Below are 72,089 nucleotides of genomic sequence, written 5' to 3'. Positions count from 1 at the left end.
GAGAAGAAGACTGAAGAACCACCTGTGGGAAGGGCAGACATGGCTCAGAGCTGGTGACAGTGGCCCTGAGAGCACAGTGACCGGCGCCTGTACGTCCTCACGAAGTAAGGGGCCCGGCCTCCCAGGACAAGTACCTAAGCATCCCTAAGGCACGGGCTACCCTGAGTACCCTGAATGCTGCTCTGGGTGCGTGGCATAGCTCAGGCCTTGGTTCTCCTGCTCTCTGTCCTTTGAGCATTTTCCCCAGCGCTCTAGAGGACATCACTGGTGCATGGCCACTGAGGACCACACCTGCAGTCTTATATCGCCTCACGGCATGGAACCAGGATCCCATTGAATCCCCACAAGGGAGCTGCAAGGAGGGGGCCACCCCCAGCTCACAAAGCTAAACTGACTCAGAGATGGGTGTTATCTCCCAAGCTGCCTGGGCCCACCAAGAACTTTGGCTCAAGATTCCACGGTGTCCCCAGCCCCCTGCCCACGGCCAGCTTGCTTTTCCCTGCTCCCACTTATTCCTGCCAGGACAGCCTTGGTCCCCACCTCACCCCTCTTCAGCTCTGGAATTATGCGAAAGGAGCCTTTGGGGCTCAGCCTGGACTCAGGTGGGGACCACTGCGGTGGAACAGATTCCCTGTGAGAACAGCAGTGATCCTATCAGGGGCCCGGGAGGGACTTGAAAGCCAGGGCAGTGCCATGGAGGGCAGCCAGCCGGTGCGCGGCCTCCCCAGCTGCTCTCAGTCCCAGCAGGCCAGCCCACAAACCTGCACGCTCTGTGCCTGCCAACGGCACATGCTTGGGAGGCTCATGTACGCATCAGGGCCCTGCGCTCTGACCTCACAGAGGAAGCCCCTCCTGCCCATGGCTGCTTGCTCCTGGCACGCACCCTGGCCCACATCCTCTGTGCTCGGGGCCTGGTCGCCCCGGCGGGCAGAGAGCAGGGGGACCCAGGCCAGCTGGTCAAAACTCAACAACCCAGTCTGTGTTATGTGTACAGAGGCCGCTCCTGTACATTCCTAAGGAGGGTCGCCAGCTATATACTTTGCGAGGACACATTCACAGCATGTCCAAGGTCTGCACCATAAAACATGTTTTGGAAGACAAGGAGACAGGGAGACCCTGAGGGCATCCATGCTGAACAATGAAACACAGCCCACTGTTGCCCTTGGTGCCCACTCTAACCCACCAGGCCCCCAGCCCACAGACCTCTGCCCTTCAGGACCCTCCTTTGCCTACCCTTTCACCCCCTCCCAGCCATTCACCAGTAATTCCTGCTCCCGATGCAGGTGTTCATCCACTCGCAGTGATGGTCAAACCCAGCGATGCATTTCTTGCAGGCAAAGCAGTGTTGGGCTTTTGCGCTCCTGGAAGGAAAAATTTGGGAGAAGCAGCCTGTCAGCAACCTGTGCAGATAAAGGAGGGGCTCAGAGCCCCCTCAGTCTAGAGTGACAGGAAGACGCAGCAGCAGCCCCAGAGAGAACCAGTGCCCCTGGGGTGGGGGCGCCGTCCCTCAGCCACCCCTGCCACACTGAGCCAGGGTTTGAGGCCTGGAGTCTAAACTAGGATCCCGCCCTGAGCCACTGGGCCTCCCTCTCATGCCACCCACTATGTCCCCAAAGCCCCTAAGCACCCCAGGTAGTTCACCAGGCCTGTGATCTGGTGGGGACAGGCACTCCTCTGAGACACCCCAAGAAAACAAGTGCTCTTCTGCTCCTAGATCCGCTGGGGGCGGGGGAGGGGGTCTGTGTGCCTGAGGGTCACATCAGCAGTCAGCTGCATGAAAGCAGCCCCTGCTTCTAGGGAAACAGCACCACAGTGTCCCCCACAAGTGGCTGGAGAGTTAAATTTGGTAACCCACCCAGTGGGTACAGGCCCCACGTCCAGCACTCACACTTTCACTTGACACATGGCGCAGTACAGTCCTTCGATGTCATGACTGTGTTTTTTTCTATCAAACACGGGGAGCAATTCTTTAGAGATGTTTTTTTTCCTTGCTGCCTCTTCTGCGGGATCGGTGGAAACACAGATGACGTATGTCGTCACATAGCACAAGAAAATTGTGCCAGTAACCTTCGGGCGGGTGGGTCAAGGAATAACAGCCCTGGACTTGGTCACTACCTCAAAAGTGGTCCTGGCTCTGGTGTTAGTCCTGAAGATGTGGGCCCAGCCGGTGGCAGGTACCGAGGACAGCCTCTCTTGCCCCTCATTCTCCCTCCAGGAAGGACAAGGCAGAGCCTGCTAGTGGGGCTTTCCAATGGAGCCCTAGTTCCCCAAGAGGCATCAGTTTTATACCTGCTGGTGTGGCTCCCAGCGCTTCAGGAAGGGAAAGGCCTGGGTGCACAGATGGGTACCAAGCTGCAATCTGGAGGCTGTGTAGGTGCGTTATGGGTGCATGAACAGGTGGGTTGCTAGAAGGGACCTGCTCCTGGGCAGCAGGTGAGGCTGGGACTGAGCCGTGTGGCCCAAACCTTTGCTCCAGTGTCTATACTTAGCTCCCAAACCAGAACACTACCAGGGACTGAGGAGACAGTGTTCCACACACTCAGACCCTCAACTTAAAATTGGCACCTGGCCTGGGCCTGCCAGGTAAGCTCTGCAGAGTTACCTGTGGCCAATTTCCCAAACCCTTCCAAAACTGCAAGGCTACGGACTTGCTATCTCCTGGAACTAGTCCTTTTGGAACCAGCAGGTGAGGCTTCCAGGGGGAAAAGATTCTAGGAGTTTTGGGTATTGTCCCAACCACATGAAGTGGACTAAACTGAGCATAGCCCCCTTGGACATGAAGATGTCTGCCTGTTTGACCAAATGCCTTGGCCGGTACTCAGCACTCGATCACGTCCAAGTCAGTCCCTCCACTCGCTGGTCACCCACAGCAAGGACTGCTGAGAGAAATTTGGTCACGTTTTCCCCAAAATGACCTGGCTGGTCTCACTCAGTGACCTTCACTGAGGGGGGCTGAGGCCCTGAAATGGAAAGGCTACATCGTAGCTGCCACAGCCTCAAGTTCCCTGCTATTACTTTCAGGGGCAATCATAAACAGGAAAAGGAAGGGGGCTCCTGGTCACCCTTCGATTACACATCAGGAGCCGCCTGGCAAGTCCTTAGTGTTTGCAGGAGCTGTTCTGAGAACAGGCTGGAAGGTCCCCTTGCAATAATCCGTGTTGGCAAACAGACAGTGCAGAGGGTCCCAGGCCAGGCCAGGCCCTCCTCGCACTGTTAGCCTCTCCTCCTGGTGGCAGCAGCAGGAGGCAGAGAGCAGGGCCCATAGTCACCTGCTCTCTTCCCTCCAGGGTGTCGCTGGTGTGGGGTTCCTAGGGTGGGAAAGTGGACCGACAAGTGTGTTCCAAAGGCAGCCGGGGCCCCGGACAGCCAGGAAACGCATCCTGTATCGTCCTCATAGGACCAGTGGGGACGGGCAGCACAGACTGAGCCCTGAGCTCCCAGGGGTGGGGGATGGTCACGGCAGGTGTGGGCAGGGAGTGCAGGTGACCCGAAATCCTTGCTGGACCATAAAGCAGATAGGACAAAGACTCGGAGCCCAAACAGGGCTGAGGTATGAGTCAAAAGAGAATGAGGATAATGGCCTCTAATCTGGCACATAGGCAAACCCACAGTTCGGGGCTGAACTGAGTCCCCAACAGAGCTTGCAGCCATGATCCTCTGGGCCTCGATGCATCTAATTCAGAAACAGGTCTTTGTGGAAGTTCAAGCTAGGGCGAGGTCCTTAGCGTGGGTCGTTATCCAAGTGAATTGTGTCCTTTTGAGAAGAGAAGACTAGCACAGAGGGATGAATGAAAGAATATGTGGGGACACAGAGAAGGACGCCGTCCTCAAGCCAAGAGACACCTGAGGCCACTAGGGCTGGGAATGAGGAGCTGGTCCTCCCCTGGAGGCCTCAGAGGGTTGTGGCCCTGCCCACACCTTGATTTCAGACTCCGGTGGGGCCACTTCTGGGGAACTGACAGAATACACTTATTTGTTTAAGCGGCTCAGTCTGCGGTACTTGTTCCAGCAGCAGCCAGGGGAAACTCACACACGGTCCATTGTGCTGCTAAGGGGGAGGGTGGGGAGGCATGCTGGCACCCACAGGCCTAGCTGGGATGGAGCTGGTGCTGCAAGAGCATCACGCAAGACACACAAGAAAACCTCAGGCCGCCCTGAGACAAGAAGTACAAAGGCAGGAGTGTCCTGGGCACAATAACACAGCCTCTCCTGGAGGACCTCAGACCTGCAACCCCCGTCAGCCAGGGGAGGGCTGGCCTGGAAGCTCTGTCATGGGGGACAGGCTCCCATAGCAAGCACCTGGCAGGGGCTTAGGGAGAGCAAACTTGAACTGTACCTTAAAAGGCTACAGTGTTTTGTTTTGTTTTTTAAGTTCTTATTAAACCCACTCTTCTTAGTTGGGCAACACAGATTGATCCCTTGATCATCGAGAAAGCAGCGGTGGGCCAGTTCCCGCCTCCTTCCTGTGTCTGAAGCTCTCTACCCACCTCACAGGGGCACCCTTGCTTCCCCGTGAAGCAAAGCTAGGTGTGCTCTCTCTGCACCCACTGTGGGTGAGAGCTGACACTCCTATGTGAGCACGAGCACTTGCACTTTATCCAGGACACAGAAATACTGAGCCTCACAGAGAATAAAAGGGAAGGTGAATGTTAGGTAGCTGATGAAGGGGACATCTTGAGAATGGGCGGTGAATGGGGTGAGAAGTTGGGAGTGGGAGACTACCGCTGGGGTTGACTCAGCATAGAAGACAGAGCTCAGAGGGAGAGCATCTTCAGGATATACCTGGAGCCCCCTCTGCTGGAGGAGTCCTTGTGAAGCCCCTTCCCACTCAGGACAACAGGCATGTGCTGCCCCAGTAAAAGGATACTCCGCAGGTGATGTACTTCCACTGACTAGGCAGCAAGGGAATAAAAATGCAATACATCGCCAAGGCCAAGATCAGGAACATGGCCCAAGATAACACCTGGTATTTGTTGAGGGGCTTCGACCAGCCGTTCACTCTGGACAAGCGAGGTGGCATTGTCTGCTTTGCCCTGCTGGTCACAGGTTCTGGGAGGACCGGTCTCTGGCTCCTGCCACAGCAGTGCATCTGCAAGACCAAAAGGGGGAGCATGGCAGTCCGTGGACCTCCTTCGAAGGGGCACCCACATGCCTGAACCCTTGGTGTGGGCAAGAGCCAGTTCCTCATGGCCTGTGGCAGCCTGCACTGATGCCGAGGATGGCTAAAGCCTAGATCCACAGCGTGGCCCAGGGCATGGCCTGCTAGGAGGGGCTGAATAAACATGGCTGGGGCTTGCTTATAATGCACATGGACTCGTCAGAAGACCTATCGGTCTGGGGGTGGGGGGGATGGTGGGTCAGCACCGGGCCCTCACCCTTGAAAAATACGGATAATGTAAGAAAAGCAAACTGCAGGTGTGATGAGGGGATGCTCTTATTTGAATGAAATCCTCCCTGAGAATTCTCCCTGTTGGTAACTGTTAAAACAGAACCAGAGACCACGTTTCCAGAGAGTCCTGTGTTAATTATTCTGTGGGGACAGGCAAAGCCTGTGATCTCTGGCTACCCTGCTATCTTCCAGGGAGAGCAGCTGGGAGCAAACAGTGGCTCCTTCTGGCCAGTGAGGTGGCAAGGGTCACCTGTTGATGAGGAAACTGCAGAGCATTAGAGGGTGTGGGAGAGGGGGTGAGTGATATCCAGAGCTGCTACAGGTAGACTTTTAGGAAACTTGGCCTGGCCACATTATGTTGTCCAGAGCCCTTCATAGTCCATTCAGAATAAAGTGCACAGGAAAAGTAATTGATACTGAAAAAAATTCTAAGAGTCTTTTTTATGAGTTGTGAAATCCCTTAGGAATTTCCTAACAGCTCATACTGGCTGCTGTCCACTGCTTTGGTCACCCACTCTGGTTCTCCGGGTGTGACACCAGGTGGACTTCGGGCCACAGTGGCCCCGAACTTACGTATCTGTAGGGTCCAATGGGGCAATGAACAGGATGCAAGAGAAGAAACAAAGAAAAACGTGAAGAAAATGTGTCTGTACTTCAAGTAGATTTAAGACTTTCTACACAAAGTATGTTCCGGGAGCTGGACAAGAATGAGATTGCTTACAATAGATGGATAGCTATAAGTTGTAACTGATCTGCGTTTTTGTACAATTTAAAACAGAGTAGTTCTTCAAGTTCTCAGAGTCTTTAGATCCTAAAGTAGAAGCAGCGAAACTATCACTAAAGCATGAGAGCAAACTGAAAGATCTTGAAATATATGAGGCTGAAAGTGCCCAGAAAAGGTTCATGCCAACGAATCTGAAGACTGGCCACAGGAGTGAGCAAATGAATCTACAGGTCTGTCTGAATCAAATCTCTGAGAAAAGTCGGAACAATGCCTGTTGACAGAGCTCTGAGTCTGGCCAACTGTCAGCAGGCACCTTGGTCAGCAAGGTGACACAGGCCGGGGGCCAGGCATACACTTACCCATGGATGTTTACGACACGTATCTGCAAGCACAGACAGAAGTCCAAAGCTCTCCCAGGCGATGCGCGGGGCTCTCTCAGGCGCTTCACGGGGCTCCCCAAGATTTTGTGTGGGGCTCTCCCAGGCGATGCGCGGGGCTCTCTCAGGCGCTCCACCCGGCTCCCCAAGGTTTTGTGTGGGGCTCTCCCAGGCGATGCGCGGGGCTCTCTCAGGCGCTCCACCGGGCTCCCCAAGCTGTTGTGTGGGGCTCTCCCAGGCGATGCGCGGGGCTCTCTCAGGCGCTGCACCGGGCTCCCCAAGATTTTGTGTGGGGCTCTCCCAGGCATTGCGCGGGGCTCTCTCAGGCGCTCCACCGGGCTCCCCAAGCTGTTGTGTGGGGCTCTCCCAGGCTTTGCGCGAGGCTCTCCCAGGCGCTCCTCCGGGCTCCTTAAAGTCTGGAGTGGGGCTCTGGAAGGTACTGGGTATGGCTTCGCACAGTGCTGTCTGGGGCTCTTCCTGGCACTGCTCAGATCTCTCTGGGGTGTTGGGCGGGGCTCTCCCAGGTGCTGCTTCTAGCTCCGGATTGCATTGCCTGGGGCTCTGGCAGGCACTACTGGGTTCTCTCAAAGGTTGCATGGTGGTATCCCGTGCTCACACAGGGGGCCGGGTCGTCCCAAGCTGCTCCAGCTCTCCCAGGTTCTGTGCTGGGATTTCCCGGGTTCTGCAGAGGACCATGGGGTCTAAAAGGGTTCTTTCGGATAAAGGGGCTGGATTGCCCTCCCCTGCCCTAAGGAAGGTGCTGCACACACTCACCTCACTCCTCCCCTTTCAGCAGGGTCTGCACTCATCTCCATTAGTAAAGACCAAGTGCTGTTCTCACCCAGTTTTTAAACATCTGTGCAAAAGGGAACGTGTGCATTACCTAGTCCAAATTCTCACCTTTGGGGAGATCGGTTACAAAACAACAACCGGTACCAAATACCTGGCTGTCGAGAAATGTGGCACTTCCTGCTTCCTTCTGGGTTGGAATGGGCACAATTAAAGTGGGCTACCTGTGAGCACCCCCACTGTCTCCCTGTGTGGGCAACGTGCTTCGTCTGGGGACACCCCATCCCACAACCAAAGGGAGTCCCTCCAGGGGTAACAGAGACATCCACCTCCAGCCACCCACCCACCCATCCCATTGTGAGGACCATCTGCTCGGGGCCAGGCCTTCTGGGAAATATCACTTCCCATTGGAGATTCGGCTGTCCCCCAGCAGCTCCACACTTAAGAGAAGTGAAACAATAGTGCTATCCCATCTGCCAATGGCACACAGTTCTTCACGCTTCTTAAGGGGAGGTGTGCTGCTGAGGACCCCACGGCTGAGACAGACCAGGTTCCCTCACCCAGCCAGAAAGCAGATGCCAATAGGCTCATTCCCTGTCACTGAGTCCTCTTCCCAGCACCACCGTGCAGCCAAACTGGTCAGACGCCAGCAGTGAAAGCCAGCGAAAGCGCTCTCCTCCCCTGTTCCACCTGACACATGGCTTTAATGCTGCCGTCGGCTGTGAACACACACACACACACACACACACACACACATTACACCACACCCACATCACAAGCACAACACACAACCCATGCACAGCACACACTGACATCCCCCCACACCACATGTCACACACATGCACAAAACACAGCTGCACAGGCACTACACGCATACACACCACACACCACTCCTTGGCACCCTTACGACACCATGACCTGTGTGCAAACATTACTAAACTGTCGTCAGACACAGACCCTGATGTGTATGAATCATGATTTGGCTCCGTGTCCTGCTGGGTCTTTCCAGACCTCCAGCGCCAAACCTCCTAGTCCCCTGCTGAGAAGAGAAGAAGTGAAGCTCCTACCTCCACACTCTTCTTTTTTCAGCTATCAAAGATGTCCTGACTGAACAAAAAAGCATACACACTCTCGCTCAGCACAGGCCAAACTGAGGAGGATCCGTGCAACCAGGACCTCAGAACCTCCCTGGTTGACACGGCAACAACAAAGCCCCAGGTACCTCATAATGTCCAGTCTTCTGGACACGCCCATTGGCAGCTGAGTTGGGGGATGGTGATCTGAAGCAGACCCCGCGGAGACCCCGAGGATGATGTGCAAGGGTGGGCTGGTGGGCAACACCAGCCTTCACCATCTGCCCGTGGGTCCATTTTACGTGGTCCTCACTTTTACCTAGAATGCTTCTTATCATGATACAGCCCCTCGGTGACACAAAGGTCAGCTCATGGCCCTCCCTGACCTCCTTGCTTTAACAGCTCAGTGTGGCCAAGGGGTCAATCCCAACTCTCCTCATCACACTTGACCCAGTCAGTTCTTTGTGCTCCAGAAGCCAAGACTCACATCCTTGCCAGGGTGTGGGCGCCTCTGGGTCAGACCTGGGGACTGCGGCACAAGCACAGCTGCCTGAGCCTGATGGCCCTGCAGGCTGCCTTCTTTGTGGCCACACAAGTGCCACGGCAGAAGGACAAAGGTCAGGGAGTGAGGGACACATGAACGCCAGGTGCCGACTGGGGAGTCAGGTGCCAGGGAGGCCTTTCAATGGCAACCAAAAGGCCCCTGGGAACCAGCTTGTCCCTAGCCACGTTTTCTCCTGGCTGGTTGAACTGCCTTCACTTGAATAGCAAGATTCCAGTAATAGGTCCACAAACATTGCTGAGTGCCTCTTGTGCAACAGGTCTTGTTGTTCCGCTTTCCCCTAGTGCCCAGATTCCCCTGCAGGCCCAAGTTGCCACCTGGCCCAGTTCTGTGGATGTGGCCCATCTTCTGAGCCCTTTTCAAAAGAGCCAGGATGTGTGAATGCTTCTGGGAGCCTATGAAGGAGAAAAGGTTTTCCTTAGAAGAACTTCTTTAGCAGTTGAGTGCTAAAGCTACCGCACGTGCTCTGCATGACACAAGAACTTTTCTCTGCTTAGGAGACCGTCTCATGGCTCCTGTGGAGAGGGTCGGGGGCTTGACACACGGTCTCCACCTGGGAGCTCTGACAGGTAGTATGCTTGCAGAATTCTCTTTTCTGCCCACTGTTAACCCTCCTGCCCTACCGGTATACTAGGCAAAAACGGCCTCGGTTTTCTCAACTGGAAGGTGGTAATAACAGCAACCTCCTAAGTGATGCTATGAGAATTAAAGGAGGTCACGTTTCAAAGAGCTGAGCACAGTGTTGACACACGGGAAGGTCTCACTAGATGTCAGCTTTTATTATGCTGTGGGTGATGATCAGGATGAAAGGCATGGGCTGGCCCACAGAGATTTAAGAAGAAAAGTTGATCATCTCAGTGAAATAACTGATTGATCGAGTAAGGGGAAACACATCAGCTCAGGCGGTTATCTGAACGAGTATAGATCAGAAAGAAGCCTGCACTTTGACATTTTAGCTTGTCGGCCTGCGGTGGCTTGTTTTACAGACTGAACGGTTGATGGGAAGGTCGTCTGCCCCACACAGAGGAGCACAGTGTACCCCTCTACAAAGCCCACACTTAGCCACCAATAAGGACAGAAAGTGATGACAGTGCCTAGTCCACTGACCCACTCAGATGGAAGGAGGATTCTTGCACAAATCACTGTAATTCCTCAAGCTGGAAATTTGACCAAGGAGTCAGAAGATTCCGGAAGGGCCTCTGCTTCTCAGCCCATGGCAGCCAGGTTGGATTTCACACAGGGTACCAGTCTAAGCTTCTGCCGTGGCACAGGCTGACACGTTGCTCCTGTCCCAATTCAGGGAACCATTCATGACTCCTGATGCACCAGCCCCTCTCCCTGCAGCGTCTTGGTACGAGTTCCCTCCCCCCAGGGCTAGCCAACGAAAAACGTATAACCAACAGTTATTAAACGTGCACTAGGTGTCAGTTGCTGTGTTATACATCATGGCAGCGCCCCTGTGAGGCACATATATTTATTATCCTTCTTTTCTCTCTGTTTTACACAGAAGGAGGCCAGGCAGTGATGTTTGGGTAAATTGTCCAAGATCCCATTTTGTAAGTGAGAAAATGCAAACCCAAGCTCCATGGCTCCAAAAGCCACATTCCTCACTGCTGGATAATGGAGAATCAGCAGAACTCAGTCCACATACTTCTCTTAGGGTTAGGATCCGTATTATAGTTAACAGATTAAATAAGTGCCTGTGTGGTATGACTTGAAAGATAGAAATGGCTCTTTATGTGAAATAAATAAACAACAACTGATATGTGCATATTTCCTACAGTACCTATATTGCTCATTTCTTTAGATCAACATCTTAAGATGCTTTGCAATGCCATCTGCTCAGGAAGGGAATGAGATCTATCAAACATGCACTAGGTGTCAGGTAACTGTGCCAAGGGTTCTCTGGTGATTCTTGAGCACATCAGAGTTTGAGAATTTCTGCCTTAGGGGATGTCTCCATACTCTCTGCTTCGGCCACCTTGCCTTGTAAATGACCCAAACACAATCTGTTCTTGTTGTGGAACAAGTGCGAGAACCAAACGGTCGGAGACAACCAAATTAGAATTTAAAGAGCCTTTATTAGCTGGCCAGTGACTGCCCACCCGTCCACAAGCCGGACTTAGGTGGACAGCCCCGACCTTAGGCATTGGGAGGCTTACAAAGCATTTCAGGTGCATTCTTGTTCCTGCAGGTGCAGAATCTTGGACAGAAATACAGCTTGTATAGACAAAAATTTTCCACTATTCCCCACGTTATTGCTCAAAGGAATAGGTCACTGCTCAAAGGAATAACAGTTAGCCTAAGTTCCTTGTTCTGCTTGGTCGGAGCATGCAACCACGGGGGTCTGGTTCCCAGGACCCAAGTTCAGCTGATTACCCTACTGGCTGGACATCTAAGAAATACCCTTTAACAGTTCTCATTCCTGAATTAAATACTCACTCTTACGCTAGCTCTAACACAGCAATTTTACACCAGTATGCCATGTTGCACAGTGGTGTGCCACAAGGATTTTTAAAATATGCAATACCTGACTCTTTAGTCAGGGGTCTGACCTCTTCCCTTTTTGGTAGTCAAATTAAAAAAAAAAATGACAGGAGCCAACACAACAAGAGCCATTCAGTGTAAATGAATCAAAATTATACTTACATTTTGTCAGATGAGCAAAAATAGGTTTTGGTGTGCCACACGATTTTCCTAAGTATGTATACCATGAGATGAAAAAGGTTGAAAATCACTGCTCTAGCCAGCAGCCTCAAAATTTAAAAAAAAAGTTTTTCAATCCAAACCAGACTACCTCTGACTGCTTTATTCTAGTCAGCATTAGCACTGTCTCTCTATCACTTGGATTGGAAAACACAGTCACCGTGAATGCACCCTTCGACTTGAGAGAACCAATTAAGTCTTGTCGATTCTGCCTTTGGAATGCTCCCGCAACAGCCTTCCTCTGCTTTCCCCTACTGTGGTTTCATCTTTGTTCAAGAGCTCATCCCAACACCTTTGTTCCCCACCCTGCCCACCACCAGCACCACTGGGGCTGGGGCGGGCTCTTGTCTGGTCTCCCAGTCTCTCCTTTTCTTTGCCCCTCTCCACAGCACTACAGCTCCGATCACACCGTTGCTCTGAAGGTAGGAAGGCAGCCCTCCCCCCAAGTGCTCTGTCCCTGAGGCCGTCCACAGCGTGGCTCTAACTTCCCCCTATACCATCTTCTCTGACTCCCAGGGAAGCCCTGACTCTTCTTTTCCCCATCAAAGCTCATGCAGTTCTCTCCTTTTGGAATGTTCTTTCCATTCTTTTCACATACACATGTGAAACCTTCCCAAAGGCACACTTTCACCAGGGTTCTTGTTGATCACACTTCAGCAGCTCTGTGCCAGGACAGAAAGCAGGCAGGCTTGGGGACAGGGCATCTAAACCTGAACCTAAGCATCCACTTAGCAGCAGATGAGTAGTAACTAAGAAGCCAACTCTCCTTGTTAAAATGGAGTGGTAGGTAACAATACGGAAAATGGGTATTGGGCTGACTCGGGGGCCAGAGAGACGGGTGTTTGAATGTCAGCTCTGCCTTTTGCTGGGGACATGACCAGTCAGAGTCTCTGGACTCTGACTTGATTTTCTCATCTGCAAAAATGGAAATAATATTTCTTCGGGAGAATTTTAGTGAGCAGCAGAATTAGCAAATATAAAGTGCTCAGTACATGACCCTTGACAATGGTATTGATTATTGTGTATTTAGGAGCTCTTCCCATCCTATGAAACATTATACAAATCAGCCTTTTGCACCTCCCTTAATGAGTCATTTGTTTACTTATTTATTTGTGCCTTTCTCCCGACTTACTGGAAGATTGTCTTTTTTCTTGACTAGGATAATGTCTGTGATACAGACGTAAGCACAGTTTCCTCTCATAAAAAGGCAAAAACACTAGTAAAGAAAAAATGGACAATCGTACTTCATCAAAGTTAAACTCATTTGCTCTAGAATGTCACCATTACAAAACATAAAAACATAAGTCACAGGCTGGATTAACATATTAGCAAAGTGTTCTTGTATGCAGAGTACAGAAGAAACTTTCAAAATTTAACAATAAAGAGAAACAACCTGATTTCTGAAATGGGGATAAAATCTGAACAAACACTTCACCAGAAACTATAACTGGATAGGCAAATAGCACAGGAAAGGATGTTCAGATCGTTGGACATTAATTAGGTAAACACGAAGTCAAACCACAATAGTTACAACTGCACACGCACTGGAATGGCTCCTACCAAAACGATGACCAACACCGGCTGTTCCAAACATGGAAGAACTAGAAGTCCTCATTGGAACAAAGTTTGGCACTTCCTCAAAAAATGAAATAGATATTTATCAATACACCAGCAACCCCATTCCTGATTCATTGCAAAGAGTGAAAATAAAGGTACAGATGTCACCAGAGTTGGGAGAACGGGGGCTGTCCCCAAACTGAGGTCCCTTTCCAGGACACAGGACACTCGGAAGTACCAGTGCTCCAAATCAACTAAAAATTGGCTTGCGCTTAGGTAAGATATGCCCAGTGTCAACGACTTCCTTTCCAATTTGGTGAATGATCACTTACTCCCCCTCCCGCATACATGAAAGAAATGAGAAGCCCAGTTTACCAACACCGTGAAAAGTTTGTTAGCTTACCACGCCATGATCTACCTCCCCACCACTATCTGGGTAATCCTAAAAATCTCCTCCCTGCCAAACACAGGCCCTCTCTGGCCTTGGTCTGCTCCTGACCTACAGAGTCCCATGGCAGCACCCTCCCTGCCCCTTCTTGTTCAGACGTCTCTCACTGTTTACTGACCCCCCTGTCAGGGTGAGGCTCCTGGCGATATGTGGCCAAGGCTTAAAATGGGACTTGAGTCTACTTCCGGGTAGCTGATTCAGCAGCTGAGTTCTGGTAACAGACTCAGCAGTATAACCAGTGACATAACTACTTCTGGTGACTGATGTCATGTTAGGCTAGAAGCCACCTTTGTGTATGTAACAAGTGGATACTCATGGCACTCTAGAGTAGGTGCGACAGTGGGCCGCCAGCACTCTTGGCCACGCCACACCAATAAAGCATACAAAACCTCCCAAAGCCTCCACGGAAGGTTTGATTCACAGCCGGACCAGAGCCCACCTAGCTGCTATTGAGGGGCGTCGGACCCGACAGACACCTGGTGACATTCCTAATTCTCATGTCCTCTATTGAATTATGTCTGACATGAAAATGCAAATAAGTTCATCAACAAATAATTTTTTGACCCCCCGTTCTGTGCTAGGTTCTTGGCTAAATGCGGAGAAAACACAGGGAATGACATATGTATGCTCCCAACAGAAGAAAGTAGGAAGAGAGGAGGAACAAAAGAAAGGAAGGATGAATTCGATGGCAATATTTCTGTTCTTTACTTGCCTTCTTTGCTCCCTTCAGTCATTTTCAGGACTCATCATGGAGGATGGAAATAGCACAGACTTATGCTTCGTATTTGTATTTGATGTGTCCATGGGCATAAAGAGGATCACTGGCCTTAATGGCAGTTCATTTCAGTAAATGAAAATCCAGTTGAAACAATGATGGGACCAAGCTGCTAAATAAGCTAGCAGGGATTAATGCTGTTCCCCATTTGCAGAAACAAAGTGTCTGATCCAAGTAGGTATAGTTTTACCATTGCATACTTTATAGGATATTACTGAAAGATCTCGAGTATTTAGGCTGAAGTAAGACAGTTAAGATACACTTGGAAACTTTATTCAGACCTTTGGTCCTCTGTTTATAGATGACAAACTTGCAAGAATGAATGAAAGCTACAGACATAGTCTTACTGTTAAGAACTTTCGAGCAACCAAAGTTATAGAAAGAAGAAATAGGTTGGCCTGGTGATTGGAGTAAATCCAATGACCTCTATCATTGGAAGTGATGAAGAAGAGGATCGACAGACATACCTGTCAAAGATGATCTGGAAGCAATAATTCTATTGGCTGGCAGGTGAATTAGATGACCCTTGGTAATTTACTCAAGCTCAAGAGTCCCATACCATTGGATTCCGATAAGTATTAGACGGTTTCCCTGCACATGGGTAGACATTTCAATGATAAGTTATTAAAACTTTGAAAAACATGTCTAATCACAGCGTTACATAAAAAATAAACTCAGAATTTATTTTAAAAGTATGCACTTTGGTAGAGTATTTAACAGACACCAAATTTTCATTGTAATTCACATATTACATGGTAGAAACACCTAGAATAATATTCGTAAGTCGAATTATTTTAGCCACGGAAAAATAACACACGTGCTTTCTATGGCTGTTGAATACTATCTCTTTCACTGCATTCCATTCTGCCTCCATTATTCTTTTGTTTCTTTTTTGTTTTATTTGCTAAAACTATTATCATTATAAGTAAGTACAATGATAACTTTTGTTAAACTCTTGCTTTTCGGCACTGGGAATCTGAGTGCTTGTTCTGATGCACTCCAAGGAACTCTTTCATTCATCTTTACTTCCTGTCTTTCATTGTTGCTAATAAAAGCTTAAGGCTAAAATAGTCTTCCTTCAGAGATGCACATGAACATACTTAATGTGGTTTTTGTCCCTAAAAGTAAGTGGGTAATCAAAATGATGTGATATAAATTTTGTGCATGTACCTCTCCATATTATTTCCCCCCCACAATGACTTTTCAACTATTTAAAGTTTTGAATTTAAGAACTTATGAGACTACTTTATTTTTATCATAGATATTAATTTGTTAATAAAATGTCTTGTATGTAATATAAATGTCATTGGAATCCCATAAAAAGTATGGCTAGCTTTCTACTTAATGCTGTAAGTAAAATTAATTTAATTTTCAGGGGTGAGAGGGTTGATTCCTGGCATCTTTCATCCTCCCTGGCTAGCTACGTGTTTCTGTGATACCTGTGGCCTGTCAGTTTCTTTCCTGATGCAGGTGTGCCAGAGCAAACGACCACTAAAATCCCCCAGTGGATATCGTGGTAGTAGACCTGAATAGCCTCCAAAGGCTTTTCCTGGATTGAGCCAGGATGAGGCTCCAATGACCCAAGCAGGCTTCCTACTATTTAATCCCCTCCCTCTATACCTGCAGTCTTTTTTTCTTACTTTTGAATTACTGTCAAGGCTCTCTCAAAACCCTGCTGCTTAGATTCAGTGACTGAAGCTTCATTTGGAAGCCAGAGCAGGCCTGGGCCAGCCATGGTAAGGAGGGGGCACAAACGCTCATGGGCTTCGTGAGCACAGGGCCAGGTGCTGATCATCTGGGGCCTGTACTTGGTTGGGGGACACCCCCTGCATCACGGGCAAGGGCCACTCAAGGAGCTCTGGCTCCATCACTGGCTGAACACCATGCCTGGCACTGGTGGTGCAAAGCAGTCAGGATTGAGCCGCAGGCTTGAGGGAGCACCCGAGTGACAGAAAGGCAGGTCTGTCACCCAGCTTCCTTCCCACACCTACGGTCCTCAGTTACCTCTCTGTGTTGTGGTAACTGGCAGTCAGTCACTGACGCCTTGTTCTTTACATCATGTCCCCTCAGTGTGTGTGTTTGGGGGTGGGACAGTGCTGGTCACTGGGGACTTATGGCCTGTCTTTGTTTGGGATGACAGGACACACCTGCTAGGTCAGTGTCACCTGCCCCCCACCCCCCTCCTTGCCCTGGTTCACTCAGATGGACTTTAACATTGGAGGGGCAGGTGCCAGTCGCCTGCCTGGAGACAGCCCCTCCTCCTGGACAAACAGGCTGTTCTCTAACCCCACGGCTCCCGTCAACGTGGCCATGCCAGGAAGAAACATGCAGGCTGCCAGAGAGCTGGCTCCTCAGTCAGCCACCCTCCCTGGGCAGGTAGCGCCCAGCAAGCACTGGCTCCCCTCCCTTGCCCACAACGGCCAGCACGGGGAGGACCTCAGGCTTCCCGGGACCCAGCCCCCCCTGGCTTTCCCTCTCTGACTCGAGAGGCCTGGCTGACTTGCTGCCCCTGGATGGGAACGACGTCCATGCCTGCTGGCCCCATGGAAGGGCTGTGCCCCTTGGACAACAGTTCTCTGGTGTGATGAGCCTTTGGTAGGGGCTGTGTTCCCTGCCTCGGGTGCCCTTCTCTCACTTCTCGGCCTGGGAATTCCCACTCATCTCAGAGGCTGACTCTGTTGCCTCTTTCTCCTGCAGAGTGAGCTCAGCACTTTGACAGTGCCATGCACCCCCCTTCATCAGGCGGTCAGTGGCTCCCCCAGGGAAGCAACCACGCCCTGATCACCCACAGAGCCAGTAAAGGAAGGGGGCTCTGTAACTGTCTGCTGAATTAACTCTCAGGCTAACAGCTCTGTCTTCCCTCCTCTGTCTGACCAAGTCCACCCCCTGCAGTTCCCCCACATATCCCTTCATGATTCTGCAATCTGTAATCAGTTCCACTGTCTTCCTACAGAGGTATCTGCCCTCTCGGGACCCTCGATGTTCGCCTCTGTGAGTCTCATTGGGCCTGCACTTCTCAAAAGTCTTTCTAAATACACCTGCTCAGATATTCTGGGGAGAGACCTGGCATTTTCATGGTTAAACAAAAGCTCCGGGGCGTTCTGTGTGCAGAAACACTGAGGGTCAAGGACACCCTAGAGCACTTGGAACTACCTGCCCTAGGATATCACAGTACCCCATGCCCCTTTAGACTACTCCCACCTCTGTTGAACCCCCTGTGCCCATGCCCAGGTCCCTGCCAGTCTTGACCCTCATGCCCTCCCTCCTGGACTGTGGCAGGAATCCTCAGGGCTCTGTGAGAACATTCTTCAAGTGGCCACCACGGCGATCATTCTACAAATCTGATCTGGCTACCACTCATCCCCCAATCTTTTCCTGCTGACCTTGTGTCAAGGATAAACTCGTAGGCATGATGACTTGTAAGGCCCTATAAGATGTGATCACGCCCTCGCTCAATTCCCTGGCTTTGCCTCCTACCTACCCAGGCCTGATGCCCTCTGCTGTCCCCTTTTGGCTGAGCATTCCCTGACTTTTCCTTTGGGGTACAGCCCGAGCCAGGGTAGGGGGTGGGGTTATGGAAAGAGATACCTCCCAGGCAAGTCACCTGTGAAATGTGGTACCAGCCACCCTCCCTAACAAAGAACAAGTACCAGTGTCCCAGGCTCAGGACCTGGAGATCTTCTAGGGATCCCAGAGGCTTCAAGAGGCTCGGAGGGAGCGTGGGGTAGGCCTGGACCCAGACTCCACTTCTGCTTGCTCCAAGGGCAGGCCCCTCTGTCTTTTCCACAGGCCCAGTTTAACAAGATTGCGTCCTCTTTCCTGAGGCCCCAGGGGACCTTGCAACACTGCCTTCCTTTCAAAACAAACACAGATAAAGAACCAATGAGTAAATCCTGGGATTCCCATAAAGCCATGGGAGGGAGGGACACGTTAAAGGCAAACTGGTGGGACCCCTTCTCCAGTGGGGTGGGGGGACCCTGTGCCCAGGAGACCCCGAGGAGCACTGGCCTCGCAGCATGGGCACAGCCAACTCCTGAGGCCTTCAGGGCGGGCTCCCAGCAGGCCCACTTCCATGGCAGCCATGGCTGCATCAGAATGCACCCCTACCTCCCCCCCCCCCACACCCCGCTAGTCCTCCAAACAGCCCAGGGGCCCTCTCACTCTGTTTCCAAAGCCATGGCTCTGGGGTGGGTGTCGAGGAGGCCTCAGGGCCTGCTGCCTGGCAGGGGGTAGTAGCAGCATTTGAAACCCAGCATACCACTGGGATTTGCTAACAACATGGTTCCCGTTTGCTCATCTGCCACGGGGAACCCACCTACTGCCAAACCTCAGGAGCCAACTGATGTTCCACACTCAAGTCCTGAGTCTCAGAATTTTTCCAGCCCTCAGAAGTCACCAACAAAACCTAGGCCTGCCTATTGCCCACTGTGCTGATTACTCTCCCTGCCAATGACATGGCCTCGCAGGCCCAGTCGCCGGAAGGCTGTTGGACGGGGCTTGTCTGCTCGCCACTTCCTCTCCCCGGGCACCCGAGGCCCAGTGTGCATGGCCGCGGCCTCAGCAGCAGTTGGGCTCAAACCCCGGCTCTGCTTCCTCCCAGCTGTGTGTTGGACGTCCCACGCGTTCCCCTCTCTGCATCTCGTCCGTCCGGTTCTCAGGTCACTGGAGGGTTAACTGAGATAACTGCAAAAGTAATTCCAATATAGGCCAGGTGCTCCTAGCAGGTAAGATCCTGGTCTGAGCTCTGTGCCAGCATGAATTCCTGTATTCTCACAAGATCCCCTTGAGGTCGGTGTTTCTGCCGCTAACCCCCATTTTACAGATGAAGAAGCTGAATTGCTTCTCTGAGGTTGTCCAAGCGGTAAGCACGGGAGCTTGGTTTTGGCCCCGGCAGTCGGACTCCAGAGCCCACACCCGAAGCACCACGCTCTGCTGCCTCCAAGGGACCCTACCTGCTCTCCACTGCTGTTGGGGTGTAGCCCTGCCGAACGCCTCCTTTCCCCATAAACTCCAGGATCCTTGTGCTTCTGCACCTGGGAGTGCCCCTAAAGGCGCTCCTCCCTGGTCTACCTGGCCAACACTGACTGCTACATTAGTTCAGGGACTCCTTCCACTTTCCTTTGACCCTCGACCCTCAAGTAGAAATGACCCCTTGACCACTCCCCGTGCCCCTAGAACCCACAGGAGCAGGGCCCAGTGGGGTCCTGGACCCAGCAAGGACTCAGTAAATGCTTATGGAGTAGCTGAGGGACCCATGGGGTAAGGTCCAAAGGCCTCTGGTTTTGCCCATCAACCCGACCACATTGCCTGGGAAGTTCTTGGTAACAAACCCCAGAGAAGGTTCCAGGCTGAATGTCGAGGCCTCTCCAGTAGCTCTTTCTCTTCACACTACGGGGGTGGGGGGTGGGGGGAGCAGTTAGCATCTGGGGAGCCACAGAGAGGTGCCATGAAGACCACATATGTAGGGAGTACAAAAGCCCCAAGTGACAGAAATTGATAAAAACTTCACCACGATGCTGACACCCCATATATCTAAGGCCCCAAATCTCATTCTCTGCTCACCTCCAATTTCTATCAGAGCTTGCCAGCTGCACATTTATTGAGAAGTTTGTGATCTGACAGGCACTGTATTACCAACATTAACAATGCATCAGTCTCTAGAATTACTGAGGAAACAGTCCAATTGATTTTATTATTATCTTGAGTTCTTCACATTTCATTTCAGGTGGCGTGCTACCAAAGTTTTTGAGCAAGAACCAAAGTAAGTCAAGGTTGTGGGACCAGGGCCGACCTCAGGTGGAAGAACCTGCGCTTGTCCTGGGACCCTCGGTGATAGCCCTTCCACCCCTCTACTGCCTTCTCTCTCTAGGACAGCAGGAGGGTCGCTGCAATACCAGGTGGTACAGAGTGCCACGCATGGTATCCCTGTGGAGAGACGGGCCGGGGCCCGATGGAGGGCTCAGGCCAGGCCTCCCATTCATGCTGCAAAGATGGAGGTGGCTGGCAGGAGGCAGAAATAGCCACTGGTGCCATCTGCCCCTTGGCTGGGGCAGGGGACTGGCCTGTATGGAACTCACAAGCAGATATGAGCCTGTGCCCACATAAGCCTGGCAGCCCTGCCGGCTGCCCTGGAGCAAGTGGAAGACCCAAGAAGAGATGGAAGATGTGGGGGGTGCCCATATTGTCGCTTCGGGCCTCTTGGCCTCTTATCCACTGCCTCCCAGCCCCACAAGACCCCTTTCCGTTTCTAGAACATGCCCGGCTCTGTCCAGCATCAGGGCCTTCCTGTGTACACACTGCTCCCTCTGCCCGTGGGCGCTCCTCTCCACCGCCATCGTCTCATGCCCTCCTCAGAAGGGCATCCTGCCTAGCGCCCCGACCCCCACCCCCATGCCTGCCCCTTGGTATTTCCCATCCAGTGCCCCATTTGTTTCTCTCTGAACACTTCTCATAATTTATAAAAGGGGACACTGATCCTCTTGTTGACCAATCTGCCCCCTTTGGCTCCCTGCAGACGGGGAGCTTACCTGTTCTGGTCACCATCACGGCCCCAGAGCCCCTCAGGGTGCTGCCTCCCTCCCTGCAGGATGCCCCTACCCATGTGAGGGCGAGTGCTCAAGTCTGGCAGTAGGCAGGGACCGAAGGAGCCAGTTTCTATCAGTCCCTGAAGGCAGCGTTTAGGTCAAGAAGTTCTCAAGAACATGGCCTGTTGTTTCCGTGCTGACTTCCTTCTTCCTATTTCTGACCTCCACAGTAGGGGTTTGGCGAAGCCCTCCCTTCTAGCTCCTTGTACAAACACTTGTCCGTCAGGACTCTTTTCCTTCCCTTCCTCTTCCAGCCCATCCTCCACCCTCAGCTTCTTCCAGAAACTCTCCGAAGCAGGGCCAGTGGGAAGTGGAGGGCTTGAGGGCAGGCCAGAAGCCAGGGTCAAATCCCTACCTCGCCATTTAAGCAGAGCATGTAATTAACTGTGCCAAGTTCTGCCCAATTACCTCCCTACAAAATGGGGACAAGAAGGCTCTGGCCCCTCTCTGTCTCACAGGGATCTCAGGAGATGTCAGTTTCAGCAACCAAAGTAGATGTCTCCCTAGGTGGCCATGCACAGTATAAACCTAAGGTGCCTCTAGTGATTTTGTCTGCCTCGCTCAAACTGACCATGAGGACTGAGGTGCAGGGACCCCTGGAGGCAATGAGACATGGATTCCCAACAGGTTTGGAACATTGAAGACCGGACTTTACGGAGAACAGATCTACCTCACCCTGTAGAATAACTGGGCACCTCACGGGGGTCTCCAGGTGTCCAGCGGGTGCCTCTGGGCAGACAGGTCCCAAAAGCCCTGGTTCATGCGTGCAATTTGTTAAGTGTGGCCCGTTACCAAGGCAACAAACAGGTGTGAAGAGAGGACAGGGGACGCAACACAGGTGCCCTCAAAGCTCTCTGATAAGAAAGGCGTGATGATTCTTATCTGAACAGAGAGGTGAGCTGAACTCCTCAAAAGATAAGGGGTTTAATTGTACTGATAAACCCTACCCCCGACCCTCAGTAAAAGTCATGTGTACACAGAAACTAGGTAACAGTTCTAATCTGTTTCTAGATAAGGAGATAAGATATTCCTTGGAAAGATCCCTAAGAAGGCTATTTTCTTCTGCAGAATAAATATTCTGGGACAGTTTCTCTATTTTTACACTATCCTCCTCCCCTTACTTAATTCAACCCCTTATGTTCATTCTGTGGTTGATGTAATTAGATAAGGGAGAAATAAAAAGTGTGGTGAGAAGAACAAATTCTGAAGGGGATATCAACCCTTGTATAAGTTGAAAGTATTGTTTTTTGTTTTTGTTTTTTGTATTTTTAATTTTTCATAGCATTGTTAGCATGTGGCTTATTTGAAGACTTCTTTTGACAGTGGTCACAAGTCAGTGGGCGGGCACTTAAGAACAGAGTCGCTCAGATGACCATTAAGAAGCAGCGAGCTGGAAAGCAGAGGTTTACTGGGAAAATCAGCAAGCGTGGAGACCCGCCATGGGTAGTCAGGACTCCGCCTTTCTAGGAAAAAAGAGGTTTCTTTTATAGGGGAGAGCACAGAGTGTTTTTGTTTTTGTTTTTTTTTGGTGAGCCTTGTCAACGGTCGGGCCTTCTGGCAGCTGCAGGTGTGACACGCTGATCAAAACAGAACGTGGTTTCATCTCAGAGGCAGCCGCAGGCGGGGTAAGGGTCATGTAGTGTGGGGTCTGGAGATGTCAGGTGCTTTCATTCCAGGGACAGAAGCATCAGGTAGCAGGCTCACCAAACCTGCTGCACAACAGAGACAGGTTAGTAGCTGGAGTGCCTGAGCAACTGCAGTGAAGAGCAATAATAACGCAAATGTTTTCTTGAGCACCTACTAAATGCAAGATGCTGTATACACTGGGAAAATATAGGTTGTAAGATTCACTCTCTGAAGTACATAATCTAGTTGGTATTGTAATCTATCATACTTCTGTAAAACCTACTTGTGATTATTATTAACTATGATCAGCTAGTAGTACATACCAAATAAAACATTTCTTTGAGCGATTGTTTTATGAAGTAAACTCAGTCTTGGGCCCGATTTATCAGGTATTAAAAACAAATGCACTCTCTCTCCATAACTGCTCTTCAGACAAGGGAAAGCACTTTGTGATAATAGCATACATATAGCCATTACAATGTGCATCCATTCACTTGTAAGATTATACTTGAATTGTTTTCAAGTAATAAATTAATCTTCAAGGGCCCAAGTCTGCTATTGATTCTAACTTTTCTTTAAAAATGCAGCTAAAACTTAGAAAGGTCTAAATCTATTGTCTAGTCTAGTTCCTCTTGCCCTGGCTGGTTTAGCTCAGTGGATTGAGCATCGGCCTGCGAGCTAAGTGTCGCTGGTTCGATCTTCCAGTCAGGGTACATCAGAGAAGGAAAACTCTGACTCCAAAAAACCTCCGCTGCCTTGCGGCATACCTCTTCAGGGGAAAGGCTAAGGGAGTAAACCCCGACAGAAAATCCGGAGCCGGAGTCCCTAAGGCGGTTTGACGTTGTAGTCAACACCGGCAACTCCTGCGGCGCACCTGAACCCAAGCTGTATCGACTCCGTCTTTCCCTTGGACCCTTCAGCTGCGAAGAGAGGGGGGGTCTGCTGCATGGGCAACAGCAGACCCTCCATATTACCCTGCCCAGGCTCTGTAGCTTCAGCGTCATCACAAGATGTCGATTCAACACGGGAGGAGACAGATACCATGTCACTCCCGAGTCGGACTGCACAGCCATTCTCGGCGGTGCAGATAGACTCTTAAGAAGCTACACCATCGTCTCTCGAGACGGACGGCTGCCGACAAAGTCTAGTTCCTCCCTGGGAGGCTTCTTTGACCTCAGGAATAACAAAGCTGTCTTAACCACACCTGTAGAAATGTAACAGTCCAGGTATTTCACTTAATGCCGCTATAAACTTGTTGATTTTTTGTCTGGAATATCTGTCCATTGTTGACAGTGTGGTATAAAATTCCCTACTATGACTGCATTGCTGTAGATCTCTTTCTTAAAGTCCTCCAAGGTTTTCTTTATATATTAACTCCTTCTATATGCCTTAATATGAATATGCTTTACTGCAAAAAATGCTACCCACCATCCGAGCCTTCAGCAAGTCATAATCTTTTTGATGGTGGAGGCTCTTTCTTTGACGTTGATGGCTGCTGGCTGATCAGGTGGTGACTGCTGAAGGCCGCGGTGGCTATAGAAGTTTCTTAAGATACAACCATAACGTTCTTCTCTGCATCCACTGACTCTTCCTTTCGTGAACAGTTTCCCTGTAGCGTAAGATTCTGTTTCACAGTGTTTTACCCACAAGAGAACTTCTTTCAAAATGAGTCAATCCTCTCAAACCTGCTGCTGCTTTATTCGCTAAGTTGATGTAATAGTCTAACATCCTTGCTGTCATTTCAGCAATCTTCACAGCCTCTTCACTAGTAGATTCCATCTCAAGAATAGAATCTCTTTGCTAATCTATAAGAAAGAACTCCTCGTCTGTTGAAGTTTTATCATGAAATTGTAGCAATTCACTCACAACTTTAGGCTTCACTTCTGGTTGTAATTCTCTTGCTATTTCCACCACACTTGCAGTTACGTCCTCCACTGAAGTGCTGAACCCTCAAAGTCACCCGAGAGTCTTAGAATCAAGTTCTCCCAAACTCCTGTTAATGTTGCTATTTTGACTTATTTTCTTGAACCATGAAGATTCTTAATGACAGCTAGAATGGTGAATTTTGTCCAGAAGGTTTTCAATTGACTTTGCCGAGACCTGTCAGAAGTATCCTATGGCAGCTAACGCAATATTTTCACTGATACATCTCCCAAGGCAAGGTAAATAAAGGAAAGAATAAACAAATGGGACTACATCAAACTAAAGAGTTTCTGCTCAGCAAAAGAAAACATCACCAAGATGAAAAGGGAACCAACCGTATGGGAAAACATATTTGCCTCTGATACCTCAGACAAGGGACCCATCTCCAAAATACGTAAAGAACTCATACAACTCAACACCAAGAAGACAGACAACCCAGTTAAAAAATGGGCAAAGGACATGAACGAACATTTCTCTGAAGAGGACCCATAGGCATACGAAAGAATGCTCAACATCACTAGCCATGAGAGAGTTGCAAATAAAATCCACAGTGGGATGCCACTTCACACCGGTCAGAATGGACGTCATTAACAAATAACAAGTGCTGGTGAGGATGTGGAGAAAAGGGAACCCTAGTGCACTCTTGGTGGGAATGTGGACTGGTGCAGCCACTATGGAAAATAGTATGGAATTTTCTCAAAAAAATAAAAATGCAACTGTCTTTTGAACCAGCAATGACATTGCTAGATTTTACTCCAAGCATCCTGAAACAGCAATTCAAAAGAACATATGCACCTCTGTGGTCATAGCAGCACTGTTTACAATAGCCAAGGGCTGGAAACAATGTAGTGCCCGTCTGTACATGAGTGGATCAAAAATCTGTGGTACATTCACACAATGGAATACTATGTGGCAGAAAGAAAGAAGGAACTCTTACCATTTGGGACTCCATGGGAGAAATTGGAGAGAACTGTGCTTAGCGAAATAAGCCAGACAACGAAAGACAAATACCGTACGGATATCACCTGATAAAGGAGACTAATGAACAACACAAACAAAAGAGCAATCTAGATCCAGAGGCAGGTCAACAAGAAGTTGACGAACAGTGCCAAGGTCGGAGGGGGGAGGAAGAGAAGAGGGGTAAGAAGGGGAAGGCTCTAGTCGAGGAACATGTAGAAATGACCCATGGACATGTACAATGGGGTGGTGATTCTGCAAGAAGGGGTGGGCCGGGGGGAATCAATGGGGAAAAAAGTGGGACAACTGCAATATAAAAACAATTAAAAAATAATAATTGTTTAAAAAATTATAAATAAAACAGTGATCTTAGCTGGATAACCTACTACAGCTCCTAGCTGCTTCAATGTGCACTTTTATGTTAAGGTTCTTTCCTTAAACCTCATGAGCCAAACTCTGCTAGCTTCTGCCTTTCTTCTGAAGCTTCATTGAAGGTAATTCGGGCTCTGCTCTGGGTTAGACTTTAGCTTAAGAGAATGTTGTGGTTAGCTTGATTTTCAGACCATTACAACTTTCTCCTTATCAGCAGTAAGGCTGTTTTGCTTTCTTATCATTTGTGTGCTCACTGGGGTAGCACTTTTCCTTTTCCTCGAGAACTTCTGCTTTGCCTTCACAGCTTGTCTCATTGTTTAGGGGAGGAGGCCTAGCTTTTAGCCCGTCTCAGTTCTTGACATGCCTTTCTCGCCAAGCTCAACTGATTCTAGCTTTTGATTGCAGCTAAGAGACCTGTCACTCTCTCTTTCATTCGAACACTTAGACGCTATTGTCAGTCATATGTTGGCCCAATTTCAACATTGTTGTGTCTCTGGGTATAAGGAGGCTACACATGGGACAGTCGGTGAGACAGTCAGAACACACACACCGTTTATAAATTAAGCGTGTGGGTTTACACGAGTACAGTTTGTGGTCCTGAACGAATTACAGTAGTTACCTCAGAGATCACTGATTACAGATCACAATAACAATTACAATAAATATGAAAAGATTTGAAATAGTATGTGAATAGTGTGTGAGCAATATGTGATGCAGAGACAAAAAGTGAGCAAATGCTATTGGAAAAACAGTGCTGAGACTTGCTCAGGACACAAGTTTGCCACAATCTTTCACTTTATACAGAAGGATGCAGTATCTGTGAAGGTCAATAAAGCAGAGTGCAATGAGATGAGGTGATGTCTGCACTTAATTTCAGTTTGAACGCCAGGGTTCTTGGAACTGCACAGTAATGATTTTAACGTTGATGAGGAAAAATCAATATGTGAAGAAACTGTCACAATGAAATAAAAAATCTTCAGAACGGGGCTCGCCTAATAGATATTCAAGATAGCTGAATAAAGCCCTGTCATCCAAACAGCACTGTGCTGCTGTGGGACATGGAGAGCTGAGACAGACACCTGCATCTGGAGGCAGAAGTGAGCCAGGTGTCACCAGGAACTGGGAGTGTCAGGAGAGGTGGCCTTTCATTTTACAAGGAAGGCCAACATGCTGGCCAGTAGTGATGTTGCGACCCTATAACCTTAGCTCCTAGCTCAGTGAATGAGAAAATAAATTCAAGATGACTTGGAAATAAAAATATAAAGAAAGCAAATAAGAATTTTGAACTCAGCAAGGACTGTGGAGGTTATTTGTATAACCTTGGAGTAAGAAACACTGTTCAAAGGAAGATGTGAAGTATGGAGGTATTTTTCTCATCTCAGAGTAAGAAAGACTATTTAAAGCAAGGCAGTTTAAGAAGAGAATAGAGCTAATTCCCAAATAAAAGAACTCTAGTAGTGTTACAATTGCCCTACATACAGATGACGTTGGGTTGTGATCTCTTAACTGTGAAGACAAATGAAATACAAAAGATTAATAGAAGTTGTTGACATTGAGCTTATGTTACCCAAAATTCCAGTCCATTGGTAGCTGATTTTGAACAGTACCTCAGAGGCTCCTGGGTTCAGGGAAAGGACCTCACTGTGGAGAGGTCCCCCCAACTCTGGTGCCCTGTGCTCCTGTGTTTTCCCATCTCCCTTTTGCAAACAACTGGCAGTGGGATTGCTGGTTCATGGGCTTTCCAGGTGGGGTAATTTTACTTTCCCACTAGCAATGTGGGAGGCTTCCAATCTCCCAGAGCTTCGCCAACACTTGGTACTGTTGGCCCTTTTGATTTGAGCCTCTCCCGGTCTGTAGTGGCACCGCCCGCTGTCCATCTGCATCCCCCTCATGCCAGGTCGTTGATCATCCTTTCACGTGCTCATTAGCCACCCACAGCAGTGAACAGTCTGTTCAAATCTTCTGCCCATGTCAAAAAACCTGGTCATTTTTCTCACAGTTGAGTTTAGAAACTTCTATATGAGTTCTGAATACCAGTATAGATTGGTAACTACTTTATTTCTGTCTGTGGCTTCTGTTTTCATTTTTCTAAGGGGAACCTTTGGGGGGGCCTGTGTTTGTAGTGTTGATGAGGAGTAGCTCAAGCAGTGGACCTCAGGGAGTCAGCCCTGCTGGCATGACCCCAAGCAGCGTGAGTGTAGAAATGATGCAACACAAGCATGCTCATCTCACACACCGACACAGACATGCACGGCATCACACACATACCGTGTTCATTTACACACACAGAGGACCATGCCCACACAGAAGCAAAATTCTCTGACTGAGTGGTCCTAGCCACAAGGTGACCTTGGGATTGAATAACAGGAAGGAGGCAGCACGGGGGCATCAGTACCTGTGGTTTTCCTTGTTGTAAGGGACCTCACAGTGCTCCTCTGTGAGGCACCTGGCCTCTGTTGTTCACGGCCTGTGTGTTGTACTCATAGGTGCTCATCCTGTTTGACACTAAAAAGGAGAAAGAAGACAAAGCGCAGTTACAAACCACCCACTGTGCTCATGACTCAGCCCCTCAAGGCTCCACCCCAGGGTGTCAAGGGATGGATCCTCATCCACAATACTGGGGAGCTGCTGGATGGCTACTCCAGGGCCCACCTGGCCCTGGGGCAGCAGCCAGCAGCTGCTCACACACAGCTGAGGCTTGTTCCCCACATTCCCGCAGGGGCCGCACTGCCTAGCTCACAGCCCACAAAGTGAACATGGACCTATGACTAGTGCTGTGATATGACTAGGGGCAGCTTGCCTCAGGACACATGTGAACATGAGGGGGCAAACACTGGACAACGTGGACTAGTGACTTGGGGGCACGTACCTAGGTAAAGGTGGAAGATGAACACCTTCCCTATTATCAGGAGGCTGATGAGTTCCAACACCAGCATGATCACCCCGATTATTACAATCACTGTGCTCTTTGCCTTTTGGTGAAAAGAGAGCAGAAACCACAGCCACGTGTTCTGAATGCCAACATCTGTGAAGACCAGAAAGACACACAGCATTCACACTGGTTGCAATGGCAGGACCTCCCTTCAGGTAAGCACCATGGGATAGAGTTGGTAGGGTGGAGGGAATGCCAGCCTGACAGTCCATCTTCCTGACCAGGTGGGTACCTCCCTGACCAGGTGAGTACCTGCCTGCTCCAGTGACCACCTCTCTGCCCACATGATCCCTTTCTCCTTCTGCAGACCACTGAGGTGACAGGCTTCCTGGCCAGGTAAGCTTTTTCTCCTCACCCACATGACTACCTCCTTACCCACGTGAGCACTTCTCTACCTACATGAGCATCTTTCTGAAGAAGTGAGCCCTTCCTCCTCACCCAGGTGTGTGCCATGGCATCTAAATGCCTTTGCACACCCTTCTCTCAGCGGTGGTATTATGAACATTCTCTATGGATCTGGTAGGTGAGGCTGGGAGAGGATAACTATGCCTACATCACAGAGCCTGACCCTCTGTCTGACCCCCAACACCCTCCTGGTCCTGCAAGCCTGCAAGCCTGCAGTCCCCCAGGCCCCGTCCATTCTGCCCCAGCAACTCTCAAGTAGCACTGGAAGGCTGTAGTCACCACCCACGAACATTTCTATCATACGGTCCTCTGTGATGCTCATAGCCACACTGCTTCCAAAAATTAAGTGTGAGAAAAATCTTGAAGGTTCATGTGGTAGAAGTAGTGAAGACTAATTCCAGGAGAAGTGGGCTGGAAGGAGAGGCCAAGACACACGAAAAACGAGAGGGGAGGAAAACGAGAAAGCAGCAGCACGCACTTCCATAGTGGGTGTCTGTGTGGAGCATACCTGGGTTCACAAGCTGGTGGATAAAAGAGCCCAAGACTATTGCCACCGTGCACAGCAACCAGGCTACTGTGGAGACCACAAAACTGAAGAACCACCTGTGGGAAGGGCAGACATGGCTCAGAGCTGGTGACAGTGCCCTGAGAGCACAGTGACCGGCGCCGGTACGTCCTCAGGGAGTAAGGGGCGCAGCCTCCCAGAAGAAGTACCTAAGCATCCCTAAGGCAGGGGCAACCCTGAGTACCCTGAATGCTGCTCTGGGTGCGTGGCATAGCTCAGGCCTTGGTTCTCCTGCTCTCTGTCCTTTGAGCATTTTCCCCAGCGCTCTAGAGGACATCACTGGTGCATGGCCACTGCGGACCACACCTGCAGTCTTACATCGCCTCACAGCATGGAACCAGGATCTCATAGAGTCCCCACAAGGGAGCTGCAAGGCGGGGACCACCCCCAGCTCACAAAGGTAAACTGACTCAGAGATGGGTGTTATCTCCCAAGCTGCCTGGGCCCACCAAGAACTTTGGCTCAATATTACATGGTGTCCCCAGCCCCCTGCCCACGGCCAGCTTACGTTTCCCTGCTCCCACTTATTCCTGCCAGAACAGCCTTGGTCCCCACCTCACCCCTCTTCAGCTCTGGAATTATGGAAAAGGAGCCTTTGGGGCTTAGCCTGGACTCAGGTGGTGACCACTGTGGTGGAACAGACTCCCTGTGAGAACAGCTGTGATCCCATCAGGGGCCCGGGAGGGACTTGAAAGCCAGGGCAGTGCCATGGAAGGCAGCCAGCCGGTGCGCAGCCTTCCCAGCTGCTCTCAGTCCCGGCAGGCCAGCCCGCAAACCTGCACGCTCTGTGCCTGCCGATGGCACACGCTTGGGAGGCTCATGTACGCATCAGGGCCCTGCACTCTGACCTCACAGAGGAAGCCTCTCCTGCCCATGGCTGCTTGCTCCTGGCACGCACCCCGGCCCACATCCTCTGTGCTCGGGGCCTGGTCGCCCCGGCAGGCAGAGAGCAGGGGGACCCAGGCCAGCAGGTCAAAACTCAACAACCCAGTCTGTGTTATGTGTACAGAGGCCGCTCCTCTACGATCCTAATGAGGGTCGCCAGCTATATACTTTGTGAGGACAGATTCACAGCACGTCCAAGGTCTGCACCATAGAACACGTTTTGGAAGACAAGGAGACAGGGAGACCTTGAGGGCATCCATGCTGAACAATGAAACACACCCCACTATTGCCCTTGGTGCCCACTCTAACCCACCAGGCCCCCAGCCCACAGACCTCTGCCCTTCAGGACCCTCCTTTGCCTACCCTTTCACCCCCTCCCAGCCATTCACCAGTAATTCCTGCTCCCGATGCAGGTGTTCATCCACTCGCAGTGATGGTCAAACCCAGCGATGCATTTCTTGCAGGCAAAGCAGTGTTGGGCTTTCACGCTCCTGGAAGGAAAAATTTGGGAGAAGCAGCCTGTCAGCAACCTGTGCAGATAAAGGAGGGGCTCAGAGCCCCCTCAGTCTAGAACGAGAGGAAGAGGCAGCAGCAGCCCCAGAGAGAACCAGTGCCCCTCGGGTGGGGGCGCCGTCCCTCAGCCACCCCTGCCACACTGAGCCAGGGTTTGAGGCCTGGAGTCCAGGCTAGGATCCCGCCCTGAGCCACTGGGCCTTCCCCTCATGCCCCCCACTATGTCCCCAGGGCCCCTAAACATCCCAAGTAGTTCACCAGGCTTGTGATCTGGTGGGGACAGGCACTCCTCTGAGACACCCCAAGAAAACAAGTGCTCTTCTGCTCCTAGATCCGCTGGGGGTGGGGGAGGGGGTCTGTGTGCCTGAAGGTCACAACACCAGTGAGCTGCATGAAAGCAGCCCCTCCTTCTAGGGAAACAGCACCACAGTGTCCCCCACAAGTGGCTGGAAAGTTAAATTTGGTAACCCACCCAGTGGGTACAGGCCCCACGTCCAGCACTCACTCACACTTCGATTTGACATAGGGTGCAGTACACTCTTTTGATGCCGTGACTGCGATTTGATCTTCCAAGCCTGTGGAGCAGTTCTTGATAGATGTTTTTCTTCTTTGCTGCCTGTTCTGTGGGATAGTTGAAAACAATAATGACATACCTCATTATGCAGCACAAGAAAATTGTGCCAGTAACCTTTGGGTCGGTGTGTCAAGAAATAACAGCCCTGGGCTTGGTTAGCACCTCAAAAGTTGTCCTGGCTCTGGTGTTAGCCCTGAAGATGTGGGCCCAGCTGGTGGCAGGTACCGAGCACAGCCTCTCTTGCCCCTCATTCTCCCTCCAGGAAGGACAAGGCAGAGCCTGCTAGTGGGGCTTTCCAATGGAGCCCTAGTCCCCCAAGAGGCATCAGTTTTGTACCTGTTGCTGTGGCTCCCAGCGCTTCAGGAAGGGAAAGGCCTGGGTGCACAGATGGGTACCAAGCTGCAATCTGGAGGCTGTGTAGGTGCGTTATGGGTGCATGAACAAGTGGGTTGCTAGAAGGGGCCTGCTCCTGGGCAGCAGGTGAGGCTGGGACTGAGCTGTGTGGCCCAAACCTTTGCTCCAGTGTCTATACTTAGCTCCCAAACCAGAACACTACCAGGGACTGAGGAGACAGTGTTCCACACACTCAGACCCTCAACTTAAATTTGGCACCTGGCCTGGGCCTGCCAGGTAAGCTCTGCAGAGTTACCTGTGGCCAATTTCCCAAACCCTTCCAAAACTGCAAGGCTACGGACTTGCTATCTCCTGGAACTAGAGCCTTTGGAACAAGCAGGTGAGGCTTCCAGGGGGAAAAGATACTAGGATTTTAGAGTTTTGTCCCACCCTCATGAAGTGGACTAAACTGTTCCATAACCCGCATGGACACGATGATGCTCGCTTGCTTGACCAAATGCCTCGGCCGGCTCTCAGCACTCAGTCAGGTCCCAGTCAGTTCCTCCACTCACTGGTCACCCACTGCAAGGATGGCCGAGAGAAATTTGGTCACGTTTTCCCCAAAATGACCTGGCTGGCTTCACTCAGTCACCTTCACTGAAGATGGGCTGAGGCCCTGGATTGAAAAGGCTACATTGTATCTGGCACAGCCTCAAGTTCCCTGCTTTTACTTTGAGGGGCAATCATAAACAGTAAAATGAAGGGGGCTCCTGGTCACACTTGGTTACAGATCAGGTGCCACCTGAGTAGTCCTTAGGGTTTGAAGGATCTGTTCTGAGAACAGGCTGGAAGGTCCCCTTGCAACAATCCATGGTGGCAAACAGACAGTGCAGAGGGTCCGAGGCCGGGCCAGGCCTTCCTCACACTATTAACCTCTCCTTCTGCTGGTAGCAGGAGTGTGTCTGGTGGAAAATGCCTCGGGTGGGAAAGTGGACTGATGATTCTGTACCAAATGCAGCCGGAGTCCTGCACAGACAAGGAATCAATTCCCTGTCCACGTCGTAGGGCCAGTGGGGATGGGCAGTAGAGACTGAGCCCTGAGCTCCCAGGGGTGGGTGATGGCCAAGGCAGGTGTGGGAAGGAAGTGCAGGTGACCCGAAATCCTTCCTGGACCATAAAGCAGATAGGAGTTCAGCACAACCACTGGACAAAGACTTGGAGCTCAATCGGAAGTAATGAGGAGGTGACCACAGGCAATGACTGGAAAGCAAGAAAAGTGATTCAAAGACATGGACAAGTCAAAGAGAAGTAGACGATGATGACAAGAGTCAAAGAAAGCCTTTGTTCCTGGGAGAACTGCATATTCAAACATTTACTGGGAATTCCTTGGTGCAATATACTATACTAGGCATTAGGAATGCACTAATAAGCGAAACACAAAATTGCTGCCCTCACTGTCATAGAAGAGAGATAGGGAAACATCAGAGAGGGATCAAATCTTGGAAAAAATTAAGCTTGTTCTAGGAGGCAACCAGAGATGTAGATATGAAGCTGTAGAACATAGTCAAGGTCAGAAAATATTTTAGGAACACCTAGGATTTATGCTTTGTGGGTTCGTAAGATCAATGAAGAAAATGTGTAGGGTGAGCTGAATAACAATGTTGGTGGGAATCAAGACTGGAAATAGTGTGGAGTTTCCTCAAAAAATTAAAAATGGAATTGCCTTTTGACCCAGTGATCTCACTTCTGGGAATATATCCTAACAGTGTTGCAGCACTAATCAGAAAGAATATATACACTCCATTGTTCATAGTAGTGTTATTTACAATAGCCAAGGTCTGGAAACAGCCCAAGTGCACATCAGTAGATGAGAGGATAAAAAAGCTGTGCTACAGTTACACAATGAAATTCTACATGGCTGTAAGAAGAAGGAACTGTTACCCTCTGTGACAGCATGGGTGGGCCTAGAGAATATGATGCTAAGCTAACTAAGCCAGTCAGAGAAAGACAAACACCATATTGATCTCCCTCATGTGGAATATAATTAACAAAATAAACTGACAAAATAAAACCAGAAGCATGGACACATGGAACAAGTGATAGATCTCAGCAGGGCAGGGGTGGGAGGACTGGAAGAGATTAGCCAAAGAACACATATGCATATAAGCAAAGCCCATGGAAACAGACAACCATCATCATAAAGGCCGATGGCGGGAGTGGGGGGGATTGGGAGTGGGGGGTGAGCAGAGGCAGGGCACTGGTGGAAGGGGAAAATAGAGGACATCAATAATGGTGTCAACAATAAAACACTACACAACTAAATAAATCCAAAAATAACACACAAACATCCTCAGGCACTGGAACATCTCAACTAACAACAATTTCTAAAGACACAGAAAAATCTCTTTTTCAATTCCTTCACGGTAAACTTTTTATCACAATGTTAATAATGATAGCATCTCTCATTTACTGAGTGACTGGCATTTCTCTAGTCAGTAGTCAGCTCCACATCTCATTCAGTGGGGTTATATGCACCAGGGTAAAGACAGTCTATTTAATAAATAGTGTTGGAAAAATTGGACAGATACATACATACAAAAAAAAAAATGAAACTACACCACTTTCTTACACCATATACAAGAATAAATTCAAAATAGATTATAGACTTAAATATAAGACTCAAAACAATAAAACTCCTAGAAGAAAATATAGTGCATGAAATAGGACATTTCTCTTAACAATATGTTTACAGATATATCTCCTCAGACAAAGGAAACAAAAAATAAATAAACAATAAACAAATGGCACTACATCAGACAAGTTTTTGCACAGCAAAGAAAACCACCAAAAAAAAAAAAAAGAAATAAAAACCCTACTAAGTTGCCAATGATACACCCAATAAGGGTTAATATCCAAAGCCTGTGAGGAACACAGACAATTCAACGCCAAAAAGCAAACCATCCAATTTAAAAATGGGCAGCCACTGAACAGACACTTCTCCAAAGAGCACATACAGATGGCCAAGAGACATGAAAAGATGCTCAACATCACTAATCATCAGAGATGCAAATTAAAACCCCAATGAGACATCAACTCACACCTGTGAGAATGACAATCATCAATAAATTCACAAACAAATGTTGGCGAGGATGTGGAGGAAAGGAAACCCTTGTGCACTGTTGGTACGGAAGTTGCTCAAAAAATGTAACATGTAATTACCTTTTCACCCAGCGATTCTACTTTGGGGTATAGATCTCAAGAAGCTTAAGAGACTAATTTGAAAAGATATAGGCACCCCTGTGTTTATTGCACCATTATTTACAATAGCCAAGCTATGGAAGCAACCCAAGTGCCCATCAGTAAATAAGAGGATAAAAAAGTGGTAGTACAATGAGATATGATTTGGCCATAAAACAGAATGAAAGCTTTTTTTGCAACAGCATGGATGGCTCTAGAGGATATTATGCTAAGTGAAATAAGTCAGAAAGACAAATACCGTATTCACTTCTATGTGCAATCTGAAAAGCAAAATGAACGATGAAACGAAACAGAAACCAAGTCATGGAAACACAGACCAGACCGATGGTTCTCGGATGGGAAGGGGGACTGGGTGAAAAAGGTGAAGGGATTAAGAAGTGCAACTTGGTAGTCACAAAACAGTCACATTGACAGCACAGAGAATATAGTCAGCCATGTAATAAGTATGTATGGTGCCAGGCGGGCTCTTGAAATATCGGGCTGACCGCGCTGCAAAGTGTATGACTGTCTAAGCACTACACTGTTCACCTGTTTTGTATAAGTTTGAAACTTATACAAAATATTGAATGAGAACTGTAATTGAAAAATAAAATTTAAAAAAGACAGTTATCTAAGTACTGTTTCCATATTATTTTCTCAGCAAATGGAGATACAATGGTCATAATCTTCTATGTCTACATCTGTAAAGTTTTTGATGACACATTTTTTTCTCCCAATATAAAATAATTCAGGAATTTAAAATGAGTTAATCAGAGGTCTTGAGGCTTTTAATGTCATTAATTTAAGAAGATTTCAATTTTGTTCGACATTTAAAAGGCGGGTAGCTATACATGAAAATATCCAAACAAAAGCAAAGTTTATACCGTTGGGTGAGTGATAGCTAAAACTGAAAAGAAATTATCTATTTTCAATGTCTTTCTTAAGATTCTAAAGTAAAATGTTCTGTGCTTGATTGAAACTCATCACTGTTATAGGTGTAGTACCAGTTCTTTACCCCCCTCAAAAAGTTCTTTAACAACCCCCCCCCAACCGAGAAATAATTAACTAGTGATGTGTAACGGCATCACAAGTCAGGGCAAATCCCGAGGCTCACTGGCTCACTCAGTGGAGGAAATGAACTGACTCACTCACTGTACGTTGAGCAGGACTCTGTGCCTTCACTGCCTTGTGGCTGGGCTCTGCTCCTTCCCCCTGCAACCGTCCACAGCCGTGCAGGGCCAGGCTGGGAGGGGATCAGGCAGCGTTTGGGGGGCAGATGGAAGGCAGCTGCAGGCTGTTGGAGGGGAAGATGGCAGCCGTTGGAGCGGTTGGAGCCGGTGGAGGCGCTGGAGCCTCTGGAACCCTCGGAGCTTCTGCAGCCGCTGGGGCGGTTGGATTGGACCCTGGGGGTACCACTAGCCAATGAGGAAGCACCCGGGGCTATAGCCATGGAGACCGATGGGGTGGGGCTGCCAGGCCGAGTGGGAACTCTGACATGCAATTAGGCTAAATCAGAGGCCCTGCATCTGAGGAGCTGAGGACGCTGTGGCCAAGCGGGGGCTGTGGGAGGAGGGGCGGGAAAGTTGGTTGCCGCGGTCCCCGGGGCTGCTGAGCTGCAGACCACGTGGCTATGGTGGCCCCGCAGCCCTGCAGGTCAGGAGGCCACAGCCAGGGCTGCGGACCGGGGCTCCGCCCACCTCCTCTCCCGCCCTCTTCCCCTGGGGCGGGGCCCAGCACCCAGGGCTTGGCAGTCTCCTGGTCCACAGTCTGTAGCCCAGCACTGCGTGGTCTTGCCCACCTTTTCAGTATTTCCAAAGTTCTCGTCTGAGGAACGCTAGAGCAAAGGGTTCCCTGGTCAATCACACGTGTGGACCGTGAATTAGAGGCTTTCTGTTACTGTTGTTGCCTTCCTCCCTCCCCTCCTTCCCCTGTCTACCTTCCCCCTTTCCCTCATTCCTCATCCCTCATCCCTCTCCATCCCTCATCCCTCTCCATCCCTCATCCCTCATCGCGCTCCTTAATCCCTCTCCCTCTCCCTGATCCTTCTCCTTCATCCTTCTGCATCCCTCATCCCTCTTCCCTCTCCCTCCCTCTCCCTCTCCCTCTCCCTGGTCTTTTGGTTTTGTGTTAAAGGGTAGGCCTTACTGTAGCCTTTAATAGGATGCCTATCCATTAAGGAGCTGTTAAGTGCTTTCAGTGAAAACAGTACAGTAGAGATTTTTGTATGACAGACCATGAGAAGCTTATCAGTCAAGTATAAAGGCAGAGCATTTGTTTTTATCCTCAGGCTTTTTTATTCCCTTTTAAAAAATGATTTGTTTCCATCATGTGCAATTCAGAAAATATCACAAAAATAACACAAATAAACTCTAATCCCTCTATGGAGACAATTGCTGTTAATATCATGGTGTATATTGTTATCAATAATATGTATAGCTTTACACATTGTACTTAATATTTATTATCTTTTACAGCCTTTAATAGCAGCATAGCATGCCATTGAATACACGTACCAAAATTTATTGAACAGTCCACTTGTGTTACACATGTAGATTTTCATAATTTTTGATTAAAGAACAACACTTTAATTAACATCTTTATAACTAAAGTATTATAAACAGTCTCGATTATTTCTTTAGGATTATTTCAGTATTGGCCAGTTTCATTGTTGGAAACAAGCAAACGCAAACAAAAATGGTTATTTTTATAGGATTTGTATTTCTTGGGTGCTAGTCATCTGACCGTTTTATCTCCTTAGGTGTATTAGCCATTCGTATTTCTTCAGTACATTTTTTTTTCTATCAGTCGTAGTTCGCCCTTTCTTTTCTTTAATGATGTCCCACACATGCCACAGTTTTATTTTTATCTAGCTGAATCTGTCCACAATCTCTTCTAGGATTTTGCCTTCTGTGCCCTGCCTACAAAATTCCATTCTATTACCGGTCAATGAAAATATTTATTAATGTCAGTATATTTTAATCTGTTGTCCATGCATCTTCCAAGAGGCTTAAATAAAACCAACAACGATGATCCTTGGGTTCATTGCAGATTGGCTAAATGGAAATCTTCACAATGAAGTTCACGAATCTCTGGCTTAACAAGCTCCCCTAATAATTTTTCTCCTTGAAGTTTCTATATCCACTGACCCTTGGTTTCAGCTTTGGTACTTGTTTTTATATTTTTTAGAGCATTTTTGGTGTCAAGTATAAAATAAGAGTCTACATCTGTTTTGGTCTAAATGTTGCTCCATCTGTTTCAATACAACATATTGAATAAACTATCTCTTCCTGAATAGCTTGAAATGTTACCTTTCTCATATGCTAAGTTCATAATCTAGTCTCCTTACAATTCCTATTGACCTATTCCAGCACCAATACTAAATGGTTTTAACTATGGTAGGTTCTTAACACTTTAATGTCATTATTTAAAGGTACTTTTGTAATATTTTAAAAAATCTACATCATAACATGAAATAACTGAGAAGCTGGGCAACTCCAAACAGCCAAAAATTGTTTCCTGGAAATGACCAAGTTCCTACGGAGACAAGAGCACCTGCGCATGTAGATATTAAATCTGTGAGGTGTTTGCATGTAAAAACGGTATGATCAATCTCTACTGAGTACCTACTGTACACAAGTCACTCGTCTGTATAGATTTGTGTGTATACACAGTGTCTATATATTCATCCGTGTGAATCAGTGTATATGTGTCTTTTCGCATGTGTAGCTGTGTGTACGCACATTCATCTGTACCTCTTTCATTTTCATTATTTACTTTAATTTTAAGTAGTGCTTTAATTTGTGTGAGACGTTATCATCCAAGCCAACTTTTTCTGTTTCTCATATATTAGTAATTTTAGTTAGCTTGCATATATTAGGTAATACAAACACATTGTAGTGAACCCTCAGGAAAATAAAACTAGGTGACCGTGTTATATAAAAAAAAACATGATGCATTTTTATAGATATTTGAGAACTGAAAATGTTGTTTTCAAAACAACCCTAATTTAAAGTTTCAACTTTGATATCACCTGACTGTGACATCTTGGAATACTTTGATTTTATTTTTATGGCTGTAAAACACTTCTGTAAAATGTGACAGAAGTTCTTTTGTTTTTGTTTTTTCACTTTATCCTAAAATGCTCCAACTGGTTGAAAAAATACTCATAAAATACATATAACATACTAGTTTCCTAGTCATCACTAGTATCTTTCAGAAGTATCTTTGAATCTAGAATAAATAATACTAATGGTATGTCCTGAACCCAGTGAAGCCCCATTTGGGAACTTTTTATTGGGGGTAGGGGCCATAGGGTATGGCTTTTGGCCCCTGACTCCCCACAGAGTAGGGAGACAGTACTTGGGACTTCTCTTGTATCAGTTTTCAATTGAAGACGGGCTTGCGTGGTTTGAAAAACAAAAGAAAAAAAACCAAACCAACGAAAAGCTAGAACCCTCTTCATCAGTAGCAAGAACAATCTGAAACAGACTGAAATTCATTAATTCCATCCCTTCTCTATTCAAGGCAATGTCAGTTAGGTATTGGCAAAGCATACCTTTTGCTTTTCGGCAACCTTCTGTCTATTAAGGCAATAAAAACGTTTAGTCCGGAGATTATACGTAGTTCTGTTAAATTGGTGAAAATAGTGTCACAGGATTTCCCCAAAGGGCTAGCATTATATTTGACCTGCCAGGAAGAATGGTAAGACTGTTTCAACGGAGATGAGAGGAAGGAGGATCCTCCCCCAATCTGTTTTCAAGCTTATCTTTCCTCTCCAAACAGCCATGTTGACTCATTAACATAAGGCTGCAGAGTGAAGAAACTTGATGTTTTTACCTCTCTTTTTAACATCAGAATGTAAGTTGCGTTCAGTTTATTTCTATATGCATGGTTTTCAAGTTTATGCAATGGAATTTGAACAGAACACTGTTATTTAATGAGCTGATAAATGATTTTTGAAAATGCTTACATTGGAATAATACATAGTGCTTAGGTTGCATGATGATATTAGTGTGTCTATACGTGATATCGTTACTAATATTTTTATGTGTTTGTTAATTATACTGATACATTGATAAATTGCAAATGACCCTGACAAAACCTCTCTTTTCTTTGTCTTTTCCTTGCTGAAGACATTGTGATAAATAACAGAAAATGTGGATCAACACTTTAAAGCAATGAAAACAGATAACCTTTTCTTAGTGCTATTTATTATTTTGAATTTGTAAATTTTGTAAAATAGAACGATTTCATACCAAGACTTACATAAAACTCAAATTCTCCTGTTGGTACTTCAAGTTAGTAAAGACAAAAAACAAACTACACCTCCACTTGTTATATTAAAGTCAAAAGACAAGAGTGATATCAAAATAAACCATTTCTTGAAAGTAAGACGGTTGTCATGGATGTCCTGTACATGGGGACAAACGTCCACAGTTTTCCATAGATGAGAGCTACGTAACTGTTTTTCTGTGCATGCAAAACCTGGAACAAGAAGCAGGTCATTTAAGATAAGTGTGCACAAAGTTCCCCATGATGACGGTATAAAGTGAGGGAAGGAAAATGGAAATAACATTAAGGTGGCCACACAGAAATGTATCAGAAGATTCAATTAAGGCTAAAGTGGTTATCTTCAGAATGTGAATGTGACTCTGAGAATTAAGGTGCCAGAAGGCAGTGTGAGTAGTTTGGAAGAAAAGTGTGCATATGAAGATAATACTACTAACCGCAGATACAGAATACAATTGTAACCATTGTGTTAAAGAGAATGTAAGGAGTGCAATAACTTTATGTGTTGATTTTTAAAAACAAACTACCCAACAGGAATACAGCCACAGGCAGAAATGTTCATGCCCCTTTGACTTCAATGGACAGATCTTCTAGACAGAAAATCAACGAGGAGAGAACGGCCTTAACTGACACATTAGACCAAATGTATTTAAGTGATATCTTCAGAGCATTTCATCCCAAAGCAGCAGACTATACATACTTTTTCAGTGCACATGGAACATTTTCTAGGAGAGACCACATATTAAGACATAACCATGTTATTAAACAAGGAATGGGTCAACAATGACATCAAGGGAGAAATCAAAAGATACCTTGAAACAAATGAAAATAAGGACACAACAATTCAAACTCTGTGATAACACTGGGAAAGCAAGCAATCCCGAGAAATAAATTCATATCATTGCAGGCCTATCTCAAAAAAACAAGAAAAAGCTCAAATGAGCGATTTAACTTTACAATGAAAGGAACTTGAAAAAGAATAACAAACAAAACCCAAAGTGAGCAGAAGGAAGAAAATAATAAAGATCACAGCTGAAATAAATAAAATAGAATCTAAAAAATGATACAAAAGATTAATAAATCTAAGAGTTGGTTCTCTGAAGAGATACAAAATGTTGGCAGACCTTTAACCAGACTCATCAAGAAAATAAGAGGATGCAAATAAATAAAATCAGAAATGTAAGAGGAGAAATAACAACTGACACCAAAGAAATACGAAGACTTATAAGAAAATATTGTGAACAACAATAAAATATGCCAACAAACTGGACAACCTGAATGAAATGGAGAAATTCCTAGAAAAACACATTCTTTCAAAAATAAGTCAAGATAAAAGGCAAACAATCCAACTGGAACATGGCCAAAAGGCATGAAGAGATATTTCCCCGAATAAGATGGCAAAAAAGCACATCAAAAAATGTTTGGCATTATCAGCCGTTAAGAAAATGGAAATTAAAACCACAATGTGCTATCACTATATCCTATCAGAATGGCCAAAATAAAACACTGACAACACCAATCCCGAGAAACTGGATTATTGCTGGTGGAAATATAATGATAAAACCACCTCGGAGAAGTCGGGCAGTTCTTAAAAATTAATTAATTTATTCTTATTGTATTTCTTTCCATTACCATTGAGTCCCCTTATACCCCCCGCCTCCTCCATAATCACCACACTGTTGTCCGTGTCCATGAGTCCCTCTTCCTCTTTGCTCAATTCCTCCCCAATACCCTCTCCTCACCACTTAGCTGTCAGCCTGCTCTCCATCTATGAGTCTGTCTCTATTTTGCTTGTTAGTTCAGTTTCTTTATTAGAGTCCATATATGAGTGAAATCATACGGTATTCATCTTTCTCTGACTGGCTTCTTTCACTTAGCATAATGGTCTCCAGGTCTATCTAGACTGTCACAAAGGATAAAACTTGCTTTCTCTTCTTTTTTACGGCTTAACAGTATCCCATTGTGTAAGTGTCCCGTAGTTCTTTTATCTACTCATCTACTGATGGACACTTGGGCTGCTTCCACATCTTGGTGATTGTAAATAATGCTGCAATGAATGGAGGGGTGCTTATGTCCTTTTGAATTATTGTTTTGAGTCCCTTTGGATATATTCCCAGGAGTGGGATCACAAAGGCAGATCTATTTTTAATTTTTTGAGGTATCTCCATACTGTATTCCACAGTGGCTGTACCAATCTGCATTCCCACTAACAGTGCAAATGAGTCCCCCTTTCTCAGATGATAGCCATTCTGATAGGTATGAAGTGATATTTCATTGTGGTTGATCTATCATTTTTCATAATTCCAATATTCAGACTTTTTCAAAAACACGTTCTAACATTTTTACCTCTGTTATGAGCCATATCTTCCTGCCTCTTTGTATGCTTTATAATTTTTTGTTGATAACTGGACATTTTGAGTATTGTAATGAGCTAACTCTGAAAGTCAGATTCTTGCCCTCCTTAGAAATAGCTTTTTTTTTTTTCTTTTTTTGTATTTTGGGAGTTGTAGTCATCCATTATTTGAAGTGACTTTTCCAAATTAATTTTGCAAAATCTGTATTCCTTGTTGTCTGTGGTTACTAACGTTTCTGTTCTATTATCTCTGTCATCAGCTTGTGACCTGACAGAGATGTCCTGACATGAATGGATTTTTTAAAAACTGTGTGTGGGATGTATTTATTTTTATATCATCTGATAGATGTTGCCATGGAAGCCACTGAAGCCAGAGGTAGGTGGAACAAAGGGAACAGTCTTCACTGGTCACTCAGGGAACCACCAGACCAGCCAAAATACACAGCTCTAAAATTTTCTAAGTCCTCCACCATTTCCCTGGCACCAGCCAACTGTTCTAGGAAGGCAGAAAGCAGCAGGGTTGAGGTAGAGAATGGTAGCTGGTTCACACTCACAGCACTAGTAACAAAGTTAGTTCAGCTGCCCTTCATCAAGCGCTCCCCAGTTATTGGGCCTGATCAGGTTCCAGAGTTCTGAAATAGTTAACTCTGATTGCTTTTGCCAGCTTAATGGTTGTTTCAGTGGAGTGACTCACTTCTGGAGCTTACTATTGTGAGAGTTTCTGAGACATCTCTGGTAGTTGTAGATACTATACTATAAATACCAAATACATTTATATATTTGGCAGTATACTGATGGCATCGCTTTACCTGTTCAAGTAAAGCTTAGAAACCTTATTTCTTTTTGTAATCTTTTACTTTTACCCATTGATAACATAATTATCTGAAGTATCTTTTATACTTACATTTAGGACCTCTTCAGACAATGATACAATTGTTGTATACCATCAAACATAATTTATAAAACACGAGAGGAAAAGGAAAGCCTATTGTGTTTACCTTTACATTTTGATCTGTTGTATTTTTTCCCCTTGTGACCCAAGGTTCCCTTTGTCAATATTTCTCTCTTTCTTCAGAATTTTCTTTTGCCATTCTTTCAGGATGAGCCTACTGACAACAATTTTTCTTTCTTTTCCCTTATTCAAAGTGTATTGATGTCCAATTCCCTCTCGAAGGATATTTTACTGCATATACAAATCTGGTTTACAGTTTTTTCCCAACTCTTGAATAATGTTATGCCACTTCTTTCTGGCCTCCACGACTTCTGATGGCTTTCAAGATTTCCTTTTTTATTTTTATGCTTGTCTTTAGTGTTCAGAGGTTTGAGTATGTTGTATCTTGGTATTGATTTCTTTGGATTTATCCCTTTTAGAATTCAACTCAGCTTCTGAAATCTATAGATTGATGTATTTTACTGCACTTTGGAGACTTTCAGTCATTGTATGGCTACTTTGCCAGCATATCCTTTTTGTCCTCTCTTTTTTGGGATTCCAATGATATCAATTTTTGATCATTAGCTATCTTCCTCCAAATCTCCAAGGCTCTCTTAATTTTCTTTAAGTCTATTTTCTCTCTGTTTTTCAGATGAGAAAATTTCTATTCTTTTATTTTCAAGTTCACCGATTATTTCCTCTATCACTTTTCTTCTGCTGTGGACACTATCCATTGTGCTTTTTAAAGTTCCAGTATTGTACTTTTCAGTTCTCAATTATCCTTTTGTTTGTATTTCATATCTTATGCTTCTTTGCTTAAAACTTTTATTTCTTTGCTGAGAGTTTCTATTGGTTTCATGTACATCAATTGCTTATTGGCGTAATTTTATGATGGCTTCTTTCAAGCCTTTGTCAGATCGTTTTAATGACCTTACTGACACCACAGAAAAATGGTCGGCTTTGTTACCACTGGGTGCTGATGAAAGCCACTGACTCTCCATCAGGCCTCCTCTGACTACCACAGAAGAGAAGGAAAAAGCCGTCTTGTTACTGCCAGATGGACCTGGAACTTGTGGCTCTTCACGTCGTCTCCACTCACACGTGTGGGTAAGGGAGGCCTCTTTATCAGCTAACAGAGATCAAGTCCTGATTCTACTCAGCTTTCTCTGACACCACTCCGGTTTTGGGGGATTGGGTTTGGAACCCCTCTTAAATATTTGTGCAGGTGGAAACCTAGTCTTCTCTCACTCAGCCTTTCCTTGCATGGGTGGGGATGAGGCCATAGATTTTCCCTGTGGTGGTTGGCTGGAGTAAAGTGGTTATTGTATAAAAAGTTTCTGTCCTTGCAGGCTAGTTTTCTGTCCACACCTCTGTTGGGGCTTTTGTGACTGTTGTTCATATCTGTTGGTGTTTTCAGTTTGCTGGCCTCTTCAGCTAAGTTTGTGATATGTGAAGCAAAAAGTAAACTGAGGAAATTCATCATTTTGTCATTTATTTTTGCATTCTGAGGCCTTTAGGTAGTCTGCCTTCTCTCCACATTTCAGAAACTTCTGTTGTTTGATATGTATATAATTTCCAGAGTTTTTAGTTATAGTTAGCAGAAAGAATATGGAAAAGTATGCTTACTTCATCCTCTAAGAGGCAGAAGTCAGGGTATGATTTTTACTGTGAAGTGGAAATGAGAACAACTATGGTGTGGGTCACAACGTATTTATGGAAATTCTGGTCAGGAAAAATAAGTAGAATTTCTTTCTCTTGAATACTTGATTTTCAGAGAGCAGCAAAGAATCCACTCTTAACTTGGCTCTTAGAGGTACAGTTAAAATTGAAACGACCTATGTGGTAGGAGAGCCATTGAAGACATTGACTAGAGGTTCAGACCAGAGCATGTTCATTGTAAGCAACATCAAAGGGACCTTGAATGAATCACTAGGCTTCTTGCCCTTCTGCTGGTGGCTTTGGCATTATCTTCATCAGCCGGTGATGCTTGAAGTAGCAGAAAGACAAGAACTAAAGCAGCAAGAAGTAGTGAAGATAAAAGTCAAAGATTCCTTGTGATAACAATTCTTGTTAGCTCCTTTGATTGTCTTGTCTTCATAGTCACCCAGGAACGCAGAAGGAGCTGACAGTACTACTGCTCTGATTCCCTGAAGAAGATAAACCTAGGGGTAGGTAGAAGGAACATGGTGCCAAGATTCAAAGGGACAGTATTTCCTTCTTCTTTTTCCAGAGAAGAATGTGCATTTGGGTTCAAAAAACCCAACTTTACACTCAGCAAAGAGACGGTATTACTGCCCAATTGTACGTAGACCCTCAGAAGCACATTGGTGGCACATTTCACCGAGGAGGGTGTTACAGTCACTCACATTCTCAGGTGGTTGAGATGCTGTAGCTAAGACCATGTGGAACTCGGCAGTGCCTTAGTGGTAGAAATGTCAATACCTTCTATCATCTCAGGTTGAATGGAGGGTTTGTGAAGGAAACGACAGAAATAAGACTTCTCCTTGGGAGGTCACCTCATCCTTGACTAATGAAGGAAAAATGACTCCAATTTCTTTCTCAGGTTTTATAGGAAATCCTCCACTCTGACTGCTTTCTCTTAAGCCTGATGTCTGCTATGAGGTCCACTTCTTAGCCAGTTTCTCTGACTTCCATGAATAGAAAGAGAAGGAGAGATCTATGTTGGATTACCTAAAAGACAATGCAAAGAAACAAAACTCTGAGTCAATATGCTTCTTATCCAAGAAATTAACTGTTCAATTCACACTCAGATAATAAGAAAAGTGATGTCCCTGAAATGCTCCTTCAAGGTGTCTAAGAACAATGCACCTAGCTTTGGCCACAACTTATACCAATTGTCTCAGCCAAAATTATTGTGAAGTACAACCTTTTGTTCAACAAACGCTAACATGATTTTTCCTAGCATAGATTTAAGTTGGTTTCATTATGTATTACTAGAAACTTGAATTACTTTATTTTTAGAACCAAAACGCATGCAGGAACTATTTATTTCCTCGACTGCCTTCCATTTCTGTGTCATATCTGGCCCTTTGTCTTCTGGGCCTTCAAAGCGGTCTGACTTTCTCATGTATTGCCCACCTGTGAAGTTCCCTGGTTCTGCCCTAGACAAGAGAGTTTCCCATCATAATCTCTTAAGTGCTGTTTTGAAACTTGGGATAGGGAGAGAGTTCTGCCTGCAATGCAAGGAGCCTGTGTACTATGACCTGAATGTTTGTGTGTTCCTAAGTTACCTATGTTGAAATCCTAATGCCCAGTGTTATGGCATTAGAAGGTGGGCCTTAGAGAGGCAGTTAGGTGATGAGAATGGTGCCCTCGTGAATATGATTAATGCTCTTATCAAAGAGACCCCAGCAAGCTCCCTAGCTCTTTCACCATGTGAGGACACTGAGAGAAGGCTAGAAACCAGGAAGATGACCCCCACCTAACCATGCTGGCTCCCTGCTCTTGGACTTCTAGCCTCCAGAACACTGTGAGAATTTAATTTCTGTTGTTTACATGCCACCAGTTCTGTGGTATTTTGTTACAGAAGACTGCACAGATTAAGACAGGGTGTTTCTGGAATATGTGTTTATTGGCTGCCTGTGTCACTGGTGAAGGGGTTCTTGCCGTACCCCCTCAAGGCAGAAATCAAGGGAGGAAGCAAAACAGATTCAAACGAAGAGGGAGAGGAGCTAGGGAGGGAGATTTGTGCATCAAGGGAGCACACAGTAATGTAGACCATGGCTCTCAAACTGCTGCCAGGGCCTGGCTTATGCAGGGCTGGGTTCTTCACATAGGTGCGGAGAAGGTGTCTTTGCTTTCCAGGTTCCCACCATGAGCTCACATTGACTGATGCAGGCACATAGCAGAGCTCTTTGGGGAGCCTGAAAAGAAACTTGAAACCTAACTAGACAAGGCTTTAAAAAGAACTGAAGAGCATTCCCTTCCATTGATGAGGAGAAGCTCAGCCTGTGTCTCTTAGATCAGGATATAAAAACCTAAAGCCATCCACATACCCAAATGTGGCTCCTGCAGTATCCCTCTTCCTTATCCTCTCTTCAGAAGACACTGTCACAGTGAGGACACCTGCATCAGGGCTCCACCTCCCCTCTTATTCACCAAAGCTCTCAACCTGACAGAGCAGGTTCTTTCCTGCTACTAGCCCTGAGCTCCCAGTCCCACACAAGAAAAGAAAAATCATTCCCACTGCCGTCATATGACTCTGGCCCTACAAATGAGCAATACTTCAACACTCTGCTCTTATATGTGAGCAATATTTTTATGTTGCAAAGAACTTGTATTTTTATTGCTCCCTTTGATTTTCAGAAAAGAAGGGTTAATATTTTTATTTTACAGATCAAAAAAAAAAAAAGTGAAGACAAGAGCACATGATTATACTTTTCCAACATTACCTTCCCCCAAAGAAAAAAAAGACAGCAGATCTATAGAACCCAGGTCTTTTGGCTTCCTATTCATTTAATTCTTTTACAAATCCCCGATCTTTCACCCACACACACTGTTGGCAACTCGAAAACATCTGGGATATTTCCCAGGTTTTCTGAAATTGCAGAAGTGGTGGGTATGATTTTTGCACCAGGGTCTGACATCATCCATGGGTCCACAGTGGAACTGAACTTTGTCTTCCCCTGGAGGAGAGGGAGGGAGTAGGCCTGTCTGAGAGACGGCTGCATCCTGGAATATCTGAGGGTATACCCAGCTTGCTGTGGATCCACTGTGCTCATAGCTCAAGTAATTATTCATTCTGATGTGTCTGCAATAGGTCCCACTTTGTGCCATTGTCTTAGGGAAATAAATTATTAGTAGAGCCCCCTTTCACTTTCTAAGGTTTTGGTGGAAGATTTCTAAGCCTACATATAGTCAACGAGGGCTTGGGCTAATGCTTCCTCTTCGGCTAAATGTGACGTGAAAGAGTTCTGTCATTTCTCTTCCTGCCTACAGGGCAGTGCTTACGACTCTCTCCTCTTGATACCAAAGGACCCATACTTGTTCACACTGAGCAGGAGACAAACAGATTCTTCCCTGAGATCGGAGCTCACCAGCTTTGTCTCTGAAGTCGCTGAAGCCAGCACTCTGGGTCCCAGCTCGCTGCCAGCTTGTTTCTGCCAAACCATGCTCCGTGCCCTGCATTAGGGAGCTTTCCCCATCGTGACCTCTCCAACTGGACTGCGTCGCCCCGAGTGTCCACCAACGGCATGGCCTTCAGCATTTAGTCAGCATCTCTGGGCCTCAGTTCTCTGAGCTGTGAAATGGAGAGAATAATGCCTAAATATTGGGGCTGTTATGAAAGCATATGAGGTACTTCCTGTGACAGGGCATTGCAAGTTCAAAATTCCATATTGTCTTGATTGAAGTTCTGCGTTTAGTGTCTCCAAGGGTCTCTCCTAGCCATAACCCTAGATATGTGTCCCACTTGGACCCCAACTAATCCCCCTGGTGATGAATGATGTTCCAACCTGCCAGGCATAGTCAAGTTCTCGGCCTTCTGTGTCCAAAGTGGGGCTATTACATTTCCACTAGTAGGAGGATTAAGCTCTTGCTCAGTCTGCCAAACTAGTCATGGCTGGAAGCAGAATAGAGAGGATTTTATCAGTTCTGCACCCAGGGGTTTGGGAGTAATGGCCTTTTGCTCTTGTTTCAAAAGTAAACCAGAACCTAGAATCTGATCAGGTGGCTCTCATTTTGCTCCCGAGCCCCATCCCTCACTGCCCAATACTCCAAACCCTGCCTTGTTCTCCCCAGCCCTCTTCTAAGCAGAAGGGCTCTGAATGCCACACTGATGGCTGGGGCTTTACTCCACAGGGCCTCCGTGATGACAACTGCATGGGATTCTAAATCTAAACCTCTCTCTGTATTAGAGCACCTGTTGCTACTTGGCCTTGGGCCCACCTTCCTTGAATCACCACTTGGCCCAACACTGCCATATACATGTAGACATCCTTCGTGGCGAGCCAGACGGAGTTATGTACCCACACTGACAGATGAATGAATTCTGTTAGTTTCAGTCCCACCTGAGTGGGAGCGCATAAGGACACTATTTTACCAGGTCCCCGACTCGGTGACCGGTACTGAGGAATCCTGAGGTGAGACCCAACAAAGGAGGAACCAGAGCACCTTCCTTCCTTAGTGTTAAACGGAGTCTTGGCATTTCCGTCTATGTACACATGACCTCAGCTGCTCTGATGTGCCCTAGCCCTGCTCTGACTTCCAAGACAGTCTGCCCTTTTCTTTAGTGAGGGGTTGAGAAGCAGAGGTTGTCTGTGGACAGAGGTGCTAACCTGAACTTGGTTACATTGGACCTACGACCTTACACTCTCTCTGTACTCCATACCTTTAAAGCCACACATTTAATCTCAGAGAGGCTGTTAGAATCATTGTTCATCCATGCAGGAAAACAATCCATAGAAAATGAAATTAGACAGAAAATAATAGAGGAGCTCATGTCGGACAAAATGGAAGTGACACCTCTGAGTCAGAGGTGGCCAATTACCCGACCAAAGAAAAGCATACCTCAGAAAACACTGACCACTTCTTAGAAAATAACTTCACACTACAATAAACAGAAAAGAGAGAATAACGCATTCATTTCATCATCAAGTTCTTAACCTAGGTTTTAATATATTAAAAAGTCAATCTCAGCAATGATCAAAACTCACTTTTTTGTTTGTTTGTTTGTTTAGCAAAATAGAAAAAGGTCAGGAGGGCAGAGAGATCTTGCTATTTGAGGAAGACATCCTCAGATATTTAATGTCAATGCTTTGCTCAGCCACAAACTTCTGAAGAGCAGATGTAGCCAACTTGGTTCTATCTGAGGAAGCACAGAACATTAGCAGAAAAGAGGAGCAGCTACTGGGGGAAGGAAGTGATTGTAAAACAGAAGCACAGCATACTTACATACAGTACATTTTTACGTAGAAGCAGCTCATTCCTCCATGAGATTATCTGGCTTTTGCATTAGCGTTCAATGCGACATCATGGCAGCACATCTGTCTTTCGGGAATTACTAGGAGATAAGAGGAGGTTTTTGTTTCTCAAAACCCTTATGGTTTCTCCTTTCTCTCTGGGCATTGATGGCCAGACTCCTAGAACCATATATGATAGCAAAACACTTTAATCTTAAGGGGCAGGTTTGGAGAAATAGATAAACCCCTCATTCTCTGAAACATAAAAAGTTTTATTTCCTACACGGAGCCCTCAATACTTTACTACTAAGTAGGGGACTTCAGGAGACAGGGCACCAGTGACTGAGGTTACCTGTGTGTAGGTAACAAAAGCAGCATCCTGTGTGCTGTGGTTTGACGAGTTGGGAAAGTGTTCTGTTCTAAATACTCCCTTTTCTATCCTAACTCCTTGTATGATATAGTGTCATCAAAATGCCAGAAACTGAGCAATTTGCTCTACACAGGTATCTGCTACACTAAGAAGGGCATAACCCCCAAGGCAGATTAAAGCTTTCATATTCTATTATGAACAAGACTTCTAAATGCATTCCTATGTAATTCATAGGCAAGTGGTATCTTGCTAAAATGGAATAGAGAGCAGATCCATTCTGGTTTGGGGAGAAGGAAAGGCAAGGTGGAAAACCTAGGAGACCACCCAAAAGTGAAGTGAGAGCTCCCAGGCATTCATGGAAACATGGAAAGGGCATGTGTGAAATCACCCAGGGGAACAGAAACATCAAAAGAGGAACAGGCGGGGCCTCAAAGACTGTAAAGGGGCCACAACCTTCTCTACATTCCGTGATCTTGAAGCTCTTCCTTTCTCCCTATTCATGGATTATTATTGGTCAACTTTATTTTCTTGTTCCCACAGCCTAATGAAATACACAGCAGGTCCTTGAATGCTATTTTGTTCAACAGCGTTTCATTATAATGTTGATGAGATGCTGCAGAAACGCCACTCTTATTTATATCAATTACCTTACCATAAAATAGCTTTCACTACATGTCATTTCACTTAAGGTCCCAAAACATATTGACAAGTTAAGCGAGGACATGTGCATCTCATTAGTGCCCCCATTCTATTCTCAAACCCTCCCTAGGTAGCCAATCCTTCATCAACTGTGACAAAGCAGCCCAGATTCGCTGAAACGTCATTTATCTTCTGCGTGGTCTAGCTTCTGTGTACTCACCACCTTCCCATGGGGAGTCATATATGTTATTAGGTATTTAACAAAAAAAAATGAGGTAAACATGAATAACTAGTACCACCTTCCCATTAGGAGTTATATACTTTATTATGTATTATGCATTTAATGGAAATAAGGCAAACCTTGACTATGACTTAATGTTTGTACTTTGCTTAGAGTACAACATATTTCAAAAATGGTATCCAGGGGTAAAATGTGAATGAAATAAGATGAGACTCAGCTAATGGAAAGGTTAGAAACCACTAACCTAGAGCCTCCTAGTGATTTTTAAACTTAATCTTTTTTAAGCATAAAAAGGCCTGAGCCCTGGCCAGTGTGGATCCATTGGTTAGAGTGTCCTCCCTTCACCAAAAGGTTGCGAGTTTGATTTCCAGTCAGGGCACGCGCCTGGGTTGCAGTTACATACCTGTTGATCCCGTCCCATCAGGCACATGTGATCCCTGTTCTGGGCACACGTGCAGGAGGTAACAAGTAGATGCTTCTCTCTCGTGGACGTTTCTCTCTCTCCCTTCCTCTCTCTCTAAAAGCAATGAAAAAATGTCTTCAGGTGAGGATACAAAAAATACATCAGAATTTATCTTCTAGCCTGAAGTAACAAAACACACAGACTATATGAAATGTGTGTTTTTCAAGACTCTAGACAGACAATGAAGGACAATGATCCTTGAGAAATAGAAAACAAAGACTAGAAGCAGCTGGTCAAGGAACTAGTATAAATGACCCATGGACAAGAACAGCAGGGCAGGGAATGACTCTAGGGGGATGGGAAGGACAGGGGAGAGCGATGAGGGGGAAATGGGACAACTGTAATAGAACAACAATTTTAAAAAAGCTAAAGAAAAAAAAGAAAGACAGAAAACAAGGTGGGCCACCTTACTGTCTTGAGATTTTTAAGGTTGTACCACAGGGAGAGGAAACCCAGGTGGAAACCAGAGGACCCCTTGAGTTGAAGGCTACAAGGCAGCTAGAGTTCATAAGAGAACTGCAAAAAGAGAAAACCCTGAAGACCTGCAGAAGAAGCCCCTTGAGCAGTCACCAAAGTACTGACCACTATATTCATGTGAAGACACTACCCAAAACCAGAGGTGGGGAAAACATTGGAAAAGATTAGAGGAAGTAGTACCCAATCCTCATACAGGGCCAGGAACAATGTTCACACCAGCTAGATTGAAAAAAACAAAACAAAAAACAATCTTAAACTACACCATCTTCAAGATCAAGATCATCAACAAATATATATATATATAGACGACTCAAAATACACTATAAACTAACTAGACTCAAGAAAAACCTGTACACACGACCCAACAATAACAGAATATATATTCTTCTCAAGTACACATGGAACATTGCCCAGGATAAGCCATATGTTAGGCCAAATGACAAACTTCAAGTTAGAGAAAATTAAATCATAGAAAATACACTCTCAGCCATAATGGAATTAAGGTAGAAGTCAATAAGAGAAGAGAATGTGAGAAATTCACAGATATTTGGAAATGCAACAACATTAACCAACCCACTACTGAAAAGAAATCACAAGGAAAACTTAAAAAAATACTTTGAGAAGAAGGAAAATGAAAACACAAAATGCCAAAACCTATGGATGCTGCTAAAGCAGTACAAGGGAAATTACACTATAAACACCTAGAATAAAAAAGAAGAAAAACCTCAAGTAGATAACTCTACCTTCTACCTCAAGAAACTAAAAACAGAAAACTGAATCCAAAGCAAGCAGAAAGACTTAAAGGATAAAGGTTAGATTGGAATTTGAGGAGACAGTGTATAGAAACAATACAAGAAATCAATAAAACCAAAATATGGTTCTTTGAAAAGATCAATAAAACTGACAACACTTTGGGAGATTCACTACAAAAAGGGAGAGAGAAAGTCATGAATGAAAGCGGGCATTGTTACCAATCTTACAGCAATAAAAGAATACTTACATGAAAATACTATAAATAATTTATGTCAAAGATTAATTAACTGATGAAATAATAAATTTGAAGAAACAAATTATAAAATCTTACTCAAAAAAGAAATACAATATCTGAAGAATTATACCACTCAAAGAAGAATTGTGGTATAAAACAATAATGTATTTTTCCACCCTTCCCCTTTATATTAGGCAAAAGAAAAAAAAAATAAGAATAAGAAAAAGAAAAAAAAATAGGCAAGGCACTGAAATCTGAAAATAAGTAAAGTTGTCTCTGTTTGCTAATAACATAATTTTATATATAGAATACCTTAATGAATCTATCAGAAACTGTTTGGACCAATAAACTGTCAGTCAAGTCGCAGTATACAAAATCAACATAAAAATAAGTTGTATTTCTACACACTAACAATAAGCCATCCAAAAAATAAATTTAAAAAAAAAACAGTACAATTTACGATAGAATCAAAAACAATAAAATAGGAACATATTTAACAAAGGAAGTAAAATATCTGTACATTGAAAACTGTAAAATATATTGATGAAAGGAACTGAAGAAGACACAAATAAATAGAAAGATATGCCATGTCCTTGGGCCAAAAAAATTCATATTGTGAAAATATCCATATCACCCAAAATGATCTATAGATTCAATGCACTCTTCATCAAAATTCCAACGATGGAAATAGGAAAAAAAATCTTAAAACACACGTGGAACCACCAAGGACCCTAAATAACCAAAGTAATCTTGAGCAAGAAGAACAAAGCTGGAGTCTCCACACTGCCTGATGAAAAATGTACTACAAAGCTATAGTAAGTAGAACAGTATGGTATTAGCATAAAACCAGATATATAGACCAATAGAACAGAATAGAAAGCCCAGAAATAAATGCATGCACTTTTGGTCAACTGATCTTCAATGAAGTTGCGAAGAATACACAATGGAAAAGGTCAGTCCATTCAATAAGCTGTGTTGGGAAAACCGGATATTTATATATGAAGGAAGTATGAAATCAGACGCTTATCACATTCAATATAGAAAAATAAACTTAAAATGAGCAAATTAAATGTAGGATCTGGAACTGTAAAAGTAGTAAAAGGAAACAGGGGGACAATGACTTTTAGGGGCCTTTTTTCATATGTCAGAAGTCCATTTTCTTTGGAGAAATGTTTCTTCACATTCTCTACCATTTTTTGATCATATTGTTTATGCTTCAATAATGAGCTGTATGCGTTCCTTATCTTACACTATCTTAAACAATTGCACTCAGAGTTACTTCTCACTTGTGCGTGCCCTTTAATTTTTCTCTTGACAACTGAGAAAAGAGATTATGGGTGTTTGTGTTGTAAATTCTCATTTATGAGATGACAGGTCTTAACTCAGGAGTCCTCGTACCTAAGTACCCAGAAAATACTAATTTTTTTTTTCACAAGCCACAAATCGTAGATTAAAGAATAGCATTTTGATGAGGGTCTAATTGCTTTTTTACATGTTTCATTATTAAAATTTCCAAACATATAGAGTAGATAGAATAGTATAATGAATTCACATGTACTCACCGACAAGCTTTTCTATAAATAACTTTCAGCCACTCTGTTGAACTGATAATTCTACTCACTCTCTCTGTTCCCCCTATAGTTGGAGAGCCAACCCCAGACTCACTATATCATTTTATCTATCCAAGTATCTCTAAAGATAAAAACGCTTAAAAATCAATTATAATACCTTTATCACAAACACAGTTAACGGTAGTTGGTTAATGTTAATAATATCCAATTAATTTTATCAAAAGTGTAGTCATTTTTTACGTAGTTTTTAAAACTCAGGATCCAAGTGAGGTTTCCACATTGCAACTGGTAGCTATGTCTCCTAAGTGCCTTGTCTCTTGCAGGCTCCCCCTCCAGTTCTCGTTCTCTGTGTATGTTTGATAAGAAACCGGGTTGTTTCACGTGCAGAGTTACACAGGGACTGATTCTTGCGAGGTGTATGTCTTTGACATACTTGAGCAGTTCTCGATATTTTCTGTAAAGTGAGAGTTGAGTCTGGATGACTGATTGGATTCCGGTTTCATTACAGGACCACTTTATAGGTGACAGTATGCACATGCTATCTGGTTATTTTTCTTTTTATAATGCTAGCAGCTGATGATACTTAGTAATCGGTGGTGATATTCTACTCTGTCATTCCTTCATCACTTGTTAGCTGAGTACTTCTATAGAGAGGACTTTCTCACTTACTTTGTGGTCTTCCAGTGTTACATTTATTTTAGAAAGACAGGATAAATGCTTGCATCTTTTATGTTATTGAACACTGTTCAAAATAAAGTAAGACTTTACTAGCATCCTCCGAATGTGACAAATTAATTCTTACCTTTCAAAAACATCATTCTAAACTCAGGTTATCTGTGTTCTAGGCAACTGGAGATGTCACTGTTGCTCAGATTTTCCCACCTCTACCCAGGAGCCCCTGCAGGTAGAGCCCTGAGTCCTTTGCACAAGTTCACTAACCTTTGTCATTTCTTTGCAGTCTTGTATGACAACATGTTCGCAGCCCATCTTGTACATGTCCTGCTCCAGACCCGGAATCAGACGTTTCCCTAAGGAGCCCTGGTTCCATTTAATCCAATGATACTGAGAAATCATTGCGTCTGTCCTGCGGGGCACTAGTTGCTAACGTGCGGCTCACTTTTGTAGGATGACTTAGTAGACACAGCTACAGGAAGTTTTGGGGGAGAAAAATGCACTGACTGTTGATATTGGTCATTCCAGCTGAAACTTATGACTACAAGGTTTTTACTGAACCTTTTCAGTTTTACATTTCTATGTCCCGTTCCCTGTGCTAAGATAACACAGGATGGGAAGCTATGATACTACAGACTCATTTGAATTATCCCATGATAACCGTATTAACAGTTTCAGAATAGCAGCACCACGAATGTTATTCCTAAAAACAGTTGTTTATTTGTTTATGTAATTCTCCTTTGCACTTAAGGCGCATCATATTAGGGCTTTTGTACAGTCAAGTTCCTGTGTTTGAAAGTTACTTGGAATGATTTTTGGGGGGTAGTGCTATTGCCAAATAGATACATATTTTAAAAGAGCTTACTCTTAAATTCAATTTTATTCCTTAATTATGTGAACAATTCACTGATTCTAAAGATAAGTCTCTAAGCAACACTGAAGGTTTCTAAAAAGTTGAGTTCCCAAAAGGCCCTGGCCCTAGCCAGGCATCCCATGGGCCGGTGCCGGCTTGTGGGCCTTCCCACCCAGGGAGCCTGCGGGGTGCACGGGGTGCACGGAGCCAGTCTCGGCGCTGCCCCTGACAAGACAGTCTCGGCACAGACCCTGCAGCCCTGGGCTCTATGCTCAGGGCCTTGGAACTCCATGGAGCGGTGCCACGCTGCTGCAGGTGGCTGTCCAGGACCCCGACATGGACCGGTCTAGTTTTACTGCTTCCACAGGATGCAGGCAGACGGGGTGGCAGTGGCGAGAGGATAAATGGGCACACATACGTGCCTATTCAGTGGGGCGGCCGGCAAAACAGGCCTCTCTGAGGACATGATTGGGCTGTCAAGGAGACTGGAGTGGTGGGGGACTTGAACCCATGGTAGATTTGTAGGTTGGGAAGCAGGGAGTGGGGACGCTACAGGAGTTCGGGGGCACCGGCGTAGGGGTGCAGCGAGCGCCTGGGTGGAGCATCGAGGCAGGGAAGCAGGTACAGGCCAGGGACCAGGCACCCTGCTCAGCTGGGCCACCTTCCCTGGGAACCAGCAGCGGCTACACATCCACCTGAACCTTCCATCCAGTTTGAGGTCCTCCTTCTTCCTCTGGATGCACTGGGCCTCTCCAGGTCACCTTTGTGGAACGTGCCATCTTGCAGGCCTCATCCAATTCCTCCTCTTTTCTCTTCTTGGGGACACCTGCTGCTTCTTCCTCACAGGGCCTGCTGTGCGGGGGAGGGACTGTTGCTCAGCAGGAGGTTCTGGGCCAGGATGAGGGGGAGGTACTGGTCTGAGTGCTGAGACTTGGGGTTCAGGGGTCCCTCTCTTAGCCTCCAGGACCCTTCCCACAGCGGAGGTCACCTCAGTCTGTTGAGAGGCTCACCTTCAGTGGGCGGGTGGCCTGAGGTCACGTCCAGCGTCACTGTTATGGTTCTTTGGGAGCTGGCCAAGGACCCCCATCTCTGACTCTGTCTTCACCATCCTGGCCGAATACCCACCACCTGGAGGATGTATTTGGCTGTCAGCAACTCACCTGAACCAGAAGTGCCTGAGGCAGGACCCAGCCTGCAGGAGCACAGCGTCTGGGCTGTCCGCAGCTCTAGCCAGGTCAGGGAGCCTGGCAGAGGCAGCAGAGAAGTCAGGGTGGTGAGCAAGGACAGGGGCCATGCGTGTTGGCTGCCCACCCTCCACCAGCCCACAAGCGAGAGAACAAGATGCACTTTGAATGTCACACGTTTCGAGATCTTTCACTTTGCCCTCACACTTTAGTGACAGTGTGGCTCCGTCTGTATTAGGTTCATAGGACTCGGTACTTGAAGAATAGTTCTAAGTTAAGTGCTACTGAATCTGAAGCCACATTCAATGTTTAGGCATCCATCTATCATAAGTAAGTTTTTTTAATTTATTTTTTATTTTCTTACTATGCCTGTCTGTCTCTCGGAGCATACTTTGTGTCCAAAGTCTCAAATGTCCTTAAATATGCATTTTCTTTACCTTCTTTCTGTTTCCTCTTTACATCCTCTCCACTGCCTCACGTGGGCCTTAACAGATAATATTGTGTCACCAGCTTCTGTTCTACATGTCACTTAAATTTTTTCTTATCCTTAGCCCTTCTTCACTTCTCTCTCCTAAGGTCTGCGGCAATACCTTAATTTCTCTTTCGAGCTTACAGGGTTTTGTTTTTTCTTTCTTTTTTTTTGTCATGTCTTTCATTTTAGTTGGCTCTTATATCTGCATATTACTTTTATTTGGGAATCATGTTTTTATACTAGTATTACCTTTTGTGTTCTTCTAGCCCACACCCTGCACCATGGTTTTATTTTATAAGTGATAACCTCTCAGATCTCCCCAATATTTTCATGTGACCCAAGAAAGTTTGGGGCCACTGTAGGCTGATGTGCACCTGGTGTCACACCCAGAGAACCAGAGTGGGTGACCAAAAGCAATGGATGGCTGTCAGAATGAGTTCTTAGGAAAATTCCCAAGGGATTTCATGACCCAAAAGAAAGACTTCTAGAACATTTTCTCAATATCAACTAAATTTTCTGTGCACTGTATTCTGAAGGGACAATGAAAGGCTCTGCACAGCATAATGTGGCAAAGTTTTCTAAAAGTCTACCTGTAGCAGCTGTGGATATCACTCACCCCCTCTCCCACACCCTCTAATGCTCCACAGTCTCCCCGTCAACATATCCTTTCTTTTCTGGGTGACCCCTGCCACCTCCCTGGTCAGAAGTGACCACCGTTCCCTCCCAGCTGCTCTCCCTGGTGATACCAGGGTGGCCAGAAGGCACGGGCCTTCTCTGTCCCCACAGAATAGTTAACACAGACCTCTCTAGAAACGTGGTCTGTGGTTCTGTTTTAACAGTAACCTACAGAAAGTGTTCTCAGGGAGGATATCATTCAAATAAGAGCATCGTCTCGTCACGCCAGCAGTTTGTTTGTCTTACATTACCTTGCATTTTTCCAGGATGAAGGCCCGGTGCTGACCCACCTTTTCACCTCAGACTGATGGGTCTTCTGATGAGTCCATGTCCATTATAAGCAAGCCCCAGACTTGTTTATTCAGCCCCTCCTACCAGGCCAGGTCCTGGGCCACGCTGTTGGTCTTGGCCTTAGCCATCTTTGGCATCACTGTAGGCTGCTGCGGGCCACGAGGGACGGGCCCTTGCCCAACCTGGGGTTCAGGCATGTGGGTGCCCCTTCGGATTCCTCCACCCTGTGGGACACACACGTTTTAAGAGCCATTTTCCACAACTGCATCATGGCTGTGGCCTGGCTGCACTCTGCAGGGGTTCCCTCGTATCCTATGTGGAGGGTCCTCCACCCACTCCAGCCCCAGACGCATCCCCGTCACCTCTGCTACCAACAGTGGTGCCAGGCGATGCAGGGTGGTGACTTCCCACCCCCGGAGTCTCCCCAGCCGTGGCAGGCTGCGGGAAGGAGGTCCGCGGACTGCCATGCTCCCCTTTTGGCCTTGCAGATGCACTGCTGTGGCAGGAGCCAGAGACCGGTCCTCCCAGAACCTGTGACCAGCAGGGCAAAGCAGACAATGCCACCTCGCTTGTCCAGAGTAAACGGCTGGCCGAAGCCCCTCTACAAATACCAGGCGATATCCTGGGCCACGTTCCTGATCTTGGCCTTGGCGACCTATTGTGTCTTTATCGCCTTGCTGCGCAGTGAGTGGAAGTACGTCACCTGCGGAGTACCCTTCTACTGGGTCAGAAAGCGCCTCTGGTCCTGACTGGGTAGGGGCTTTGCAAGCTCTCCTCCAGCACAGGGGGCTACAGATACATCCTGGGGATGCTCTCTCTCTCTGAGCTCTGTCCTCTACACTGAGTCAACACCAGGGATCATCTCCCGCTCCCAACTCCTCACCCCATTCATCTTCCATTCTTAAGATGTCCACCCCACCAGCCACCCAACGCACACTTCCTCTTCCGTTCTCTGTGAGGCTCACTGCTTCGGTGTCCTGGATAAAGTGCAGAAGCTTACACAGGAGGGTCAGCCCTTACCTGTGGTGGACGCAGAGTGCGCCGGAATTCATGGAGTAGCCAGGAGGCCCGAGGGTGTGAGGACGTAGACCTGGACCAGTACAGGTTCTCCACTGATCAAGGGGTCCATCTGTGTTGCCCAACAAAGAAGAGTGGGTGTAATAAGAACTTCTGAAAAACACTATAGTCTTTCAATGTGTAGCTCAGGTTGGCTCTCCCCAAGCCCCTGCCAGGTTCTTGCTATGGGAGCCTGTCCCCCATGACAGAGCTTCCAGGTCAACCCTTCCGTGGCTGACGGGGGTTGCAGGTCTGAGGTCCTCCAGGAGAGGCTGTGCTCTATTGTGCCCAGGAGACACCTGCCGTTGTGCCTCAGTCGTGTGCCTCAGAGTGGCCTGAGGATTTGTGTGTCTTGCTTGATGCTCTTGCAGCACCAGCTCCATCACGGCTAGGCCTGTGGGTGCCAGCATCCCTCCCCACCCGTCCCCTTAGCGGCCCAATTGACTGTGTGAGTTTCCTCCGGCTGCTGCTGTAACAAGTACTGCAGACTGGGCGGCTTAAACAAATAAGTGTATTCTGTCAGTTCTGGGGCCAAAGTCTGAAATCAAGGTGTGGGCAGGACCGCAACCCTCTGAGGGCTCCAGGGAAAGACCTGCTCCTCAGTCTCAGCTCTGGTGGCCTCAGGTGTCTCTTGATTGAGGACGGCGTCCTTCTCTGTGTCCTCACGTGTTCGTCCCTCTGTCCTAATCTTCTCTTCTCAAAGGGATGCCGGCCACATGGATAAGGACCCACCCTAAGGACCTCATCCTAACTCGATCTTCCACAAAGACCTGTTTCTGAGTAAGGTGCATCGCAGGTGGGGAGGGTCAGGGCTGCAAGTTCTGTTGGGGACTCCGTTCAGCCCCTAACGGCGGGTTTGCCTATGTGCCGGATTATAACCCGTTATCTTCATTGTCTTTTGACCCGTATCTCAGCGCTGTTTGGGCCCCGAGCCTTTGTCCAGTGGTCGTGCTGATCGCCTATCTGCTTTATGGCCCAGCAAGGATTTCGGGTCACCTGTACTTCCTGGCAACACCTGGCGTGGACATACCCCTCCTCTCGGAGCTCAGGGCTTAGTCTGTGCTGCTCGTCCCCACTGGCCATACGACGTGGACATGGGATGGGTTCCCTGGCTCCCCAGGGCCCTGGCTGCCTTTGGAACACACTTGTCAGTCCACTTTTCCACCCTAGGAACCCCGCACCAGCGACACCCTGGAGGGAAGAGAGCAGGTGACTATGGGCCCTGCTCTCTGCCTCCTGCCGCTGCCACCAGGAGGAGAGGCTATCAGTGCGAGGAGGGCCTGGCCTGGCCTGGCCTGGGGCCCTCTGCACTGTCTGTTTGCCAACATGGGTTATTGCAAGGGGACCTTCCAGCCTGTTCTCAGAACAGCTCCTGCAAACACTAAGGACTAGTTGGTGGCTCCCGATTTGTAATCAAAGGGTAACCAGGAGCACCCTTCCTTTTCCTGTTTATGATTGCCCCTGAAAGTAATAGCAAGGAACTTGAGGCTGTGGCAGCTACAACGTAGCCCTTCCATTCCAAGGACTCAGCACCACCCCCCCTCAGTGAAGGTCACTGAGTGAGACCAGCCAGGTCATTTTGGGGAAAACGTGACCAAATTTCTCTCAGTAATCACTGCTGTGGGTGACCAGTGAGTGGAGCAACTGACTTGGACCTGATTGAGTGCTGAGAGCCGGCCGAGGCATTTGGTCAAACAAGCAGACATGTTTGTGTCCAAGGGAGCTATGGAACAGTTTAGTCCACTTCATGTGGGTGAGACACAACCCCCAAATCCTAGGATCTTTTCCCCTGGAAGCCTCACCCACTTGTTCCAGAGAAACCAGTTCCAGGAGATGGCATATCCATAGCCCTGCACTTTTGAAAGGGCTTGGGAAATTGGCCATAGGTAGCTCTGCAGAGCTTACCAGGTAGGCCCAGGTCAGGTGCCCTGGCATCGCCAATTTTAAGTTGAGTGTCTAAGTGTGTAGAATGCTATCTCCTCAGTCCCTGGCAGTGTTCTAGTTTTGCAGCCAAGTATAGGTGCTTTTACTCTCTCTCTCTCTCTCTCTCTCTCTCTCTTCTGAAAGATTTTACTTATTTATTTTTCAGAGAGAAGGAAGGAAATCGAGCACTTACAATGACATGGATGAACCTAGAAGACATGCTAAGTGAACTCAGACACAGAAGGACAAATACTGCATGATGTATATGCACATGCTCAAACTCATCAAGTTATACATATTAAAGATGTGCAGGTTTTGCATATCAATTATACTTCAATAAAGCTGTAAGAAGTTTATGAAAGAGATTTACAGGCACCCTGTGGGAAAGGAATACTTTCCCCCATGTGCTGAAATAAAAGGAAGTTTTATCTGCAGAGAGATGTCTGACCTAGAGAGAGATCTGGGAATACTTAGTGATATAAAGTCAAGCGCACAGATGGGAGCATTCAGAAAAACGTGTGAAGTGGGAGTAGTGCTGGGTGAAGGAAGAGATGAGGGAAGACTCTTTAAGAAAAGTGAAGAGGGAAAAATTTGCAGAAACATCTGAGAACAACTGGAGAGGCAGATGGAGGATCCTGGAAGAAGCCGTGTCAGAAAGTAAGGTGACAAGAGGGTTTGGCTTTGGGTGGTGGGCACACAGTGCAATACACAGGTCTTGTATCATTGAAATGTACACGCGAAGCCTATATGATCCTATTTACTAGTGTTACCCCAGTAAATTTAATAAAAGTAAAAATGAAATAAAGTAAAAATTCAGTAAGGTGTAGGCAAAACAAGAGACTGCATGAGAATAGAGTTAGTGATGAACCAGTTCACACCAGAGGCCTGTGAGGGAAACTTCTGGGTTGGGTCCTGTGGCAGGGCAGGACACTGCGTAAAATCTACCACCCGAAACCGTCTGTCACCAAGGGCAAAGGAGACCCCAACAGGCCGAGGGACAAGATGTCCTCATATGCCTTCATTATACAAACTCACTGGGAAGAGCACACGGAGAAACAACACCCAGGCTCCTCCAGGAATTTCGCTGAATTCTCCAAGAAGTGTTCAGAGACATGGAAGACCATGTGTGCAAAAGAAAAGTCAAAGTTGGAAGATATGGCAAAGAGTGACAAAGCACACTGCGACAGGGAGAGGACAGATTTCTATCCTCCCCCAGTTGATACGGGGGAAAAAAGATCCCAGTGCTCTTACAAGGCCTCTATCTGCCTTCTTTCTAGTTTTCTGTGAGTATCACCTAGAGATCAAAGGTGGATTATCCAATGGAAATAATGAAAAAGAATTGGTTGAAATGTGGTCTGAGCAGTCAGCCAAAGATAAGCAGCTGTAAGAACAAAGCAGCTAAGCTGCAGGAGAAAATGTGAAAAGGATATTGCCGCACACCATGCCAAGGGCCAAAGTGAAGTGGGAATGAAGGGCCCTGGCAGACCCACAGGTTTAAAGAAGAAGGAACCAGAGGATGAAGCGAAGTAAGAAGAGAAAGATGATGGAAAGGATGAAGATGAAGAATAAATGACTGTCCTGTACAGATGTGCCTGGAGTATTATGTGTTTTCTCAGGCAATTGTTTTGCTGAGAATGTAAAATCAAGCACAGCTTCATATTAGTTTCAGTAGAAAACCTGCATAAATTTTGGTATAGCTTGTAAGATTATTTGTAGGGGAAAGACATTTGAAAAAAATGCAGGTTGCACCCTGTCTGGTGTGGCTTAGTGGATTGAGCACTGGCCTGCAAACTGAAAGGTCACCTGTTCGATTCCCAGTCGAGGCACATGCCTGGGTTGTGGGCCAGGTCCCCCATTGGGGGTGTGCGAGAGGCAAAGGATCAATGTTTCTCTCACCCATTGGTGTTTTCCTGCCCCTCATTCTTCCTCCCTTCCCCTCTCTCTACAATAAACAAATCAATATAATCTTTAAAATAACAAAAATGCAGATTATAGCTTTCTGAGGGACTATTAAATACAGTTAGATTTTAAGGCTTCTGATGTGAATTTAAGTGTTTCCAATTATTGAGTGTTTTTTCTAATTTCTTTTTTCTTTACTTTTAAAATTATATTTTATTGTTTATGCTATTACAGTTCTCCCAAATTTTTGCCACCTGTCCCCTCCACCCCACCACACAGACTCCTTCAGAAAATCCCCACACTGTTGTCCAAGTCCATTGGTCCCACATACATCTTCTTTAGTTACTCTATTTCCTGTGCTATACTTTATATGTCCATGACTGTTCTGTAACTACCAATTTGCACTTCATAATTCCCTCACCTTTTCCAGCCAACACCCATAATGCCCCCACCCCCTTTCCATCCCTTCCGTCTGGCAACCATCAAAACGTTCTCTCTATCTATGTTCTCTTTCTGTTCTGCTTGTTTGCTTACTTTGTTTCTTAGGTTCAATTGTTGATAGATACGTTGTTATTGTTTCTTTTTTCTTCTTGCTGTTCTGATGGTGTGTTTGTGTGTGTGTGTGTGTTTATTTGTTTGGCTTTTGCTTCCTTGCATTCCAAATCATTGATTTGATTCTCAGCTTCATCCACTCAACTGTTGCTTCAATGTAAATTGTTCTTTGTTTCAATTAGTGTATCCTTCAGTCCCGACTGGATCTTTTCTACGCTGTTGAGGTTTTCACTAAGCTCCTTGAGCCTCCTTATAACCAACGTTTTGAATTCTGCACCTGATAGACTGCTTTTCTCTATTTAGTTTCGTTTTCCTTTTCCTCGAGTTTTGTCCTCTTCTTTCATTTGGGGCACGTTTCTTTGTCTGTTCTTTTTGGCAGCTTTCCTGTGTTTGTTTTTATGTGTTAGGCATAGCTACTATGTCTCCCAGGCTTGATGGAGTGGCTTAATATAGTAGGTGTCCTATTGGGTCCAGTGGCACGGCCTCCCCTATTACCCAAGCTGGGTACTCAAGGTACATCCACTGTGTGGGCTGTGTACACCCTACTGTTGTAGTTGAACGTTGATTGGTGTTGGCACGTCCAGCGTCAGCCACTGCCTGTGTTCTGTCTGGGGCCACACAACACTTGCCACAAAGTGATCTGCAGATGGTTGCTACTTGTGCTGGGCTTGGAGGTGACCAGTGGAGGCCAAGCAGTGAACAAAGGCTGGCTGTTGCTAATGCCGGGCCTGGGGCAACTTAGCAAGAGGTATGGGGCTCACTGAGGCCAGATGCTGCTTGTTTGAGAGAATATAAAAAAGTCTGAAGCGTGAGCCAAGATAAGCCACTCATAAGGGCAAGCCATTGGAGACAGCTTGGTGGGCCTAAAAGTTGGGTGGTGCAGGTCCTCACAGAACAACCAGTGCGGGGCGACAGTGTTAGCCAGGCTGGTGGAGTCTCAGATATGGTCCCCATCTGCCAGCTCTGTCACTCTGTTGGGGGAGGGTTCAGAAAAGAAAAAAACGGCCTCCGCCAGTACTTTTGTGTGGGAGGAAGCTGACTCCCGCTCTCACCCTGACGCTGGATAATTCTATTCCTTCCCATATGTCTCTGATGCCTTTCAATCTGCTGGAGGTCAGAGGGAGGAAGTTCAAGTAAGTCTGTGCATGGGTCATTTAGGAGGAACTTCCTGGGACTCCAGAAGTTTCTCTCTTCCACACCTCAATCCCTGCTGGTTTGTACAGCCAGAGTCACAGGGACTTTGCTTCTTGACACTGGAATCCAGGGCCGGGGCAGGGGGACTGGTTTGGCGCTAGGACCCCTTGTTCCTGAGATATCCCTCCCAATTCTTATCTGCTACATGTGGATGTGGAATTAGCCTGTTCCTGGTTTGTTACCCTTGCTACCAGTCTTGATGTGATTTCTTCTTTAATTTCATAATTGTAGGACTTCCACTCAGCTCAATTTCTGATGGTTGTGAATGATGGTTGTTCTATAGTTTAGTTGTAATTTTGATGTACTTTGGATGTGATTGTGAGAGGAGGCAAACCAGTTTCTCTCCATTGCCATCTTGACCACATTTCATCTTTGTTCTTCCTGTAACATCAACAGAGCTGCTCCAGTTACAATGACTCTTCTCACGCTATCCATAGCACTTCAGGATGAGGTTTCCAGCTATGTGCTTGTCTCGAAACTTATGTTTGACTGCTTTTTGGAACATGCCCATCTTCTTTAATTTCTTGATTTGAGTATAGGGGCACAGTAAATTCATAGGAATTAGTATCAATGGTAAGTTTTGGGCTTTTTAGAATGTTGCATTGTGTTTAAAAAATGGTAATAAAATTATGTATATTAGCCCTGAGCGATGTGGCTCAGTGGGTGGGCAATGTTCTGAAAAGTGGAAGGTTGCCAATGCCATTCCTGGTCAAGACACACGCCTAGGTTGTGGGTTCAGTCACTGGCCAGTGCGTGTACAAGATGCAACCTATTGATGTTTCTCTCTCACACCAATATTTCTTTCCCTCTCTTTGTCCTTCCCTTCCTCCCTCTCTCTATAAATATATATATATGTACATATATATTTTATAAAATAATATACATAAAAAAGAAAGGTGTATAGCAAGTTTCAAGGTGAGAAAGTGCCAATGGTACTCGAGGCTGCAGAGATCCCAAGGCGAAAGCCTAAATAGAATCTATTGAAGGATTAGCTGTAAAGTTAATTATGGTGATGACTGCACATTTCCGTGAATTCACTAGAATCATTGACTTGTGCACTGGAAATGGGTGAATTTAATTCATTTTATGGTATGTAATTTATACCTCCAAAAAGTTGCTTAATGTCATTTTTAATTTAAAAAACTTGCAAATTCTGTAGCACTTTAATAACTACATGGAAAAAATGTCTCCGAACACATAATGCATTCTGTTAAACTGATAACCTAAAAATATACAGGCAAAATATAAACGCCTTTAGAATATGATATAGGAGAACAACTTCACGCCCTCAGGTTCAGAAAAGCATAATTATCTAGCAAGGAACAACCTCATAATCGTGTTTCTTCAACTAGGGAGAAGAAATGGAGCAAAGGCCACAAACAAATCATTCCCGGCGAAGGAAAATAAATGTGATAGGATTCCCAGTTTACACAGAACGTGGAGTGAAACAAAGTCCCTCTGTGTGGCCTCACCAGAAGCAAAAGCTGGTCTTCATCCGCAACAACAGATTCACAGTGGAGACCACAGACTACAGCTAAGTAATATAGACACTGTGCCTTTGTAGAACATCCTCATCTATATAGTCAAAGCTTAACAGGTGTCAACATCTGAACTCTTTACTGGTGGCTTTAAGGCAAAATGGGTAAGATGGGTCTCAAAATCTACCAAAGGAAGGACACATTGCCCTGAATAACTAAATCATAATAAATTCTAAAATTATCCTAACAGAAGTAACAAACAACAACCTTGCAAGAGTAAGATTGGAAGAAAGCTCACTTCAATAAGTGGCGGGCAGTGATGGGGTAAAAAGAACAGAGCAAACAATCTGAGTAAATCTCAGAGAAGGAAGTTCAGAAGGTTGTTGGTCTAGAAGCATGGCTGAAGGAAAAGGTGGAAGGATGTGGAAGGAGCTAAGAAGGAAAAGATAAGCGCCAACGAAGGAGCAGGGTACTCAGTTTGCACTTCACTTTCATAAGCAGTACTGCAAGCAGAGGTTAGAAATGCCTCTGTGAATACACACAGGCTGTCTTTTCAGAGTAAGACATACTTACTGGCCCTTGTCTACTAATCAAAGTCTACGTACCTTAAAATCTCAAGTCCAAGTTTAAAATCCCTGACCTCTCCAGGCAGAGCTCGGCTCCTCCCCACACAGCTAGGCAAACTTTGAAATATCACGATTAGCCTTCATCACATCACACTGAATGAACTTTATGTGTTTATGTCTCTTTTCCTACTAGACTGGAAGCTCCTTCTGACAAGGACAGTATATCATTTCACGCTAGCATCTATTACAGACCCCAGCACAAAGGAGGTGCTCAGGAAATACTTGCTGCGCGAATGACCGGGACTACACTGAGAAATGGTGGCTATAACAGGCAGCAGAGAGCAGTCAGAGGAAAAATCAAACAGAGTGAAACCATTGAGGAAACTGCTACAAAATTCCAGGGTAGAAGTAATGAGGAGCTGACCCCAGACAATGACTGGAAAACAAGAAAAGTGACTCAAAGACATGGATGACAACAAAGAGAAGTAGATGATGATGACAAGGGTCAAAGTCTTTGTTCCTGGAAAACCACTTATTCAAAATTTGTTGGGAATTTCCTTGGTGTAATATACTATAATAGGCATTAGGCATGCACTAATACTTGAAAGTAAAATTTAAAATGACCTCGATTTTTTAAATAGTATTGCCAATCAGGTCTCTAAGGAATTAAATTTAGAAGAAAAAGTAGTGGGATATTTTAAAGGAAATGAGCTTTGCACAGCAAACTATGGTCACTGATTATTAAAGTAACCAGAAATTGAAGTAACTCTCAGCCTTTGAGAAACTGACTAACGGTACATGTCTCCTAAGCTTCCCTACTCAGACTCATGGAGTCTCTGGCAGCTGGGCTGTAGCATGGGGAGATATGACACCCCAACTGCCCAGGACACTAGCTAATTTTCTCTGCCCAAGAACGCTGCAGCTGCCTACTGTAGGCTTTCCATGTAGGAGTAGAACTTCCAGGCACACCTCTGGGCGGGTGTGACCAACCCCTGCGGCCCCTTGACCGACTGTCTGTGTCATTGAGGTGCATAGGTGTGAAACCGTGATGGTCCTCACATGTAAACGTGTATACAAGCATATGCCAGATATATCGTGGTTTTGTACCGTGGCAGCCACATACAGTGAACGTCACAATAAAGTGAGTGACCTACATTTTTTCATTTCTAGGTGCTTATAAAAATTATATTTATAATATGCTGTAGTTTGCTAAGTGTCAAATAACAGTGTGTCTAAGAGTGATGTATATGCCTTAGTATAAATATGCTTTATTGCAAAAAATGCTAACCACCATCCGAGCCTTCAGCAAGTCATAATCTTTCTGATGGTGGAGGCTCTTTCTTTGACGTTGATGGCTGCTGGCTGATCAGGTGGTGACTGCTGAAGGCCGCGGTGGCTATAGAAGTTTCTTAAGATACAACCATAACGTTCTTCTCTGCATCCACTGACTCTTCCTTTCGTGAACAGTTTCCCTGTAGCGTAAGATTCTGTTTCACAGTGTTTTACCCACAAGAGAACTTCTTTGAACATGAGTCAATCCTCTCAAACCTGCTGCTGCTTTATTCGCTAAGTTGGTGTAATAGTCTAACATCCTTGCCTTCATTTCAGCAATCTTCACAGCCTCTTCACTAGTAGATTCCATCTCAAGAATAGAAACTCTTTGCTAATCTATAAGAAAGAACTCCTCGTCTGTTGAAGTTTTATCATGAAATTGTAGCAATTCACTCACATCTTTAGGCCTGACTTCTGGTTGTAATTCTCTTGCTATTTCCACCACACTTGCAGTTACGTCCTCCACTGAAGTGCTGAACCCTCAAAGTCACCCGAGAGTCTTAGAATCAAGTTCTCCCAAACTCCTGTTAATGTTGCTATTTTGACTTCTTTTCTTGAACCATGAAGGTTCTTAATGACAGCTAGAATGGTGAATTTTGTCCAGAAGGTTTCGATTGACTTTGCCGAGACCCGTCAGAGGTATCCTATGGCAGCTAAAGCCTTACGAAATCTGTTTGTGAAATACTAAGACTTGAGAGTTGAAATTACTCCTTGACCCATGGGTACAGAATGGGTGTTGTGTTAGTAGGCATGAAGACGACATTCCTAAGAGCTTTTGGATGACCAGGTGCACTTTCAATAAAAGAAATATTTTCTCCTGAGCTGTAGTTCTCAACATGGGCTTGAGAAAGATGTGCTCTCATTCAGGCTTTATTGGTCATCTATAGAGCACAGGTGAAGTAGATTTAGCATATTCTCAAGGGCCCGAGGATTTTCCAAATGGTAGATGATCAAAGCTTGGACTTAAAGTCACTGGCTACATGAGCCCCTAATAAGAGGCTCAGCCTATACTTGGAAGCTTTGAAGCCAGGCATTGATCTTCTCCTGTCTAGCTATAAAAGTCCCAATATAGAGCCTATTTGATCTCCACCAAAAATCTATTGTTTAACATAATCCCCTTCCATGGTTATCTTAAAGACCCCAAACAGCCACAGCAATCTTGAGGAAGAAGAATACAGGAGGAGGAATCACAATACTTGATATCAAACTATACTACAAGGCCATGGTAATCAGAATAGTTCTGGTGCTGGTGTACGAACAGACATATAGATCAATGGATCAGAATAGAGAGCCCAGAATTAAACCCAGGTCTATATGGTCAACTAATATCTGACAAAGGGGGAAGGAACATACGATGGGGTGAAAAGAGCCTCTTCAACAACTGGTGCTGGGAGAACTGGACGGGGACATGCAAAAAAATGAAACTAGACCACCAACTTACACCATACACCAGAATCAACTCAAGATGGATCAAAGACTTAAATGCAAGCTGTGACACCGTACAAGTCCTAGAGGAAAACATAGGCAGGAAAAATTTAGATATCCCACATAGCAATATGTTCACCAATATATCTCCTAAGGCAAGGGAAATAAAGAAAAGAATAAACAAATGGGATTACATCAAACTAAAGAGTTTCTGCTCAGCAAGAGAAAACATCAGCAAGACGAAAAGGGAACCAACTGTATGGGAAAACATACAGCAATTCAAAAGAACCTATGCACCCCTGTGGTCATAGCAGCACTATTTACAATAGCCAAGTGCTGGAAACCACCTAAGTGCCCATCTGTAGGTGAATGGATCAGAAATCTGTGGTACATTTACACAACGGAATACTATGCAGCAGAAAGAAAGAACTCCCACCATTTGCTACAACATGGGAGAGATTAGAGAGGATTATGCTTAGCGAAATAAGCCAGGCAACGAAAGACAAATACCGTAGGGATATCACCTGATACAGGAGACTAATGAACAACACAAACAAGAGAGCAAACTAGAGCCAGAGCCGAGTAAACGAGGAGCTGACTAACAGTTACAAGGTGGGAAGGGGGAGGGAGAAAAGGAGGGTAAGAACGGGAAGGGTCTAGTTGAGGAACATGTAGAAATGACCCACGGACATGTACAACGAGGTGGTGATGGACTGTGGGAGAAGGGGCGGGCCTGGGGGAAGCAATGGGGAAAAAAGTGGGACAACTGTAATATAAAGCAATTTAAAAAGACGATTGTTTAAAAATAATAAATAAATAAAACAGTGGTCTTAGCTGGATAACCTACTACAGCTCCTGGCTGCTTCAATGTGCACTTTGATGTTAAGGAGACGGCTTCTTTCCTTAAACCTGATGAGCCAAACTCTGCTAGCTTCTGCCTTTCTTCTGAAGCTTCATTGAAGGTAATTT

The 72,089-nt window shown here is 46.0% G+C and overlaps 3 long non-coding RNA genes across 7 annotated transcripts in view; 1 reads left to right on the top strand and 2 right to left on the bottom strand.

Annotated features, from left to right (window-relative positions):
- Positions 1–1,327, bottom strand: part of LOC150002055 (uncharacterized) — a 2,416-nt gene extending 1,089 nt beyond the window's left edge. Inside the window, exons 1-2 of the long non-coding RNA XR_016512966.1 lie at positions 1,260–1,327; positions 1–22 (exon numbers count right to left, since the gene is read on the bottom strand). The exon at positions 1–22 is cut by the window's left edge and continues 73 nt beyond it. This is a non-coding gene — a long non-coding RNA (uncharacterized LOC150002055). The remainder of the gene's footprint in view (positions 23–1,259) is intronic.
- Positions 1,328–39,518: 38,191 nt separating this feature from the next.
- Positions 39,519–69,518, top strand: LOC150002053 (uncharacterized). 5 transcript variants are annotated; one of them, XR_016513132.1, is made up of 4 exons: positions 39,519–40,163; positions 44,884–44,986; positions 67,672–67,857; positions 68,557–69,518. It is a non-coding gene; the product is annotated as an uncharacterized LOC150002053 (long non-coding RNA). The 5 variants fall into 5 exon arrangements; XR_016513133.1 differs by lacking the exon at positions 44,884–44,986 and having other exon boundaries at positions 39,545–40,163; XR_016513130.1 differs by lacking the exon at positions 39,519–40,163 and having other exon boundaries at positions 44,120–44,986.
- Positions 50,514–56,868, bottom strand: LOC150002054 (uncharacterized). The gene is made up of 3 exons (XR_016513135.1): positions 56,488–56,868; positions 52,453–52,566; positions 50,514–50,705 (listed from the first exon to the last, which is right to left on the bottom strand). It is a non-coding gene; the product is annotated as an uncharacterized LOC150002054 (long non-coding RNA).
- Positions 69,519–72,089: the final 2,571 nt, after the last annotated feature.

Source organism: Furipterus horrens, unplaced genomic scaffold (assembly GCF_987537825.1).
Source record: "Furipterus horrens unplaced genomic scaffold, mFurHor1.1.pri manual_scaffold_9, whole genome shotgun sequence".
In the NCBI taxonomy this organism is placed as follows: Eukaryota; Metazoa; Chordata; class Mammalia; order Chiroptera; family Furipteridae; genus Furipterus; species Furipterus horrens.
Note: the sequence above shows the minus strand (reverse complement) of the source record. Positions and strands in the feature narration are given on the sequence as shown.